The sequence below is a fragment of the Lissotriton vulgaris genome, unplaced genomic scaffold (genome assembly GCF_964263255.1).
Source record: "Lissotriton vulgaris unplaced genomic scaffold, aLisVul1.2 SCAFFOLD_375, whole genome shotgun sequence".
Classification (NCBI taxonomy): domain Eukaryota; kingdom Metazoa; phylum Chordata; class Amphibia; order Caudata; family Salamandridae; genus Lissotriton; species Lissotriton vulgaris.
This window is the reverse complement of record NW_028244278.1, coordinates 204,746-276,834: the sequence shown is the minus strand read 5'-3', so window position 1 is coordinate 276,834 and position 72,089 is coordinate 204,746. Positions and strand designations below refer to the sequence as shown.

At 47.7% G+C, this 72,089-nt stretch overlaps 1 protein-coding gene across 1 annotated transcript; it reads left to right on the top strand.

Moving 5' to 3' along the window:
* The first annotated feature begins 41,468 nt into the window (after positions 1–41,468).
* DNPH1 (2'-deoxynucleoside 5'-phosphate N-hydrolase 1) lies at positions 41,469–63,085 on the top strand. The gene is made up of 4 exons (XM_086948771.1): positions 41,469–41,869; positions 54,653–54,724; positions 60,959–61,069; positions 62,770–63,085. The coding sequence occupies exons 1-4, from the start codon at positions 41,725–41,727 to the stop codon at positions 62,904–62,906; spliced, it is 465 nt and encodes a 154-aa protein (XP_086804897.1). The 5' UTR covers positions 41,469–41,724; the 3' UTR covers positions 62,907–63,085.
* Positions 63,086–72,089: the final 9,004 nt, after the last annotated feature.

Sequence of the window (72,089 nt, the reverse complement as noted above, 5' to 3'; positions counted from 1 at the left end):
CCAAGTTTTTTCGATTGTCTTTTTCTACTATTGTGCCTGATAGGATGCCAGGATTTAAGAATTGCGATGGCTGTGAGCGCACGATGTCGGTCACAGACCATCACCGCCTCTGCCTCCGGTGTCTGGGCCCCGACCACGACGTGGAATCCTGCGTCGACTGCCGGGCCCTTACCAACAAGGCTAGACGGGAGCGGTCCCGCAAGCTGCTGGAGCTCCGGGTGTCGGCCCCACGTCGGGACCGGGAGCGGTCCCGGTCCGGCCGGAGGTCGAGAGAGCGTTCGAGGGAGCGGTCGCGGAGCCGCGCCGGGCGCTCCGGAAGTCGATTCTTGAAAGGCATCACTCACATGTTTCCACCTGTTCCGTTTGTGATGCCTCAGTGGGATTTGAACCTGGTTCTAACTTTCCTGATGTGTGCTCCCTTTGAGCCCCTTCATTCTTGCCCTCTCCGTCTCCTGACTTTAAAGACGGCTTTCCTGGTTGCCATCACCTCTGCCAGGAGGGTGAGTGAGCTCCAGGCTCTTTCTGTCCAACCTCCTTTCCTGTCCATTCATCCTGACAAGGTGGTTCTGCGGACTAGACCTTCTTTCCTGCCCAAGGTTGTTTCGGCCTTTCACATCGGGCAGTCCATCACCCTCCCTTCCTTCTTCCCGCCTCCGCATCCTTCAAAGGATGAAGAGCGGCTCCATCGTCTGGACCCAAAACGTGCGCTTTCATTTTACATGGATCGCACACGCCAGTTCCGGGTGGATGACCAACTGTTTGTTGGCTACGTGGGTGCGAAGAAGGGACGGGCGGTTTGTAAACGAACCATCTCTCGATGGGTCGTCCTCTGCATCAAAGCGTGCTACTCTTTGGCTCGGAAGGAGCCTCCTGTTGGGCTGAGGGCCCATTCCACTCGGGCCACGGCGGCTACTACTGCCCTGGGCCGGGGAGTCCCCTTGCAGGACATTTGCCAGGCGGCTACGTGGGCCTCGCTGCACACCTTTGCGAGGCACTACTGCCTGGACAGTCAAGTCCGGAGGGATGGCTTCTTTGGCCGTTCTGTCCTCCAGGACTTTCTGGTGTAGTTTTGTATTGGTTCGCAGACCCACCACCGGGGTTGGTATTGCTGGGGTATGTATTCTAAGGTAAGGAATCTAACACTAACGTGTTTCTTTCAGATGAACAAGTTACTTACCTTCGGTAACGATATATCTGTAAGAAACATTAGTTAGTGTTAGATTCCTTACCGAACCCACCCATCCTCCCCGTTCTGCGAACTGATACCTAGGGTTAAGGTCATCCCTTTCAGGGCCCTAGTTTGTACATGGCACCAGTGTTGGTTCTCTCATGGCTCTGCGTCTCCTGGCGCGGAAAAGCTGTGTGCAAAGAACTGACGTCAGCGCGCGGAGGCGGCGTCTATGTACTCCAGCGACGTCATCACGGCGCACGACGCCGACGACGGACGCGGAGCCGCAGGGGACGCCTGCAGACGACACCTACCGACGCGCAGGGGTACTGCTACGCAAAAGTTTCCGGATCCAGACTGACGCCTGGGGATATTCTAAGGTAAGGAATCTAACACTAACTAATGTTTCTTACAGATATATCGTTACCGAAGGTAAGTAACTTGTTCTTCAGGTCTCCTAAGACTGTATAATTAGCCGCGGATAGAGTTCTTTTCGCTATAATCTCCGGGAGCGACCTATGAAACAGTTTTGTTGGGTCAGGAGGACGGTAGATCAAGGTGCCCGAGAAGGAAGTGTTGGCGTTGAACTCTATGCAGAATTCTATGCTTTCGCACTCAAGGATACTTTCTGCTGTGGTGCGGCAACGGTACTGGTTTTTGAGAATGATAGCCAGACCGCCGCCTCTCCCTACTGGTCTGTCCGATCTAACGATGTGGTATCCACTGGGTAGAGCTGCGACTATGTCTGGGTCGGATTGAGTGGAGAGCCAGGTCTCTGTTAAAAAGATAACATCTGGCTTGCTTTCCTCTAGCAGCATGGACATTTGAGTGCTATGCTTTGGCAATGATCGACAATTTAATGCCAACATGCAATATTTCTGTAACGAGGGACCTGCCAGGGTATTTTGGAAGGAATGTTTGCATTCGGAGCAACCGGGAGGAAGGGATGTGGCTGCGAAGGTGCGGGTGCATAAGGCAATAGCTCTGCTTCCTATGAGGCGTAAGGTAGTGGGGCTGTAAGTCCTGACCGGAGGAGCGGGAGAGGCAGGAGGGGGGGAACCCTGGTCCCGTCTGGTCGCGGACGGGCGCAGACGGGCTTGCCTTAGGCGCGCCTTCGGCGCGCAAACGGCGCTCCCACTGCGCTCGTCCGCTGCGCTTCCGGTGGCAGCACATGATGTAGCTGGAGTAGGGGGTGTGGCCTGCAGTGTGGGCGTGGCCCAAGGTCTCGCCGGAATGGCGTCTATCTGATCGATGCAGCCGGCGCTAAGGAGCGTTCTCGGCTGTTTAAGGTGGGCTTGGGTAAGCTTTACTTTACACAGAGATAACACAGAAATCACAATAATTTTAAAATTCGGCTCTAAAATGCTCCCGGCGTGTGCCTGCGGAGTCCGTTTGATTCTGTGGCGGCGCTTAGTTTTGGCGCTTTTATCAGTTTCCAGGCAGAGGGGGCGTGGCCCAAGGTCTCGCCGGAATGGCGTCTATCTGATCGATGCAGCCGGCGCTAAGGAGCGTTCTCGGCTGTTTAAGGTGGGCTTGGGTAAGCTTTACTTTACACAGAGAGAACACAGAAATCACAATAATTTTAAAATTCGGCTCTAAAATGCTCCCGGCGTGTGCCTGCGGAGTCCGTTTGATTCAGTTCAGTTCAGTTCAGAATCAGTTGTAAAAAGGGCTGTTAACACTCCAAATGTAAAACAAGCCAGTGTTCGCCAAGCAGTTCTACTTACACTATTTCAAACAACAGTTTAGCCACCGCTTATTGAGGACTGCTTTTCATTCTATGCCAAGCATGACTCAAACTGAAAATATTACTTATCCAGTAAGCTTCTTTTCGTGGCACGTAGTGCTGTAGATTCACATAAGCCCACCCTCCTCCCCAGACACCTCTGTGTGTTACATTTACTTTTATAAGTTAGCACACATTTACTAAGCTTGGACATCTCAATATATTACGCTATGCTTCACAATCCATCCTCACCGGCCTTGCGGGAAAAACAATCTAACAATGTAGTTCAGGCCCATATCATTACCTCCAAGAGGAGTCACTCACTCCACCTCATGACTCGAAAGACTTTCTTCGAAGAAAAACAACCTACACACTTCTGAGCCCAACACTAGCTGGCGGGATTATGGAAAACATGTGACTCTACAGCACAGCATGCCATGAACAGAGGCTTACTTGGTTAGTAACAGTTTCTTTGCAGCTGTTATAGGGGTGACAAATCATACTGTGTGGGGGAGGCTCATTACTGATATTAAAACCTTTTTTTACATTACGCTGGCAACTGTGCCTGAGGCACTGAGATCACTTCTGCTAATGCTGCATGTAGTGGCCCCTAATGTAATCTTGTCTGCTGAATAATATTAGTAGCTCGGGATTATTTTCATTGAACCTATGTAGCTCTTATTGCAGAAACGGTTGGAGACTCCTGCAATACGCAGTTCTTTTCCTCCTCCTAGATAAAATAGGCAATTAATTGAACAGATTAAAAGAAAAACTATATAACCTTAAAAATATTGTACGTCCCCATTCCAACCATCCCTCAGTAGGCTATGCCCCATAATCTAATTTTCTGATCGAGGCTTCTAACCACGGATTCCTCCCTTTGTGAATTTACCCCAGGGGCCAGACTGGATCTGGAAACTTTTGCTATAAATTCCCTTCTGCATCAGTTGGTGGTGGCCTAAAGCACCGTCTCACCCCGGATGTGACATAGGGTCCCCCATGTATGCACCCCCCTCCACTTGTTAGCATCTGTTTCTTTCTGATCCCCGTCTGGATGCCGAGCCTTTGAAATTAGAATAAAGCAATGTGCAAACTTTCATATTTGAGATAGGAGGACTGAATAAGAATATTCCACAGAATGGGGAGGACAGGAGGATCGGTGAGGAAACTGAAGTTAGTCTCCATCAGCAAAGGTGTTACGGGAGGTAACTTGTTCTTCTGATAGAGACTTTTATCCGTGGATTCCTCACCTTGTAAGTAGATGCCAAAGCAGTCCTCCCCCGGTAGTTGGTCAGTGGAATGACTCTGATCAGGAAATCCTGCATAATAGATCAGGTGAAGTGCTTATCCCACCAGACACTGTTATGCAGGCAGTACTGCTACCCACATAGCTGCCTGGCAGATATCCAGAACCAGCACACCGCGGAATTGCTAGCAGAAGTTTCCGGATCCAGTGTGGCCTGGGGAAATTCACAAGGTGTAGAATCTGCTGTTAGATACTAGAAAAGGCATTAGGGAAGGTAAGTAACTTGTTCATCTGTATTTTGTTTGGGAATGGAATGCAAACCTGGCACAAGTCAACATTCCTCAAAACAGTCCTGTGTCACAGGTACATCAGTTCTGCACCTATTTGCTGATTTATGTTTTGTTAAAGAGCGTTGTGAGGACATGGGGTGTAATGTATAATGCTGTATTAGAACATTGGAATGTTGGGATCTCCATTGCAGACAATGGAGTGCTCCCTGCTTCTACGGGCCCGTAAAGGCCCCCAGAGCAACATTCCAATGTTCTACAAAGACTTCTTGAAGCTCGAGGGGATTTATATCCCCTCGAGCTTCGGGAACCCTTTGTTTAATTTGTTAGAACATTCTGCCCTCTAGTGGCAGAATGTTCTAACAGCCTTATAGCCAGTCGTAGCAGGGCTATACCGGCTATTAAAGTCCCGCTGTCTCATCAAAGTCCCTCGACTTCGGCTCGGGCCTTTAACGCTGGAGAGGGCCTTTAATAGCCGGTATAGCCTGCTACGGCGGGCTATAAGGCTATAGTGAGACCTCACCGTGTAATACACTTCCAACCACTTAAGAACCAATTCGGCTTTGTTTTTCAAACTTTAGCTCAGGCCTGGTTACGGCTGCTTTGAGCAGTCAGGCTTCAACAACGGTACTAGTGAAAAGCATTTAAACAGCACCAAAACAATTAAAGAAGAACGAAACGAGACTCTAAAGAAATCGAACTCCAATTTATAAAATTAGGTTGTATTGTTATGAATTTATAGACACTAAAATGAAAAAGATACACCAGAGGGTTTCAGAGATATATATATTTTCAAGAAACAATAAATCAAGACTTTCCACATAACCACAAACAATTATTGGAAAATTCAAATTAATTTGCCACTTAAAAACTTTAACTTTGGAGTGGACCAGTTACAAGGGATACAGGAAGCTGAAGATGCTGTGCAATCGACGAGCGTCTTCCTGGGGCTACTTCTTGAACCAGATTCTTGATGAGGTAACTTTGGCCACAGGGATCGCTGTCCCTCGAAGTCCACTCGCGTTCAGCAAAAGACCAGTCGCCACTGGACTACTGGTTGCCTGGCAAAAGAAAGTCAGTGCTTTCCATCTTTTAGTGATAATTCTCCTAAGTGACCAGACCGGACTCCAACTACTCTCAAGGGTCCAAAAGACTTGGGTACAACTTTTGAGGTCTCGGTCTTCCAGGCTGCACAAGAACGACTTTCTGGTGATCTGGGTTACTAACTTGCTAGGCAGGCTTCTTCAGCTATTATGTTCCTGTGCTGATATCAAGAAGGCAGCCAACTGACTCTTGGAGTCAAACCTTCTGGCTGGGGCCCAGGAACAACTTCTCCTCGAGCAGGACACAGCAGGCAGAGTCCTTTCCTTTTCTAGCCCAAGTAGCAGTAGGTGCAGTCCAACGTCAGTGCAGCCTCTTTGCAAGGTCCAAGGTCACCAGGGCAGTCCTTCTTCAGTCTTCTCTAGTCCAAGGCCAGTGAGGCCCTATTGATCGGACTTGAATAGCGCCAGAGGGTACTTCCCAGGCTCTAGTCAACCCCAGACCTCTGCCACAGGGCACAGTCAGGCCCTGGCTAAGACCTCGTGTTCAGAAAAACAAGGGCCACCCTACTCACAAGGAACCAGGGTATCAGTTATACAAAAAGGAAAAGTGGTTTCTGCGTAAAAAGTATATAATATATGATAATCGTCAAGCTCAATGGCAATATTCTTGGGTAAAGGATGTCCGATTGAGATTTAAAATTATACACAACAAAGAATTCGAAAGTATTTGCTATTTATGTAAATTACGTAGTCAAATTAATCAAAAAAGGTGCTCAGTGTCCCAAGTGAACTTAGAACCTATATTTCAACAGTGACAGTGACAATAATAGGGGCTGTAAAGGGGTCTGTTTTAAATGCTTGTGCATTGTATCCATCGTTTTGTTTGATTTGAAACCTATTGTATGTCACAAACTGTCAACTTTGAAATATACACAGTTTAGTTATAAAAAGAGGTATTTATTATTAGTACTCACTAACACAATGTATTATCTCCTACCCGGAGATACAGCACAATACACACAATACTTTGTCAATATAATTAGTAAATAGCACAAGAGGAAACCAAACCATATACTAAAATAGAGGAATGCGAACCACGACCGAAGTCAAGAATGGACCCAGAAGACTTAGAAGAGCTGGGGACCCAAGGAGCCACCCAAGGTGAGTATCTAGGAACCCCATGGCGGCTGTGTGCAGAGTGGGAACACGGCTGTGCTCAATGTTAGTCAATGGGTAGGTCGCAGTTGCAAATTTAAAGCAGGGCCCTTCCCAGCGGACCCCAAGGAAAGCCTGTGGAAGATGGAAGGTTGGAGAGTCATCCCACCCAGATACCCCAGGATACCAACACCAGGGAAGCCGGATGCATAGGTGTGAAATGGCGTCAGAAACTACCGTAGACCACAATGGAGGACGAAGGTGAAAGTGTCCGGTGGAACCCAGCGTTGTATTGAAGATGAGAGGTAACCAAAAGCAGAGGGGACAGTCGGATATGCAGGAGAGTTGACAATGCCCTTGATGTTGCAGCTGTACAGACCAGGCGACACAGAGGAGGACCAGGAGCCGTGCACGAGCTGTCCCACATCAGATGTCAAGAGCCAAGGGGTCAGTGTCCATCAGGGGCACCAACAAGACTTGGCAACGCTAACCAATGTAATTGAAGGAAAAGGTGTATTGTCGGGACCAGCAAGTTCCAAGTGAATCACCACGAGCAGGTAAGTCAGAGCAGGCCCGAGAAAGCAGGGGAGCCCACTAGAGCCAAAGACCCACGATCGGACCAACGGGCGAAGGCACAGGAGTTGCAAGAGGACCTCAAGCAGCTCACCAAAGGATGAAGGCCCTCAGTGCTAAGGATGCGATGCAGGCAAAGATCTTATCTGCAGGAGATGCTTGAGGTTGGAGCTTCTTGGAGCCCGAAGTTCTCTGGAGGAGAGCGTCAACAAGCCTTGGCAACGGAAAGTGGACGCGATGCACAGGGCTTCTGTTCCAGAGGTTCTGACAAGGAATACTGGCCTCAAACTCAGTGCAGAGACAGTGCAGGCCTCGAGGCAGTTTCAGAACCCCCACCTGTGTTGAGGGGCCTTTCAGGAATCCGTAGGAGCCCAGGATCAGCAGACCGGTCAGCTGCGTTACTTTGCCTGCAGTTGCAGGGTAGCGACGCCTCCACTCCTAGGGAGATTCCTTCGGGTGTCTTGGCTGTCCACAGGTCCTGTGAAGAAGCTGTATGGAGCACAGGCACAGACATTGCAGTAGACTTGCAGGACGATGAGATCAGGAGCAGCAGAAGTCTTCCCCGTTGCAGTCTCGGTTCCCAACACAAAGTTCAGTGAGGTCCGGAGTGCCCAGACAGTAGAAGTTGAAGTGGTTTCGGATCGGAATCTTGTCCCATATCGAATCTAGGGACCCACCCACAGGTAAGCCCTTAAGTACCCTAAGGAAAGGGTTGGAATGATTCAGGGGTTCCTCCCAGAGGAGGGTCTGGACAGTGGGGAGGATACTCTCATGTCTTTTGTCCCGTTTCACACCAGAGCGGGAGCCAACGGCTCCCTGAACTGGTGTGGACTGGAGTATGCAAGGATGGCACCATATGTGCCCCTCAAGCAGTCTGATTGGCACTGGCAAACATCTGTTCCTGCCGCCTATTTATTTGGATACTTAATAGGTAGGGCGAACAATGACAAATGTTTGTGTGGGCGGTGAATGTCAGAAGGAGAATCGGAGTCAGTCACTTGATGTAGTTATCAAAAGAGACTAACTGAGTAATGATACTTTTCACAAAAAATGTACACATATAAGTCTGCGGTGTCCCAAGTGAAATAGAACCTTATAAAGTGAAGGGGTTGCGGATAAGTGGAAAGAAGGTTTCTATGCACAACAAACAACCACAATACAATATGTTCAGATAATCAAAGCTAAAGGTCTGTGAAGGTGGCTCATTTGTAGAGTGTGTCGACGACGTTTCAACCCTACTGGCAATGAAGGTGTCTCATCAGGACCTTATGATATGGAACACCTGAGTAGTGCCACTTGACTGCCAATGTGATCAGTGAAAACACCAGAGGTTGAAGTGGCTCAAGACTGGACTGGGAAAGAGAAGGAAAAGGAATGCTCACAGTGGGGCCCGGCACCACGGTGAGGGGGGAGCGACAGACCTGTTCGGTAGTGGGGGGAGGTCCCTCCAATCGTTGTACGGGGTTGGTTACTTCCCAGCCAGGAAAGTAGATCCTACAGGAAGTCTTCAACTCTTTCCTAAATTAGAGCTGCGTTGGGGTGGTCCTGATGGATATGGAGGATGTTCCAGATTTCGGGTGCATAGATGGGAAATGCCTGTTTTGTTTTTCCCTATTTACATTTCTTTGCCTGCAGTCTGATGGTGTCCTGGCTGTGGGTATGTCGAGAACCACCAGAAATAACGAGCTTGTCTGCCTGAGAGCTCCATAGTCAATACTACACATTTTTTGGGCTACTCCAAAGAGGCTGTAGACAATTAAAGGGAAGGCTGCCTTTTTCCTCCTTCCGGCACCACCTGGAAATCCCTCTAGGCAAAACATGGGACCTGTTGTAGGTAAGGGCGTCATTCTATCTACAGTCCTGGTAGATTATTATGACACACCAGTTTGTCTTAAAGGTAAAAAAAGGGCTGTGACCTTACTGTATTCCACCAGCTTCTTCCTGCCAATCAGAAAATCATACTTTAATTCTCTAGCGGGAGATTGCAGCACTTCTGCAGAACATGGCAGTGGACTTGGTCCCGGAGCAGGAAATTGGTCTTCATTGTTGCTCCCTGTACCTTCTTGAACCCAAGAACGACGGTGGTATGCTTTCAATCCTGGACCTCCGAATCTTGAATTTCTTTCTTCTGGCACTGGATATGGAAGACTGGATGGTGCTCCTCGAATATTAAGAGGCATATTTCCAATCTGCACTTGCACAGGAGGTACCTGAAATTCTTGGTAGGATTTGGCAACTGCCAGTTCTCAGTCCTCCCGTTTGCTTTAACATCGGCACCAAGGGTCTTCATCAATCGGATGGCAGTGGTTTCGGCGCATCTGTGCAGGCCAGGCATCTCCAAGTTCCCATGCCTAGACAACCGGAAGCTCAATAAAGGGACACGCTGGTGTTGTATTCCCTGAACGCTGCAGCGTCGCTTCTTTTCGACTTTGGTTTCTCCATCAGTCTCCTCAAGTTGCACCTGGAGCCTAACCAGCGCCTCCTGTTACTGGACATGACTTCTCTCAGAGCCATCACTCGTCCCCAGAAGATTCAGGATATGATTCTGATGTTTCAGGAAGGGGCTTTGCTTCTGATCCCGACAGTGCTCCCCAGCTGGGTCTGCCGGCTTCCTGCATGCTACTGGTCACGTATACATGCTGCCATGAGTGCTCTCAAGTGATGCCTCCTTTTGCAACGCTTCTAACATTGTGGCGATCTGACGACCATCATCGGGATCCCTCCAAACTCCCCAACCAATCTCCAGTAGTGGTCGATAGAAGAGAACCTGCCATGCAGGAAGTCCTTTTGCTTTTCCCTGCTGCGGCCCCAGTGGTGACAGATGCCTCTGTCTTAGGGTGGGGTGCCCATTTCGAGGCCATTGAACTGCAGAGGAGGCTGAATTAGACATTAACTTGTAAAATGCAGGTGGGTCACCTGGTCCTGAGGTCTTCCTGCTCTTCGTTTGTGGCCAATCCGTCTAGATTCTGAAGGACAACACCACCATGGTGTACTATGTGAACATGCAGGGCCTCACCTTCTCAGCCAAGATGCACTGTAACTGTGGTCCTAGGCTCGTCACCAGCCATCAGGCAGGCTCCATAAACACGAGATCCGACAATCTGATTGCAACTAGGAGATGATTCAGAGCTTCTTTGCCGTATGGGCTACACCTCTGGTGGATCTCTTCACCACATATGAAAACATGCTCTGCCTTCTGTTTTTGTTCTCCATTTTCAGTTGCAGGAATTCTTAGGGTGTATTCCGGTTGAAGTGGAATTGTCTATTGCACTCCACATACCACCCTACACCATTCTGCGCGTGATGAGGAAGCTGCTCCAAACCAGGCACAAGTCTGTCTGTTGCTCTGGGGAAAAGGTTGTGGAACGCAGATCTTCTGAGCCTGTCAGTGTCCCTCACTTCAGCTCCCACTCAGTGAGAGGGTGCCCAAGCATGAGCTGAGCCCCTCTGCAGCTTTCAGGGTCTATTCTCTGAGGCTGTTCTGTGATAAATGGAGGGGCAGGTTCTTTATCACAAGGCCTACAGCCTCCACCTTCATGTTTGAAGATTGATTGGGGGCATCTCAGCTTGTTTTATCTGCCACCATCAGTGGTCAGTTCTGTTGTGGTGCAGCTGGACCTCAGTTTGGTTCTAATATTCTTGATCAGAGCTGCTTTTGAGCCTGTGCATTGCTGCCAGTTGCAGCTTTTGATGTTCCAGACTGTGTTTTTATGGGTAAACACATCAGTGAATCGCATGCATGGTTTGGTCTCCCTTCACTTGTCTTCCCAGACAAGCACATCCACAGAACAATAACTGCTTTCCCTACCCCGTTCCATATGGGTCAGTCTGTCACACTTTCCATATTTTTCCTTCCAACCATCCCACCAAGGAGGAGAGGCCACATAGGCTGGACCCTTGTAGGGCACTCTGCTACTGTGTCGAAAGGACCAAGGATTACCAATCAAATTTCCAACTTTTTGTCAGTACATACGCAGAAAGAAGTGCAAAGCGATATAGAAAAGGACCTTGTCCCGGTGAACTGTACTTTGCATTGAAATCTATTCTGCCTTTGCCTAAAAGCAACCTCCAGAAGGGATTCCACCAGAACAAGAGTTGCATCTTCTGCATCTGCCATGATCTTCCCATCACGGAAGTTTTTCATTCAGTGACATGGGCCTCACTTCATGCTTTCTCCAAGCATTTTTACTGGACTTGAAAATGAGAAGGGATAGCCATTTTGCTCTGTCACTCCTCCAAAGCTTTCATGAGGGAGTCAGGGATATTGATCTGGTATCTATTCAGAGTGTGAGCTGTCCATCAGAAAAAAATACTTACCTTCACTAACAGTCTTTCTGAAGGTTACTCTTAACCACCTAACCAATCCCACCCACCTTCCCGTTCGGAGAAGTGGTCGTAGTCATCTAGATAAGCTACAAAGTTAGGGACTGCAGAGCCTGTGTTCAGGCCTGGTCGCCCCCACGCTCCTGTGCTGCTCCTGCCTTTGCCTGCTGCTGCTTCCTGTTCAGTTCGTGATCGGGCGACCCAGCCGCCGCTGAGCCGCCCGCCCGCACCAGCTTCTTCCCGCCGCTGCCTCCCTGCGGCCCGCCCCCCGCCAGCCCATTCGCCGCCCCTCTCCTGCCAACCAGCTGATCCACCCACCCGGCTCCCTACTTAAGGGGACCGTGCCACCTGATCGGGAGCGACTGCAGAGCTTGTGTTCAGGCCTGGTCGCCCCCACGCTCCTGTGCTGCTCCTGCCTTTGCCTGCTGCCGCTTCCTGTTCAGTTCGTTATCAGGCGACCCAGCCGCCGCTGAGCCGCCCGCCCGCACCAGCTTCTTCCCGCCGCTGCCTCCCTGCGGCCCCGCCCCCTCCGCCCCCACCAGCCCATTTGCCGCCCTGCTCCTGCCAACCAGCTGATCCACCCACCCGGCTCCCTACTTAAGGGGACCGTGCCACCTGATCGGGAGCGACTGCAGAGCTTGTGTTCAGGCCTGGTCGCCTCCACGCTCCTGTGCTGCTCCTGCCTTTGCCTGCTGCCGCTTCCTGTTCAGTTCGTGATCGGTGTCCCAGCCGCCGCTGAGCCGCCCGCCCGCACCAGCTTCTTCCCGCCGCTGCCTCCCTGCGGCCCCGCCCCTTCCAGCCCATTCGCCGCCCCGCTCCCGCCAACCAGCTGTTCCGCCCACTCGGCTCCCTACTTATGCTGCCCTCACCCACGCGCAGCGTTGGCGCGCAGCGTGCGCGCCGATTGTGCGCCGAAGGCACGCCAAAGGCAAGCCCGTCTGCGCCCGTCCGCGCCGGGACCGCGCCCGCCCGCGCCAGAACCCCTGGTCCCCACCGCCGATGCAAGACTACACGACAGACCTACGACGCCGCCACTCTCAAAGCACTCAATGCCGGCCGGAACCCTGCCTGCTACCGAGCCACCCCGAGACGCACCCACGGACCATTCGCCTGCCAAGCCTGCCGATTCACCTGCTACCGGACCTGCACCACCCCCGCCATCACCCGGAAGGATCGCGTCAACCAGACAGGAGGAGGCATCGCCATCGTACACAAGAACACCATCCGCATCTCGACTAACTCCGACGAAACCTTCACCGCTGCCGAACTCCTGCACTTCCAGATACACACTGACCCCAAGACCACCCTCCGAGGCACCCTCATCTACAGACCACCGGGACCACGCACACAATTCAGCGAAGACATCGCAGACTTCATCAGCCCGCACGCCCTTCCCTCCGCCGACTACATCCTCCTAGGGGACCTCAACTTCCACCTGGAGAACGACAGAAACACCACCGCCCTGCTGGATAACCTCGCCAACCTCGGACTCAAGCAACTGGTGAACACCCCCACCCACTACGCCGGCCACACGCTTGACCCAGTCTTCTCATCCAGCAAGCACATCTCCTTCAGCCACGCCACCGGACTCCACTGGACCGACCACAGCTGCATCCACTTCAGCTTCAGAAGAACTACGACCCACCACCTCCCGCAACAGGTTCCCCGCCGAAGCTGGAGCAAGATCACCGCCGAGCAGGTCACAGCCTCCCTCAGCCAGAACACTCCCACCAGCACAACAGACCCCAACGAAGCAGCCAGCAACCTCACCAAGTGTCTGACCGCCTGCGCCGATGACCTCGCACCACTAAAGAACCCTCCCAGCAGACCCGGCAGCAAGAAAACCCCCTGGTTCACCGACGAACTCAAGGAATCCAAGAAGAACTGCCGCACCCTCGAGAAAGCCTGGCGGCTCGACCAGACCACAGACAACAGGACCGCCCTCAAGCACGCCACCCGCAAACACCATCAGCTGATCCATGCCACCAAGAAGACGGCACTCAAAGAACGACTGGACAACAACGCCCACGACAGCAAGGAACTCTTCAGCATCGTCAAAGAGTTCTCCAACCCCAGCGCCGGAAACAACGACATCACTCCCTCGCAAGACCTCTGCAACTCACTCGCCTCTTTCTTCCACCGCAAGATCGCCAAAATACACAACAGCTTTGACGCACAGACCACGCACCCTACCACCGAACCAACGCCCGCCACCACAACCCTCTGCAACTGGACCCCGATCAGCACCGAAGACACCACCCGCACGATGAACTCCATCCACTCCGGATCACCAACCGACCCATGCCCACACCACGTCTTCAACAAAGCAGACGCCATCATCGCACCCCATCTCCGAGACATCATCAACTCCTCCTTCCACACCGCCACCTTCCCGGAGAGCTGGAAGCACGCCGAGCTGACCGCCCTCCTGAAGAAACCAACGGCGGACCCCACCGACCTCAAGAACTACCGTCCCATCTCGCTCCTTCCTTTTCCGGCCAAAGTCATCGAGAAGACCATCAACAAACAGCTTGCCGCCTTCCTCGAGACGAACGGATCCCTCGACCCCTCGCAGTCCGGGTTTCGGGCCAACCACAGCACCGAGACCGCCCTAATCGCAGCCACCGACGCCATCAGAACCCTGATCGACAACGGGGAAACAGCGGCCCTCATCCTCCTGGACCTCTTTGCGGCGTTCGACACTATCTGCCACCGCACCCTAGTGAAGCGCCTCAGCAACATCGGAATCCGAGAGAAAGCGCTGGAGTGGATCATCTCGTTCCTGGCCGGAAGAACCCAGAGAGTCCGCCTCCCTCCGTTCAGATCCGAGGCCACCAAAGTCATCTGCGGCGTACCACAAGGATCTTCACTCAGTCCAACCCTCTTCAACGTCTACATGAGCCCCCTCGCAGCCATCGCACGCCAACACAACCTCAACAACATCTCCTACGCCGACGACACCCAGCTGATCCTCTCCCTCACCAACGACCCCACCACCGCCAGAGCCAACCTACACGAAGGGATGAAAGACGTCGCCGACTGGATGAGGAACAGCCGCCTTAAACTGAACTCAGACAAGACGGAAGTCCTCATCCTGGTATCATCACCCTCCGCCTGGGACGACTCCTGGTGGCCCCCGGCCCTGGGCACCGCTCCCAAACCGACGGACCACGCACGCAACCTGGGCTTCATCCTGGACTCCTCCCTGTCAATGACCAGACAAGTCAACGCCGTCTCATCTTCGTGCTTCAACAACCTGCGCATGCTCCGCAAGGTCTTCAGATGGATCCCTACTGAAACCAGGCACTTGTCACCAGCCGACTGGACTACGGGAACACCCTCTACGCCAGAACCACAGCCAAACTTCAAAAAAGACTCCAACGCATCCAGAACGCCTCCGCACGACTCATCCTGGACATCCCCCGACACAGCCACATCACCGGACACCTGAGAGACCTGCACTGGCTCCCCGTCAGCAAGTGAATCACGTTGAGACTCCTCACTCACGCACACAAGGCTCTCCACGACCTAGGCCCCAAGTACCTCAATGACCGCATGACCTTCTACACGCCCACCCGCCAGCTACGATCGACCAGCCACGCCCTCGCCACCGTACCACGCATCCGAAGAGCCACTGCCGGAGGAAGATCCTTCTCCTACCTGGCAGCCAAGACTTGGAACTTCCTCCCCACCCACCTTCGGCGAACCCGAGACCATCTCTCCTTCAGGAAGCAGCTCAAGACCTGGCTGTTCGAGCAGTAACATACTCCTCCCCCAGTGCCTTGAGACCCTCCCGGGTGAGTAGCGCGCTCTATAAATGCATTGATTGATTGATTGATGTTGGCTGCTTGGTAGAAACCATGCTTGAGTCCCTCAGTCAATCACCGACTGGCTAGACAACAGAGACCTCCTGGTGGCCGGTCTGTTCCCACCCAACATCCGACCAAAGTCTGATGGCGCAGCTATCCACAAGCAAAGTCAGCTAGACCACCTATCTTCTCAGCCAGATAGGTAGTGCATGCACATTGACGCTTTCTGCAAGAGTATTTTCATCTGCCAGTTTAGCCCTAGAGTCTTGAATGTGGTCTGCCTATTTGGCTGATACGTGTACGCTCTGATATTTTACTAGATTGCATGGAGGAATTTAAGACAACCGTTGTCCAAATGACTCTCGTGGATAAGACCCTGCCATATATGTACTACGGGCCAGCCTTACTTAGTCAACTGTATAGGCTGTGTGTAATCTACCGTGTGTCCTCGGGATCGGGCAGGACTGGTAAACGCAACAGGGATACACCAAGGGTGAACTTTCCCAATAAGTATTTATTGGCTTGCAATTAAAAGAAAAAGAAAGCAATAATCAAGAAACAATGTTTAGTCAACGATACCCATTAGTTGCCCAAGTCCTCAAGTAGGGCTATGATTCCAACCGTCCTCCGCATGAACACCGGTCCCGGTGTTCCTCCAATGGAGGGAACTGTGCAAAGCACCGTCCGGAAATGCCGCTCGAGTGTGGCTAATGGGAGTTCGCTTTGTACCCTGTGTACAGCTCTGGTGTAAACAGTTCAGGCGCTGTTATAGACGAACACAGGAATGCCCAGTCGGGCACTCTACCGCAGAGTTCTAATTGGGATGTCAAGGAAGCAGCCGCTCGACCTTCAACGCCCTTAAATCAGGTAACGGACACCAACCCTTCACCCGGTGTAGTGCTCGTGAGTCCGACGCACCTACACTCTGTTATAATCCAGGGCTATCTGCACAAGACACCCAAGCAGATATGCGGCAAACATCTTTGTCGTGTGCGTCTCTGCCCAATCCTTACTCGTGAGCGTATCAACAAACACTCGATCAAGACGAGGTAAAGAGAGCAGCTGCTCTGTCTTACCTCCAAAACGTTGCTCGAACTCCGACCAAGGTTCACGGAACGGAAGCTGGAAGCACAGGTCCATAGTCTGCACACAACGGGAAGGTCGGCAAGGATCTCCATATCCGACGCTATTCCTTGATTGAGTACATCTTTTATGGGCGTTGCTGATCCGCGCGCCGATCGCGCAAAGCATGCTGGCTCCCATAGTTCCGACCCCCGTGACAGGCTACGCTGCTGTCACCGAATTGCTGCGTGCGCTCGGGGGGGTGGGGGGGGGGGAGACTTGACACTGTGCTCTGAGAACCTATGTTGTGATCCTGCATCATGCCTCTAGGGTGTGCTGCTATAAGTTGCCAATGTCTAACCATCTGTAATTGACTTTGCCTTTGATGTATCCAGGGGCTTTGGGGAAAAGACTGACTGCTCGAATGCTTCAAAGGCAGCCACATTTCAGGCTGCTCTGTATGCTAGTTCAGACCAGTCCATTAGTTTCACCAGCAGTACAGAAAATGTAGAGGCTAGCCTTGGATTCTGACCTGTCCACGGCGGCAGCCCTCATAGCCATTTCAGCTCCGGGCTCTTTTCACTGCTCTGTAGGACGCGGTGGCTGCCCAGTCTGTGGTCCACACCAATTGCAGCTTAATTCCATCACCTCCTCACCCACAGAAAGGGTTCCCTGCTGCTCTAATTCCCCCCTGCAAGACCACATACAGCTGGTAGGAGGCAGCATTTGATTTTGCTTACCCAGCAGGAAATTTGTCTCTTCATATCAGTGAGTACTGCAAATTATTCAACAAGGTTATGTCATGCCATTCATTTTATCCCTTCATACCAACAATATGAAGCTCGGGCTGACTTTGGATCTTCACCCCCCTGTATGACTTCTAACAGAAGAACAAATTCATAATGCTCACTCTGGCCCAGGCTCTTTTTATTCTAGAGCCCCGAGATAAGTTGGTGTCCTTGAACTTGCAGAGCGTGTACTTTCAGGTACCTGCCCTGAAGTTCCACAGATACTAGCTTCAGTTTATGGTGGGGTCGGAGCATTTCCAATTTGCTCTCCTTCCTTTTGGTCTCATCTCTGGTATGTCCAAAGGAGATGACGATGTTCGCAGCCCAACTTCACCTCTTGAAGATGCATCTATTCCCGTAAATTGATGGCTTGCTGCTTAAAGCGAACTCCTCGCAGATCGATTTCAGACAACAGTCGCCATTCTGTCATCCCCGGGGTTTCCCATCAAAGTCACTTGTTCAGAAGCTTCTCTCCATTGGGGTCATCCTGGACACACTGGTGTTCAAGGTCTTTCTGCCCCCACAGTGAGCACAGGACTTTCAAACTATGATCCAGATGTTTCAGGATCAATCCCAGGTCTTGTGAGGAGGGTTTTAAAACTTCTTGAGCTTGTAGCCACATGGATCCTTCTGAGTCCTTGTGCTCCATGGCATAAGCAGGCTTTACAGTGGGATCGTCACCGAGGCTGTTCGTCGAAGAACATCTGCATCTCGAAGGTGACATCCCAGGGTCTTTAGTGAGGGCAAATGAACTCCAGCTTGCACTCCGGCAAGCACCTCTATAAACTCAACCCAGAGCTAACAGTAATTGTGTATGCATGGTCTCTGGGTTGGGGAGATTACCTAGGAGAGGTAGAAAATAGGGGTCTGTTAGCTGCAGAGGAGCAACCGCTCCACATCAACCTCCTGCGACTTTACCCCATGTGGTTGGCTCTGAAAGCTTTTCTCTCATCCATCAACGGGAGGCTAGGGTAGGCCATAGTGCACAACACAACCTCCATGTGCTGCTGCAATATACAAGACTGTGGAGGTAGCGGGAGGGGGGTCCGGGCCTTTAACTTGAGTCAGGATCCTCTGCACCTTTGTAGGTGGTTGGATCAACAGAGTATCTCCCTAGTATCCAGTAACCTGGTAGGGTCTCTAAATACTAAAACTCAGCAGGTCTCGGACGGCAGACCTTGACTGTCATGTTTGGTGGTGACTCGAGCTGTCTTCGATCACTGGGGCGTGACCTGGCTGGATCTTTTGGCACCACCCAGAAAGTGCAGTGTCGAGGTTACTGCATGCCAGAGTTTCCACCAAGAGGGTCCCTTGGGAAGCATCCTGCCCGCAGTGGAGCACCGGCTTCTGTTGCGTTCCCCCTGCTAATTTTCAAACCTAGAGATGTGAGGAAGGACAGGATTGGCCAAAGTCATTTTTTTTTTGTTTAAGAAATTTTTATTAGGCAATAAAGAGTGATACAAGAAATATGTCATAAAAAATTAGGAGAAAGTACATATGAGCGTAATAATAATGAAAGACATCAATCTACAGTAATTTATATAGGGAGGAAGAAAAAAAAAAGAAAAAGGTATGGACAGATAGAAAGGAGAGAGGAAAGGATCAGAAAGGAGAGAGGAAAAGGGAGAAAGCAGAAGACAGAAAAAGAGGAGAGAGGAGAGAGATGAAAGAAGAAAGAGGAAGAGAAAAGGAGGGATCATGAGGGATGAGAAGCACGCAGTAGGGGGGGGGGATTGGAAGAGAGGTATGAAGTAAAGGGAAGCCATAATAAGTCGGATTTAATTTTCAAAGGAACAGAGGTAGAAGAGGCAATAGAAATTCTATGTTCGTCACAAATATAATTCCACCAAGTGTGAACCGAGAGTTTCGAATTATCTTTCCAACACGATAAAATAACTTTAAATGTCCCCTTTCCCCTTTATTATTTATCCTTTGCCTTGAACCCTTTTTGCAACGTATTCGTTCCAACCCTAATATAACTGGTTTAAAATTCTCTTCTATTGAAGCTAAACTCTCAGCGTATGCTGACGATGTCCTCATATACATGTCTAACCCTGAATCTTCCCTTCCGCCCTTTTTAGATGAAGTTCAGTTATATTCCTCTATATCGGGATATAAGCTCAACCTCTCCAAAACTGAAGTGCTTCCCCTTAATTCTTTGTGTTTTCAATATATGTTCAGTAACACTGATTTTGCATGGTGCCCATCTAAAATCAAATACCTCGGTATATGGTTTTCTTCCTCTCTAAAAGATACCCTTAAACTTACATTTGATTCGTTACTTAACAAAATTCAATCACTTTTACAGATTTGGTCTCCCTTATTTCTTTCTTGGTGGGGCAGATTGGACACCATCAAAATGATGATTACTCCCCATGTTTTATATACAGTATCTATGCTCCCTTTCAAAATTCCTAAATCCTATATTTCCCGTATCAATTCATTGTGTACAAAATTTTTGTGGACCAATAAACATCCCCGCATAGGATTACATAAGTTAATACGTCCTAAAAATGAGGGTGGTGTTCGTTTCCCTGATTTTTGCTCTTACCACTCTGCCTTCCTTATCAAACAATCCTTCTCATTGGCTTATGATTTCCTTGATACTCCTGTTCCTAAATGGGTGCTCTTGGAACGCTCCTTTCTGAAGGATTTCTCATTTCAACATGTTCCTTTCATGACAAATTGTACCTTTATATCCAAATATCCTATTTTGAAATATTGCCAATCTACATTGCAAAGTGTTTTTTCCTCCTCCCTTTCCCCGCTTCAATGTTTTCTATCATCTGTAGTTTGGTACAACAAATTTCTCAGATATAAAGGTAAATCATTCTATTTTAAACACTGGAAAGAAAAGGACATAATGTTTGTACATCAATTTTTTCTTGACTCTAATCTCCTCTCGTTTGTAGATCTACAAATTAAGTTTAACTTACCTTCTTCTTTTCTTGCCGAATACTCTATTATAAACTCTGCTATTCAGTCTCATCTATCCTCATTATCCTCTCCTTCCGATTCCTTTTCTTCTTTCACTCCTCTCACTCCACTTTACCCTCTCTTCTCCTCCCAACAACCCAAAGCTGCTCTTGTGTATTCGCTCTTACTATCTAATTGCTCTGTCCGAATTAAGTCTACAGTGGAGACTGCTTGGGAAAATGATTTGGATGTCTCCTTTGACACTGCGTTATGGGATCGTTTATGGTCTCGCCTCTTCAAAGTTTCTGTTGCTGCACGCATTACCCAATCCTTACTTTTTATATATCACAGAGTTGTTATTACCCCGGTTACTATTCATAAATTTTCCCCAACATCTTCTCCTTTGTGTTGGTCCTGTTCCACAGTTCCTGGTACTCTACAACACCAACTTTACTATTGTTCCCCAGTTTTATCTTTCTGGACTAATGTTTGGAATATATGCATGAAAATGTTATCTTTTTCTTCACAATTGTCCTTTATAAACATATTTTTAGGTTCCTTAGCTGATGATATTGATATTATTACACCTTCCTCTGCTAAACTGTTAGATCTTTTTATTGCTCTTGCATTTAAAGTTGTGTTATCGTGTTGGCCAAAGTCATTTTAATATCCCTACTTGAGCTAGGAGATTGTGATGTCTAGATCTGGTTGCTTAAGTTGGATCTCTTTCTGGACTGGAACAGTGGGTGAAAAATTGTGATACTCTGAGCAGTCTGATAATCGCCAGTGGTTTAAACTATTTGCAAGCATCCCTACCATCTCCTTTTGTGTGTACGATTCCCATGATAACCTGACCCTGTCTGAGCATTTTTCCTCATATCTTTCTACCTCTTTATTAGGACCAGCTGTCTGAGCAACCGGGCAGAGTCAGGCCCCTGAATTCCCAAAAAGTACACATCAGTATCTAAGTTGTCAGATATTTTATTCGTCTTATCTTTGGCCCAGAAAAGCCTTGTGGTGGGCACAGATTAAATGCCAGACCTCTCTGCCTTTTAACATTTGTTCAATTCATCTTCCTTATTCAATTCACCTATTGTGATGAGGTTCTTAACCACATCCGCGCTAGTGGAATTCTGCACCTATGCTGGGATTTTAAAAAACTAACTAGTTGCACACCTATGAGCCCATAGGTGTATCTCCCATAGCACCAGTATCAATGGCTGTATATCCAGCTGAAGTTATAATCCAAAGAAAGATTTCAAACGAAAGTTTATGTTGTTCAGAATAAATTATATTTCAAATTGTTTCTTAGTTCATAACATGTAGCAACAATCCTGTTTGTATTCACCGAAATGCATTGGAACAATCACCTTCGTCAGGGAACGTCTACAAACAAATGAAAAAATGTACAATGTAACAATTTGCGATCAAGACGTGTTTAAATCACACATTTACTTATGTTTTAACTAGTTGGTAATTCATTTCTGAAGCGTGTTAAGCGGGCTTTCTATGCTAACGAGATATTCGTGTGTTGCACTTCTGCGTGCCCCTCTGTTTTCCGTTCGGTTCTAATTTAAAGTATGCGGCTCGCTTAAGATTAACGTCTGCTGCCTGCTTGATTCAGTTCACAGAGGGTTGTGACCCTTTAGGAAAAGTCGCTTGCCGCTTACGCTCGGTTTATCTAAATATTGCCGAAGCTCACCTTCTGTTGCTTACAAAATCATTCCGCTTCTACGTGAGGGTTCCTGCTGTGGTTTGCGTTCTCACAGACTAAGGGAACTCCAACTGACGCCGCGACTCTAGCGCCTGCGCAGTGTCTGACTTTGACATTTTTTTGCCTACTGCGTTTTTTTTTTTTAAAAACAAACCAAAACTTTAACAATCAAACCTCGGTCGTCACATATCTTCTACAGGTAGAGGTTAATCAAGACGCCACTAGTAATAATTACATGCTACTCATGTGCCCGTTCTGAATAAGTCTACAACATGATAAAATATAGATGCATAATTACAAGTAACACAAAAATTCTGTGCGATCATTTAAACCATGTGGCTTGAGGCTGTTCAAATAATAAATCCATTGATTTTCTCGCTTTAGCAAGTTTTTTTTGTTCAAAGCTCCTTCCTTCCTCGGTACAATTTCCAATACACACGCTCTCAGTTGATTTAAATTGTGGCGTTTTTCAGTGAAATGGGTAGCTATCGTGGATTTCGTGGAATGGGTTCTGATATTGCTTTTATGTTCAGTCAATCTCACTTTCAATTTCCTTTCCGTGTGTCCCACGTATACACTCCCACATGGGCATTTTAAAAGGTAAACCACATTAGTGGTGTCGCAGGTTGCGTTGACTCTTAGTGGTATTTTGTATCCTTTCATGGGGTGACTGATATTTGTCCCCTTAATGATGTTATGGCAGTTGGCGCAGTTTAAACACGGTACTGTTCCTCTGTATATCTGATGTGGTATGGTTTGCTTAGGTTTCTTCAATAGTTCACCTAGGTTTTTACCTCTTGGGTGTGCAAATAAGGGTTCTTGATCAAATATCCCATTGAAATCCGTTTCCATTTTAACTAGTTGCCAATTCTTGTAGATGATTCTTTTGAACTGGGTGCTTACATTAGAGTATTTGCTGACGCATGTTATTCTTTGTGGTTTTGTGGTGGTTTTATAGGTTAATAGCTCTTGTCTGGTTTTTGTTTGTGCTCTTGCCTGAGATTTCTGAATCATTTCCTCTGGATAACCTCTGGTGGAAAATCTGTTGGCCATGGTTTGTAGTTGTTCTTGGCATACGTGATCCTCAGATACCACTCTCCTAACCCTGAGAAATTGAGTGTATGGGAGGTGATTCTTCAATGTTGGAGGATGGTGACTGGTGTAATGTAATAAATTGTTCTTATCTGTGGGTTTTCAGTATAAGTTCGTGGTGATGATGCCATTTTTTAATGTGATTTCCACATCAAGGTATTGGATGATGGTATCATTGATCTTCCACGTGAATTTAATTCTCTCATTTCTCTCATCCAAAATTTTCATTTGTTGCTCCAATGATTCTTGTGTGCCTTTCCATATTATGAACATGTCATCGATGAATCTCATGTAGGCTAACAGATGTGTCGCCCACTCCTGATCGTTATAAATGTGTTCCTCTTCAAAGGATCCCATGAAAAGATTTGCGTACGCCGGTGCGGCGCAATTTCCCATGGCTGTTCCATTTAGTTGGATGTACCAGCGTTTCTCATAGGTGAAATAGCTGTTCATAAGGGTAATTTCCATCAGTTGCATCAAAAAGAGTTGTAGGTCTTGTGAGTAAGTGCTGTGTAATAAAGCTTTTTCAATGGCCTCCAGGCCTTCTCTGTGGGGTATGGCTTAAAAAACCCATGTTACATGACGAGCTGGGCTCGTCAGCGTGCGAGGAGGCTACACCATGACGAGCCCAGCTCGTCATGAGCCTGGAAGGGGTTAAAAAGAAACACATCTTTCCGCCAAAGCTGTTCTTCCCTTATTGGGACCTCTGTTTGGTTCTTACATTTCTGATGTGCTTGCCATTTGAGCCAGTGCACTGCTGTTCTCTACCACCATTCACTGTTAAGACTTTCTCTATTTACAGTTACTACTGTGTGCCTTATCAGTCTGCTGCAGGTGTTCAGTGCAACCTTTGTACATCACTTTCATTACTGATACATTCCTGCTTTGAACCCTTGATTCCTTTCTGACAAAAGTTGTCTCCCTCTTCCACGTGAGTCAGTCCATCACTCTTCCTGCCTTTTTTTTTTCTCCACCGCATCCCTCGGATAAGGAAAAGAGACCCCTTCAGCTATAATCTAAGGAGAGCAATCAGATTTTACACTAAGCGGTGAAGGAATACACTATAGATGATGAGCTCTTTGTGGGCCTTGCAGGTGCTAAACAGGCGAGTACATTGCAAAACTGGACCCTTTCCAGGTGGATCATCCTGTACATTAAGCAATTTTGTTTTTCACTACTGCAAGGCCTATCTCTCCCATAGGTTAACATTGGGAGTACCTTATTACATTTTATAAATGTAATTCCCAATTGTGAAGAGTCTTCAAGTTTGGTGTCACTGGACTTTTAGAAAGTTGGCATTTACTTACTTTAGTCATTTGGTGCCTGCTGCCGGTCTCTGTACAGTTGGTTGGGTGACAGCTGGGCTTTGTGTATTCTCTCTAGAAAGCCACACAGAAAAGGCGCTTAGCTGGAAGATGGGAGAGAGGAGCGGGGCTCAGCCTCGCACTTACACCTGAAAAGGCTGTGTCCTGTCCACACAATAAGGGCTGCATACTCCTCTGTAGTGAGTCTGGAGCCAGGGCAGGAAGATAGGACCTCTGTGCACTTCAGATTTTCTTTGAACGTTTCTCCACTTCAAAGGCACAACTGGGTATAAGTACTGAACCTCTTACACCATAACTTAAGTACACTTCTGGACCTGTGAAGAAGTGGCAGGAAAATACCTTTGCTGCTGACATGGCTGCCACCTTATTGACCTCCTGCTTTTCTGAACTCTTGCCTTGCTGGGCTGCCCTGCTGTTCTCCTGCCTGGGTGAGAAGGACTGGACCTGCATCATTTGAACCCAGAGTGACTCCATTGGCTTGCTAGCATGCCTCCTGATCGCAGTCTAAAGGACATCAAAGACTTCAACTTGTCCTGCTTCAGCATCTTTGCTTCGCCTGGTTGCAAATCTTGCCCTGAAAAGTGGTGCCAACCCAGTCCTGGGCTGTTAGAAGTGGGCCTAAAAACTGCTTCAACTAGAACTGATGCAAAAACAATTTATGGACAGAATGCAGAACAATGTCATACATTCACCCTAGTACAGAGATCTGGGCCTAAATCCATCATTCTTTTTGCACTCCACACCACCCCAGTTCAGACATGGCCATGTGCAAATCAGCCTTGACCCTGTGCCTCATGGGAACAGTCCAGCCCGAACTGCCAAGCCATGTCTTTCCTGGAGGCACAGGGTCAAGGCTGATTTGCATATGGCCATGTCTGAAATGGGTTGGTGTGGTGAGCAAAAAAACGATGGATTTAGGCCCAGATCTCTGTACTGGGGTGAATGTATGACATTGTTCTGCATTCTGTCCATCAACTGTTGTTTTTGCATTTGTCACCCCGAGTAGGACGGGTATGCTCAGACGTGAGTCCCGTGCTCTCCACACCACTGGAGTCAAGCTACCCTGGCTGATGACGGCTGATAGCCAGAAAACGGTCCTAGGATGCTTGATTCCGGTCTAGTGAAGACATGGCTTGGCAGTTCGGGCTGGACTGTTCCCATGAGGCACAGGGTCAAGGCTGATTTGCATATGGCCATGTCTGAACTGGGTTGGTGTGGTGAGGAAAAAATGATGGATTTAGGCCCAGATCTCTGTACTGGGGTGAATGTATGACATTGTTCTGCATTCTGTCCATCAACTGTTGTTTTTGCATTTGTCACCCCGAGTAGGACGGGTATGCTCAGACGTGAGTCCCGTGCTCTCCACACCACTGGAGTCAAGCTACCCTGGCTGATGACGGCTGATAGCCAGAAACCGGTCCTAGGATGCTTGATTCCGGTCTAGTGAAGACATGGCTTGGCAGTTCGGGCTGGACTGTTCCCATGAGGCACAGGGTCAAGGCTGATTTGCATATGGCCATGTCTGAACTGGGTTGGTGTGGTGAGGAAAAAACGATGGATTTAGGCCCAGATCTCTGTACTGGGGTGAATGTATGACATTGTTCTGCATTCTGTCCATCAACTGTTGTTTTTGCATTCAACTAGAACTGAAGCATCCTCATTGAAACTAGCTCGCCTTTGCGTGCATCTGAGTCAGCTCATCCTTGTCGTTGTGTGGAACAGACCCTGTGCATTGCTATTGGAATCGATGTATTGCCTACCACTGGAGGAGCAGCTGCACATCGCATTCGAACCAGCCCATTACTGCAGTTGCATGGGGAAAATCGACACATCTGATCAACTGCTCGGTTTGACACTGACGCAACAATCAATCAGGGAATTGTATGCGCGCTACTTACCTGTGAGGGTCTCAGGTGCTGGGCAGGAGGGTGGCCGGGGGTCTGCAATGCTGTTCATCCGAAGAGCCAGGTCTTAAGTGCCTTCCTCAAGGAGTTCAGGGAGGGGGTGTCTGATGTCTGTCTGGAGCTTGTTCCAGAAGGATCTAACTCCTGCTTAGTGTCTGTAGATGCGAGGGGTTTCTGCTAGGGCGAGGTAGGCTGATTGGAGGTTTATTTTGGGTACATGGAAGGTGACTCTCGTTGAGATATTTGGGTCCGGTGTTGTGTAGGCACTTGACATCACTTTTCGTGCTTAACAAACACCTGATTGATTGATTGATTGATTGATTGTAGGCACTTGGCATCAATTCGGCTGCACCTCGCATCTTCGACATCAACAAATTCAGGCTAAAGGTACTTTCGTTCCGCGGACCCAAGTGGCGCCATGTATCTTGTTTGTGTCCCATCGCTGTCGACCTGAACTTTTAACTTTGCCCCTATCCAGCACAACCAGATATCCCATTTAAGGTCTTATTGATTCTAAGCGCTACTTTACCTTTATTTTAAAAAATTCATATCTCAACTTCTACTTGTGTAATTTTTGTCGCTTTGGTCTTGGCTTATTTATAAAATTATTCTCCAATTTTCTAAACTGGTGTGGAGTCTTTTTGTGGTGTTTTCACTGTGTTACTGTTTGTAGTGTTGCACAGATACTTTACACATTGCCTCTTAAATTAAGCCTAACTGTTCTGTGCCCAGCTACCAGAGGGTGAGCACAGTATAATGTAAGGTGTGTTGTGACTTACCCTGACCAGGATTGTGGTTCTTGCTTGGACAGGGTGGCTACCTCTGCCAACCAGAAATCCAATTTCTAACAAATGCAAAGTCAACGTAGGCTCTGCGGTACTGGATTGTTCATAGATTCACATGCTTTCCATTTTTGAAGTGGAAGTCCCACAGTATAACTAGAAAGCAGTACAATGGTATATATAGCCTATGTGGGTTAGAAAGCATATATTTAGTATCCTGCTCACACCAGTTAAAAAGGGACAAACTTCAGCCAATTGGGCTGCAGCACCCTGATAACCACCCCCGAGTTACCACACATCGCTGTCTCCCTGAGCTCTGTACAATTTACTTAAGAAGTGTTCATTTTCAACATTTTTCAATTTTCTTCAAAATAATTCTATTCAAATACTAATTGGCTTAAAATGTTAATAAAAACCAAAAACCTATGGCTTTGTGCTACCTGTGGGAAGATGAGGCTGCATTCAGAAGACTCACAATGATTGCATCTACTACTTACACCCTTCTCATAAGGCAAGACTGCAAAATCTGTCCCACCTTTTCATCCAAAAGGTAAGACAGAAAGATTAATGATTTTGCGTCACACACTTTTGAAGCCAAGGAGGGGAGTATCTGAGTGCTGAGCAAAATAAGGTTTTAGTACGGCTCCTGCTCTGAGCTTCCAATATACCCCAACATCCTGCACAAAAGCCCCAGTGCAGCCCCATCGAGTACTGTAGGAGTGGCACAGAGGCCGACTGAACTTCGGTACTGATCGCTCCCGCCTCCGAACTCAATACCTTTCGGCATCCTGTGCCGATCATGATTGAGAGACTCTACCTTTGTTGTGGCAGCATCCCTACTAATGGCGGTCTGGTGGGGGCCTGAAAGTGATCGGTGCATGTCTGGATCGTGGTGTGAAGGAGTGGGCCTGAACGGGTGCAGACAACAGAGGGTGTGCAGAGGGCCCAGTCAGCATCGAGGTGACCCGGCCATTGTCAAGTGAGATGGGAGCCGGACCAAAGACCCAGCCCATGAGAAAGGGCCATCGGGGAAGTGACCCGACCACTGGCAAGTGAGAGGGGAGCTGGACTGACACCCAGCCCATGTGACCCGGCCACTGGCAAGTGAGAGGGGCGCCGGACTGACACCCAACCCATGTGACCCGGCCACTGGCAAGTGAGAGGGGAGCCAGACTGACACTCAACCCATGTGACCCGACAACTGGCAAGTGAAAGGGGAGCCGGACTGACACCCAGACCATGCGAGGGGCCAGCGGGGAGGTGACCCGGCCACTGAGAGGGGAGCTGGACTGACACCCAACCCATGAGAGGGGCCAGTGGGGATGTGACCTGGCCACTGACAAGTGAGAGGGGAGCCGGACTGACACCCAACCCGTGTGACCCAGCCACTGGCAAGTGAGAGAGGAGCCGGACTGACACCCAACCCATGCGAGGGGCCAGCGAGGAGGGCGCTCTCGCCCCAGCGACTCAAGTACATGAGCAAGCGTTGTGGGTAGGTGAGTGCGGAGGTGTCTCTAAGACCTGCCTTGCCCCAACAGCCTGATAGTGGGGCAGTGTGGGGCCTGCGACACTGAACTAAATGCGGGAACAGTAAAGAGGGGGGCCCCCCAGAGGAATCCTGCAGTGAAGGTGCTGGCCTCGGTCCGGGCAGTCCTGTTGATGCGGAGTCTTGGCTGCCCAGAGGCCGTGCTTTGAAGGGGCTCTGAAGCCGCAAGTGGGCACCTGTATGAGTTGACTGGTGCTACAGTAAGAGGGGGCCTTTACCAGTCCTAGGTAGAGGGGGCGGTCTCCAAATATCTGTTCTCCCTCAATGAGCCCGGGGAGTGAACGTGGACAGTGTAGCAAGCAGGATGGTGAGAAGAGATACTGGGCTGGGACAGACTGACTGTGGCCCTGAAGGAAGCAAGATGGTGAGATGAGACACTCTGCTTGGACAGACTGACTGTGACCCCGAAGCAAGCAGGATGGTGAGAAGAGACACTGGGCTTGGACAGACTGACTCTGGCCCTGAAGGAAGCAGGATGGTAAGAAGAGACACTGGGCTTGGACAGACTGACTGTGGCCCTGAAGCAAGCAGGATGGTAAGAAGGGAAACTGGGCTTGGACAGACTGACTGTGGCCCTGAAGCAAGCAGGATGGTAAGAAGGGAAACTGGGCTTGGACAGACTGACTGTGGCCCAGAAGCAAGCAGGATGGTAAGAAGGGAAACTGGGCTTGGACAGACTGACTGTGGCCCTGAAGCAAGCAGGATGGTAAGAAGGGAAACTGGGCTTGGACAGACTGACTGTGGCCCAGAAGCAAGCAGGATGGTTAGAAGGGAAACTGGGCTTGGACAGACTGACTGTGGCCCTGAAGCAAGCAGGATGGTAAGAAGGGAAACTGGGCTTGGACAGACTGACTGTGGCCCAGAAGCAAGCAGGATGGTGAGAAGAGACACTGGGCTTGGACAGGCTGATCTTCGCCCTGACTGTGTCTGGTGGGGGCCCTGGCACTGCGGCTGGAACTTGTGAAGGTGAGCGGTCAGTCTGAGAGCTGTTGGGACTGAATAGATCACGCGCTGAATGCACAATCAACAACCATTTGCAATGCAATAGGTCTCGCATTTACGAGAGTTTAAGCTATTGGCATTGTAAATGACAATGCGTTTTAATTATGTTTCAAAAACCAAAACATAAACAAAAGCAGTGCTTTATACGGGAAACAATAAATGCAGGTACTCGTTAAAATGAGTTAGCGATGTGGTGAGGGGCGGGGCTAAGGGCAAGACATGATGATACTTACCAACTTCTATATTAGTTGCAGCACACACCAACACACATGAGAAATGTGTCTAAATAAAGCAGGTTTGCGCATCACACAAAATGAAAGAGAAATGCGATATATTAACATTTCCTTGTTTTGGAATAGTTGCACCATCTTATTGTCATACTGTTAATTGCTGTTTGGCACAATACTATATATTTTTGAACACACGAGTAGGAAGAAACTGAAGAAAAAAAACATGTCGCACCAAAGCTCTTATGCCACCAAGCAAATCATCATGACCTTCCCCAGAAGATATCTCATGTCTCTTCCATCAATCTATCTATTCATCCTTTCATCCTACCATTTACCTGCTGATGTCCACCATTTAATGTTTACGTTCTATCGTCTATTCAGTCTTTCATCAATCATTCCGTTTTTCACCATTCCGTCTATCCACCCTTCATATCCAAACCTATCCATCTCCAAACCTATCCTTTCACTCATCTATCTCTTTATCCACCCTTTCCCTCTGCATATAGCTGGGTCTGAACTGGGGTAGCGAAGTGAGCTAAAGAACGACAATGGATTCAACCCAGATCTGTGACGGGGGGTGAGTGTCTGAAAAGTTTCAGCGCTCGGTCCATCATCTCCTTGTGTTTGCTTTGTTTGCCCTAAGTTGGCAGGGTGTGCCCAGACATGGGTCCCTTGCTCACTTTGTATCTAGATTAAAGCTAGCCTGGCTGATGAGGGGTGTTACCCAGAAATTGGTTTGTTTACGGCCCAGGGAAGACCTGGCATGGAAGATCGGGCTGGACTATTCCCATAAGGAACACTAAAAGAACCAGAATGCCATGGAAAAAAACATAAGACTTGCTATCTACTGAAGCGCAAGAGATTAACTGAATTCTCCATTTACATATAGGGCAGTTTCTCGCTGCAAATATTATGTTTCCGGAAACCATGAGAAGACCAAAGTTGCTGTTTTTATTGTATTGTTGGCGCACTTCAATAGACCATACAGGTAGATGCCTTATGCTCCAGTGATCCATTACCATTTTAGTGAATTATGAGAAGCTTGCTCTTTTTTTTTTTTTTCTTTTTTTTTGTCTTTTTGGTAATCCTCATATATCACAGATGGAACTCTTGATGGGACACTGGCTCCTCCATGCACTGCTGGTCGTTCTGCACCGACCCTCCTTGGTTTTGGCCTGATGCAAGTTGGTTTGCCCGTACCCTCAAGCAGCCACTACCTTCCCCTCCAAACTCCTTTTCTATCGCCGATCCGTGTGCGCCCTTTGCTACTTAGGAGTACGGGGAACCAGCAGGGCTCCAGACAAATCATTGGAAAACCAATCATCGAGATTGCCATGCCACCAAGGCTGCCCAAACATTTGTCACGCTTCTGGGATCGCATGCCACATCTAATTTACAAGTTAACATAATCTGCCTCAGGCAATTAGCAAAGGTTGGGGGAGTTGGATCTTTCCATGCCCTACAAATCTCGCGCCTTGCTAAGAGGATGATAAAAAATACAAATTTAGTGGGAAGGTCATTAACTTGATAGTTCATCACAAGCCCAAACATGACTGTGAACCTTGGGAGTGCTATGGGCATTAAGAGGACTTCTTCCAGAAATTTCTTTATCTTCCCCCAATATTCCGCTAAATCAGGACAATCCATAAACATATGAACATCGTCTGCTTTCAGGAGGCCACACCTTGGGCAATTGTAGTCAATATTTGAGAATTTTGCCAATTTCTTCGGAGTTATATAGACCCTATACATAGTGTATAGGTGATTCCTTTTCAACGCAGCCGGCTTGATTACGGCATTTAACACCCTGAAGGAGTCGCGCCAAGAATCCAAAAAAGGCCCGTTAGTCGGGGTAAGGGCGTTACACCACAATTTACTGATTTCAGCCTCCGTCACATCCTCCCCTTCTAACATTGCCGAATACCAAAAAGATATTTGGCTTTTCCACTTACCCCTTCTAGCTACCGCATCAAATTTAGGGTTAGGGGGGTTATTATCATTGGGTATCCCAGATCTCGTTGTCCACCAGCCTGACAATTGGTAGTATTTAAACCGCGTCAGGGCCCCCCTAGTTAGATTGAACAATGCGTCCCAGCTTAAGAGTTGGCCATCTCCCTGCAGATCTCCCCACCTCTGCAGCCCTGCCTGTTTCAAAGGTAGTGACAGTTGATCATTAAGGCAGGCTGGGAGGCCTGGTGAGTCCCATATGGGTGCCTGCGGCGCGTAATAAGTAATGTTTAGTTTAATCCTTACAAATACCCAATTTTTCAAGGCTGACCTTAAAATCTTCAACCTTACTTTTTTAAAGAATTTTGGGTCCCCAAACTTATAAAGAAAAAAACTGGAACCCTGAGGAACCTCCTTTAATAGCACAGAGAATAGCAGCCCCATTGATGATTGATCCATACGGCCCGCCATAATTCTAAAATGCTTAAAATGAAAAGCGTGGCAATACAGCATTAAATCTGGAAAGGCGAGTCCTCCCGTCTTGAGACCCCTTCTTAATTTCTTCCATGCTATGCGAGGGCCTTTGGCATTCCAAATGAATGAGCCCAGTTTTCCTTGTAGTTTTTTAATTAAGGGTGCTGGAAAAGATAATGGGATGGCATTAAATAGAAAAGTAACCTTAGGGAGCACTATCATTTTCAGGAGATTCACTCTCCCGTATATGTTTAGAGGCAGAGAGGACCAACGTTGCAATAGAGCAATTGTATCTTTAATGATCCTTTCTAAATTAATTTTGGGGATTTCATCTATCTCATTGACCAAATGGATTCCCAGGTACCTCATTTTATTCTTCTTCCCTATCGAGCTAGACTGCTGGTTCCATTCCATTATTTCCGTCTTTTCAGCATTGATTGAGTACCCCGAAATGTTACCAAACCCCTTTGCAAGATCTAATAGTCTGGGGATTGCCACATCCGGATTTATTGTATACATTAACAAGTCATCCGCGTACAAAGCCAACTTAAACTCCATATCCGCAATCTTGAAGGGTTTAATTATTGGATCGGCTCTTAATAAACAAACGAAGGGCTCTATATACAAGTCAAACAAAAGGGGGGATAGGGGACATCCCTGACGAGTGCCTCGGGAGATATGAAACTGCTCTGTTAAAGAACCATTTACTAGGACCTTTGCTGTTGGGTCTGAGTATAAAAGCTTAATGGTTGTTATGTAGTTCATCGGAAAGCCAAATTTTTTCATCGCCAACCACAAGTAGTTCCAGTCAACTTGGTCAAATGCCTTCGCGGCGTCTACTGCTACTATGGTCAGAGGCAGTTTCTTTTCTTGAGCTACATCAATGGCAGCCACCACTTGAAAGGTCAGCTCATTGAGCTGCCTGTCCGGAATGAAGCCCCTTTGGTCACAATGTACTACCGATTTTACTACCTTTGCTAGTCTCGTAGCCAATACCCCCGCGAATATTTTATAGTCAACATTTAGAAGTGAAATGGACCTGTAGGACTCTATCCTACTCGGGTCCTTATTTGGCTTCAACAATAATGTGACCGTTGCCTCCGCCCAAGACCTGGGGACCTGTCCTCCCCTGAGTAAGACTTCGTTAAACAATAGGGTCAGAACCCCTATGATCTGCTCTAAAACGATCTTAAACAGCTCCACTGGAAGCCCATCTGGGCCTGCGGCTTTGCCCTTAGCCATTTTCGCCACCTGAGCCCTGACTTCCCCTTCTTTGATTTCTGAACTAAGGTAAGAACAATCAGTCTCAGATAGCTTAGGGAGCTGGACATTTGCAAACAAGGATTCTGCTTGTTGCTTACCCCTAGAGGAGTTAGGTCCATAAAGGGACTGCATGTATCTCTTTGCTTCTTCTCTGATACAGTCATCCTCGTTAGTTTTTTCCCCTGTACCTGATAAAACCAAACTGTCTATCTGATTTCTTGTTCTGTCGGCTCGGGCCTTCCATGCCAGGAGACGTCCACACTTCTCACCGTAAGCAAACTGCTGTAAATTACTAATGTCCCACTTTTCCTTCAAATCCTTGTCCAACCCTGCTTGAAAATCTGCTCGCAGACAATCGAGCTCTCTCTGATGAATTTGCCTATTGTCCGACTCCTCTGCCGATGCCCTCTGTAACTCCAGCTCCTTAAGCTTGATTCTAGAAATCCATGCTTCCCTTCTCTCTTTCCTCAGTCTGTTCCTCCTGATCATCAGAGTTGTTAACAAGCCTCGGGAAAAAGCTTTATACGATTCCCAGACGATTTGTTTATTTGCTGACCCTGTATTGACCCTAAAAAATTCTTCAGACTGGGTAACTAAATCCTGTCTGACTCCTTCTTCTAGCAGCAGCGTCCGATCCAGTGTCCATCTCCTGTGATGTTTTTTTTGTTTCATATTGACTACCATTTCCACCATTGAGTGGTCTGACAGAATTGCAGGGACATAAGATATAGAGTCGACTGCCGATGAGAGGTTCTTATCTACCAGGAAAAAATCTATCCTCGAATGGTGCCCATATCTTCTACTGTAGAAAGAATAATCTCTTCCCCCTGGGTTTTTAAATCTCCAAATGTCCATCAAATTAAAATCCCTCATGATATTCTTAAGTTCTAGACTAGTTTTTTTTGGGGGGGAAAACTTCACTCTTGATGTTCTATCAAGATCTCTATCAAAAATAAGATTAAAATCTCCCCCTACAATTATCGGGCCTGTTGTCTCTATTAAGTTAGTTTTAAGTTTTATCAAAGCCCCCGGGGCATCTAGATTCGGGCCGTAGTATACTGCGCAGACCAAAGGGGCGCTTCCCACCATCAAAGAAGCTATCAACCACCTGCCTGAAATGTCTGTTTCGTGTTTTAACAACCTGATCCCTGTGCCTGCTCTAATAATCACGGCCACCCCCCGTGTACTACCGCTTTGTCCCGAGGAAATGATATCCTGGACCCATCTACATCTCCCAAATATTTGACTACATTCTTCCCGCTCTACATGCGTCTCCTCTAATAGACAAATATGTGCCCCTGATCTGAACAAAAAATCTATGACCCTTCTTGCTTTAGACCTATCCCTTAACCCGTTAACATTCCAGCTTATAAATTTTATGCTATATATCGTATCGGCCATAATTCTCTAAGATCCCTTTAAGCATTTTGAGCCAGGTCCCTACCTGAGCATGAATTATTTTCAAACCAATATGAGGATTTATTTTACTTTTTTCCCCTGCTCCCCTCCCTCCTCCCCCCCTCCCCTGAGGAACCCCCCCCTTTACTCCTACGGCGATCTTGTCGCCAGTCGGGAGCTCACCAGACTTCCGGGTGGAAACCCTTATTCGATTATTTTTCTATATACATACGACAAAGGCTAAATAGTTTAATCAATTCATCCCCTCTTCCCTACTATTCCCAAGTTGAACACCCCTTATCTTGAAAGAGAATTATTATTATTTTTTTTTTTTTTTTCTTACATTATAATCCTCTTTTTTTCCCTTCTTTTTCAACCTCCTGATTTACTTTACCATTTATTTCCTTGTTTTTGACATCTACTCGCACCCTGAGACCCAGAGACCCTACACACACCATTTATCACCTTAAAACACGTGTTGCTCAGATTCTAAGCTAAAGATCTAACTAATTTTGCTCTCTACCCCCCAGGGGCTTTTCAGAGGCCTAAATATCTTCCTCAAATGTATTTTCGCGCATCAAGGTGAGGAAGGAGTCGACCTCTTGTACTGAATTAAAGTTATGAGTTTTGTTTTTCCAAACCACTCTCAAAAAGGCAGGGAACTTCATCTGCACCTGTGCCCCTAAACTCCTCAGATCAGGCATTCGACTCCCCAACTCCCACTGCCTTTGTGCTGTTATCTTCCCCACATCAGAACGAATCAAGTAGTTAGCTGAACCTAATTGTAGGGATTTTTCCTTCAAAGCTTTACTCAAAATCAATTCTTTAACCGAAAAGGATAAAAAATTCACCAAGATTTTTCGTGGCTCTGACCTCCCTGTGCGCTGCCTAAAAGGATCTCTGTGGGCTCTTTGTATCTCTCTTTCAAGATCTATTTCTGGACTGTCTTTTAGGACGCCCTCTCTGAGGATTTTACATATAAAGGCTTTGACATCCCCATTTTCCAGCCCTTCAGGAATTTTCAAAAATTTCAGATTGTTCCTTCTTGAGTGGATTTCTAATCTTTCCACATCCATCTGAAGGTCTCTATTTCGCGCTCTTAGTGTCTCAATGTCTCTTTGATGTCTTTGTGAGGCTCCTTTTAAGAAACTGACATCTTCCTCCAGCACCTCAGTGCGTTTGCTGACATCCACCAATTTTTGCTCCAGACTGGCGCACTGATCATGAATGATTTTTTGGTTGGCCTCAGATGTGTCGAATTTCTGATCAAGTTTTGTCAACAAATCCTCTCTAAGACTTAGAAGAAGAGCTCCCACCTGTGACAAGCCTGCGTCCGGGGTTGTCTCCAACGATCTTGCAGGAGGTAGGGGGCTGGCCTGGGCGGCCTGTGCCGGCCTCTGACCTAAAGGTCCTCCCTCTATTCTGATTTCATCTTCTTGCACTAGCACTTCCTCTAACCTCTCCTGACTCTCTTGATTCGTTGCATCCTCTAACTGTCCCAGAACCGTATAGCTGTTTTTTAGAGTCACTGCGAAAGAAACACTTGGTATATCAGGAGAAGTATGATCCGATACGTTTCTGACACTTTGGGGGTCTATAGCTTTTGGGCCCTTTGACATAGGGTGACTAGACGGACCCGGTGATCCTGATGAACTGGGACAGGGGGCACTCCCTCCCCCTAATGGGGTGTCAACCACCTTCTCCATTATTTTAAAATAGGCCTTTAAGGAAGGGGTGGGCTTTGGAACAGTCCCGCAGGTCTTTAGTGGCTTCAGCTTTAGCTTCTGCCTTTGCTTTTGCTTAGTCACTTCCCCCACAATATTACTCCTACTACTCCTCCTTCTTCTTCCTATCGGGGAGATTGGGATCAGACCTGTAGAGACAGCGACGGGTACCTCAGCTCCTAACTTCTGTATCGTGAATTTTGACCTTAACTGATACCTATTCCGAACTGGTGGTTTGGATGGGGGAAGAGATGGGGAGGGAGGGAGGGGAGGAAAGAACGTTAAAGGATACGTTAGAGGGTATGTTAGAGGGCACCTTACTCTTTCCCTTATCTTTAATGGCAGTCTTATTCTTATTCTTATAGACCTCCCCCACCAGATTCTCTGAAAGCGTAACTATCTCCTCGTCTTGCCTGGGGTATGCAGGCAGATTCACTGGTATTGAACTTGCTTCAGAGTCCATGCCCTTATCCTGTGGCAAACGCTGCAGCTTACATGCTACTCCTCCACTGCTGAGTTTCAGCACGTCAGTGCTCCTCTGGTGCCTAGGTATCTGACCCCCCCTCTCCTCACCCTCCTTTAACGAGGCACAATACACAAAATTGTTGATTAGTGGCGAGCCGAGGCTTACTCTTGCGAACAGCCGCCTAGCTTGCCTCCATGCATAAGCCCAGTCCCTTGATCCCCGCGCTATTCCGCCGAAATACCTCCTCTCCTTTTGTGCTGTAAAGTGGATACAGGAACCTTTGACTTCGCTGCCCGTTGGACCAGAATCAAATTCTGGAAGAAGCCTAATCGAGCTCATTACACACCCCACCGATGTGCGTTAACTAACTGTCTCACCGCCGGCTGCCTTCACTTCCTGACTCCGTCTCCGTCCTCGTTCTCACCGTCCCTCTGCTCCCCCAGGGTCCTAGTGCCGGGCGCTCTCCCAGGCTGGTGTAAACGCCGCCGCCTCCTCTTGCTCGATTAATTTTCCATATAGTGGGGAAAAACAGAGATGAGCGTCATCAGAAAACCGCTCGCATAAATCTATATATGATCCGCTCTATTCTCACCGTTTTTGAGCCTTTGTCACAGCCTTTTCCTCGGGGAAACCACCTCCCGGTCCGGAGCTCCCTCGGCAGACGTCAGCCTGCCGCCATGTCCCTCCTCTCCATGAGAAGCTTGCTCTGTATATACTATACCGAAGTGAGGTATAGTGTACACAGAGTCACCTGGATCCCAAGAGGTATAGCAGTGGCTAAATCAGGAAAGTACTAACAGCTCTCTTTGTGGCAGTGTGAGTGAGCAGTTAGGTTATTCAGAGGGCGCGTTAAGCATTTATTGTATTCACTCACTCAAGGCTGATGGCACATACTCAGAGACTGAATCCAGCCTAATTAGGTAAAAATAAAAAAGATATACTTATGTTTTCTTTTCAGGAACCGTGCAGACCTTGGTAAAATATACTTTCAATCATAGAACATTTCGAGAAGTGCAATTGGTTTGTACTAGTTCCAAAAGTAGTTTAAATTACACAGTAATTACTTTTGGATTACATCAACTACTCTGGGTGGTATGCCTAGATACCATGCCGGGGATCTCACAATACAAGGTAAGTAAGAATTTTTGTTTTTAATTCTTTTTATTATAATCAACATCAACAAGGCATAATTATTCCAGTTGGTATACATACTCATTAAAATCCAGCAAATTACAGTCCCAATACCTTGTCTCATTGATCATCATATTCGTGAACATAACCCCGCATGTCACATATGTCACCCTCCCTAGAAATCATCTCCCAAACCTTCATCAGCCTGCTCCTCTGTTGGTTCACAAATATTTCCCCTGAATGCATTCCAGGCCCCCTAGATCTTGCTCCATTTTCGAGGGCAACCTCGATTGATAAATACTGTTCTTTCTGCCACCATTGTCGTGTCCATGTTTTTACACCATGCGGTGAGTGTCGGCACTTCCATTGCCCCCCATTTCTGTGCAATATTTCGTTTAGCAATCATTATCCCCAGCGTGGCCCAATCTTGCGCAGGGTGTGTAAGGTCATTGGGTTCCCACATATTTAACAAGCATCTCCTGGGCTCTTGTGTTAACGACACCTCTGTCAATTGTGATATCGTCCTCATCACTTTTGCCCAGTACTCCTGAATCTTCGGGCAGTGCCATATGGTATGGTAAAAGGTACCCTCCTCCCCACAGCGCTTCCGACAGTACAGCAGGAAGCTAAATAGTGCTGGGGGTGCAAAGGCTAGTGTGCTAACCCCAACAGGAAGTGATTGTTGGTCCCCGGAAGCCCTTTCGCACAATCAGCACTTGCTGTGTCGGACCGGGGCTGGGAGAATAATGAGGGTAAGAACTAAGGTGCAAATGCAATTTTCAAGTTTTTAAAATAATGTGTTTCGGGTGTGCCAATGGGTTGATGCTTTCATAAGTCAAGCGCTACACTTAATTGGAATCAATAATTCTGTTTGCTTGCATTCGGGAACATGCAATTTTGTATCTAATTGAATTTTTATTTATGGCTCACATTTGCCCTGCTGCTGTTACGCGAAAAGCGGATAATGAAAACATCATAACTACAAGTACTAGAATGCAAATGATAAAGTAATGACTCAATGAACTACTTGGATTGAACGTGAGACCAGCGTGCGCACCACTCCACTCCTCTTCCGTTTCTCCTTCTCTCTTTTTGATTCCGTTTCCCTTGTACCACCGTAACCCCCACTCTTTCAAAACACCTCTCCCCCTTAACCCTGATATCCCCGCCCCTCTTCTTTCTTCCTGATCCTGCTTTTCTCATTTTTGCTGTGCTTTTCTTCCTTCATATATACCTCTCCCTCTCCATTCTGTTCCTAGAGTTCTCGCACTCACTTTCAGCCCCACCGACTTCACCTCCCCAACTTCGCTCCACTCTCTCTCTCGTAGGCCTCAGCCGGTCTCTCTTTTCTTTCTCTCAATTACTACCAGTGCCAACCCCCCACCCCCGTACTGTATGTTCTCTGCTTCAATCGCTCTCCCGTTTCTGCCATATGTTCAGTGCCCAGATTTCACTCTGCCCTCCCTCTCCCTGTCTGACTCTGAACAATTTCACCCCTTCCCATTCCAGCCGGCTCTCTTCCATTTTTGTGCCCTCCTTTCTCTTGTCGGGTTTTCACCTACTGGGTGCTCTAAATGGAAATACCGGAGTGCCGGCCCATTTGAAGCACTGGGCCCTACCCAGCAGATATCGGCGGCTTTCCAGCGAGACGCTGTTTGACACCCCAAGTGACTTGGTGCAACAAGCATTGGCATAGCCAATAGGTCTCGCCTTTGGGACCTTTTAAGTGTTTAGCCATGCAACAGTTGTTTTTGCAGCAAGAATATTGTGCTGTATAACTAAATACCTAGAAGATCCCAAAAGTGAGACCTATTGGCTATGCCAATGCTTGTTATTTACTGCTGGGTGTGAGTGGGCAGTACTGCCCCTCTTGAAGCAGCAATGAAGTGCTTGCAGCCCTGCCAATTGCCACATATGTAGGGGTAATATAACTATTATTAGTGTGTGTGTCTACACATTGGATCATTAAAATGTAACGCCATGCATGCTTATCTTCCCTTCCTTGCTGGAAGCACTTAACAACACTATATGTGTGGCACTTGGCTGTGCTTTGATCTCAGTGCAGCATGTGTAAAGACAGTATTAGTGTGACTGATCTTTCGAAGTGCTCCAGGCAGTGTAAGCTAGCCCTAGAGAAGAGGTGAGTCGTATTTCCGTGTAAACCAGCTCAGTTAAATATCAGAAGCCCAGCCAGACAGTAGCAGGGACTTAGAAAACATGAATTCTCAACAGTGACTGTAAACACTGAAGGTAATCCATGTCAGTGATGCAGCCTGAATCCCGGTGTACATTTCACATTTTGAATATGTAGGTTTTTTTTTCTTACCATAAATATGTGACTCTTTTACAGAGCATATTATGAACTGACTTGTGTTTACATGTGGGAGTGAGTTTAGTTTGTGAGTGGACCTGTATGACTGATGATCAAGAGTTGCAGAGTTGAGATTGTAGGCAGTGCGAGTTTCTCATTTAAAAGTATCTTAAAAGCATTCAGATGACATGCTCTATCATCAATCCTTGGCTTCTCGGGTGAGTACTCATTGTGACGTGCAGAAGCAGTTTTTGCCATTATAAGGGAATATGAATGGAGGAAGTACACGGAAATATTGACAGTGACAAAGGAAGAGAAAATGGTGTGATGGTAAGTGAGAGTGGGTGGGTGTGGTGCAGAAAAGGGGGTAACAAAAGTAGGTAGAAGAGTAAAAACAGGATGCAAAGTAAGATGACTTGAGCTAAAAAAAAAAAAACACATGTGCAGAAGAAGGGTTTTTAGAAAGAAGTGGGAGGGGAGTAAAAGGATGATCTAAGTTGGTAAGATGAGAGACTGTAGAGAAAAGTGGTGTGAGGTGGAGAAAGAGGGTGATTGATACACTTCAAAGAACAATACCTCTTCCACAGTTTAACAATATTTAATTCAGTTTGATATTTTCAAGTTTTAAACAGTTTACATTCTAATTATGCACAGCAAAATGATAATTATTTAATTGTACCGTTACGTTGGCAGTATCAGAAACAGGCACCCAATGCCAGCTGTGGCATTTATGTACATGGAAGAAAGTGTATTTTAGAGAGTGTCACGCATTTTGCGTTATGGTTGCCGATGGGCACACCCACACCATGACAGATGTCACGCAGAAGCCGTCTGAAAACGTGCCACCGGTGGGTGTGTCCGTTACGTACTGAGGCGCACGTGCTGGCGGGACCCACACACCTGTCACGCGCCTCGAGGAGGAAAGCGCGAGGTACCACGTGACCTCCCGACCCGCCCTTTACGAGCCAAGCACGCGCGACAACTTGGACAAGCTCTGACCGAGCTGAGGTGCCGGTGGGCGTGGCTTCCGACCACACCCGCCGCCGTGTCCAATCGGGTAAGCTACTAGAAGCGACCGTGATGGGATGGGTGTAACCCGCCGCTAAAGATGGCCGCCAGCGGGCCACCACTCAGCACACCAGGCAGTCTAGTGTTCGAAGTAGCCTATGACGGAACGTTCCAGGGTCACGTGGTGCTGCGCGCGGGGACTTTGGACTGGCGTTCTGAGCACCAACTGTCACAGCGCTCTGCAGGGTCACGTGGTGCGGCGCGCGGGCTTCTCTCAGTGATCGGCGGCTCCTCACATCCGTCCGTCCGTCATGTCCGCCCTGCAGGTGTACTTCTGCGGCAGCATCCGCGGCGGGCGCGAGGACCGGGCGCTCTACGCCCGCATCGTGGACAAACTGCGGCAGTACGGGCGCGTGCTGACCGAGCACGTGGCCTCCGAGGGCCTCAGCGAGCGAGGTAAGGCAGCCCCGATGGGACAAAACAAAGCCCGGCGTCGCCACAGTAAACACCGAAGAAGGACTGGGCGAGCCGAGCCACGTGCGGCCCTGCCTCCTCGCGCGCGCTGGGGCAGGCCGCCGCGTGCGCTCCTGAGGAGGCACGAGCTGGCAGAAGTGTCACGCATCAAGCGGGCGTGCTAAGGACGCGCCAGGCACGTCACGCAGCAGAACACTTGACACGAGGAGGGCTCCTCAAAATAATGTAGAATCATACTTTAAAATGCATGTTTTCGACTTAGTACATCAGATTCTGTCACCGCGTTGAAATACATTTATAATACGCTAGTTTTGAAACATACACTTTACATAGCTGCCAAGGTTTCAAATTCCTATGTGTGACATTTTAATGTTTTCAGTGTAATTATGAGTGACATTTCAATGATTATGAGTGACACTTTTTCACGAGCGAAATCAAGCAATGAAGATGAGGGACACATATAAATATCAGAAATTACACCCATTTGAGCAACAAAAAACTCCAGGAACATCTTAAAACTCCTGCAAAGCCCCAGAAATGTTCTCTGTCGACGTGGGACCTGGCCCAACAAGAAGGATGTGTGAGGCCTCAACATGAACAAGTTACACACAGAGGCATCTCAGCTGGATAAGTGCCACACTCTCAGCTGATTCACGCGCAGACAGGCTGACGAGCACCATTTTGCATTGTCCAGTCACAGGCTGAGTTTTGCGCAGTAATCTCCAATACAACATAGCCGACACCTTATTGTCAGAAACCTGCTTTAAATGACCCCCGGCGGTTTTGAGAAATAAACCGCAAACGTAAAGGAGGAGACAGAAACTCACAGCTCGAACCACGGCCGTCAGCCAGTTGCCCATTAGCTATTCTCATTCTTTTAGCATTACCTTTACAACGACAGTGACATTGCAGACTATACTGTCCTGTTTTGAACATGCTGTAGATTACAGGCTGTTCATTAAGACATCACATGCCATTAACTGCAGACTACACATGTATACATTTGTAAAAGGTGGAGGGAGAGGGATGAAAAGAAAGAAGAAAATAGGAGGCGGTAGAAGAGAGGGAAGGAGGGAGACAATGGGAGTAGGGAGAGGGGGGAGGAGGTAGATAAAAGGAGGAGAGAGTGGATAGAGGGAAAGAGATAGAAAAAGAAAGGGTATAGGTGATATTGGAGGAGCGAGAGAGATGGGCAAAAATCTGAAATGGAAGTGGAAAAGCAAATGTGAGGCATTTGACATGGCTATTGCAGAAAGTAAATCTAGCCAGAGGTGCGCTGGCCTGCTTGGTTAATTTATAGATACGATCTCGGTTATGGGATGGAAGACGAATGTGCTGCTCTGCTGTGAATAACTGTACTGTTGCCTGGAAGCTGGACGAGCACCCTGCACCTTCCGATGAGTAGTGTGTGTGGACCCCAAATGTGGGTCATACAAAAAGTGTTCCATCTTTGCTGAAGGGACCCTGTCTTTATGGGCTCTACAGGTTCCGCTGTGGATCCTAAAGTAAATGATCATTGAGCATTGAGGTTGCCAGGGAGTGGTGAGCAGAAATGGTTCAAGTGCAACAAGTAACACTTTGTATGTTTGCTTTGTGCTGTACATTTAAAGAGACAGTTGGCAGTGAGTTTTCTCTCCTCCGAGCCGGTGGAAATTGCTCTAGCACTGAGCTCATTCCCAGCTTCTGACTGAAAGATCCAGGGTTACCAGACCACAGACAGAATGCCGATTTTTTTTCGGAAAGCAGGCTGCATGCATTAAGCAAAATTCCTCCGCAGCTCTGTGGGGGTCCGTCAGGGTGAAGGGGTAGTAGCTGGATGACAGGTAGCGATGTGCGACGCCGCCCATGTAAATGTGATGTAAATGTGTTGTATTTGTATAGCGCGAACAGTAACCCGTAAGCATCCTGGCGCTTGTACTCCTACCACAAGGGAACCCCTCCTGGCTTTTCCTTGTGAGGTGTCCACTCCTGGGCATCCCATGGTGAAACCAGGCATCCCTTGTGTATCGGGGGCCGCTGTGGAGACTAAGCAAGCTATTGCCCAGAGTTGCAGCGTGGGGCCCATGCTTAGATTCGGCACTGAGGCGAGAATATCCGGTCAGAGGAATTTAAGCCCGATCCCGCCGAGGCGGGAATCGAACCCTGGTACCTGGCCAGCGCTCTGCATCAAGGTCTGCCGCTCTAACCATTGAGCCACACTTCTCCACTCCACACTTCTCCATGGCAGACGTCTCACCCTCAGACTGCCCCCGAGTCTGTTTCTCCGATTATTATTTTTTTGAGCGTGAGGCGGAGGGGCCGGCTGAGAGCTTCCTTCTGTTCTAGGCCTGTGACTGTGAGAGGCAGCCCCTGGACCATAGTGCAGCGTGATCAGCTCTATGCCTATGGAGCAAAACTGGAGGGGATCACGCCATCACGGGGATGGGTCAGAAGGTACAGGTCAGCTCAGAGGCATGGGAATGAAGGTTAGTAATTAGGGAAAGTCTCAGGGAGGAAGACAGCGAGCAGGTACAGGTCAGCTCAGTGAGCCTCCCCCTGGGCATGGCAGTTTTAGTAATTAGGGAAAGTCTTTAGGGGAGAATCCAGCTGGGCCGGTATTAATGCACGTGTGACGGAGCAGAGTAAAATTATATTATTTATATCATGAAGGGTGTCGATCGACATTAGATCATGTAGCCACGCCAGGACACTACAGATCTTCTGAGCCACTGACTGCAGGCAGCTGCTGATCGCGCGCTGCCTGAAGGAATTGTTCAATCGCACATACCGTGTTTAGCTGCATTTCACTACTTTCTCACATACTTCTCTGCCAGTAATTCTTGCAGCGACTCTGCTCTGCGCGGTAGGCTCAGGCGGCAGGCCTCGAGCCACCATGCAATTGCCGTTTGCCGCCCTGCTTACTCAGTCCTCCGAACCAGGCCATTCAGGTCCTCCAGTGACAGTCCTGATCACTGCTGCTGCAACGGTCACTCCTGTATGGCTCTCTTTGCAATTTTATATCACCGCAGGCGGCGCGGCTGAGGCTCAAATATTTACTGCAGCTTTCTGACTGAGAAGCTGAGCCACGCCATGACGTTTAGACGCAAAGTAGTCCAGCCCCCTCCCTCAAGTTAACTCTCAATCAGCAGGGCATGACCCCCCGCCTCAATGCTCACAAGTAAATGTTTCACTTTCAGCTACTAATAATTCAGCCAGCCGCGAGCGAGCCCTAAGCATGATATAATAAGAGCAGTGCGCGCTGCCAGCTGCCACTCCATTTCAATAGTTTTAGGCAGCGCTAACGGCTTGAGTGACAGCTGTGGGGCTATGCCTAAAAGCGTGACAATACATTTCAGTGCGGTGATGCGGAGCACCGCACTGAAATGCGTTTGTGTCACACACGATGCGTGATACTTGGCAGAACTGACTTTATTTTATTTATTTATTTTAATTTTAATGCATTTTTATGAAGTGTGGACTTTACCCGAAGGTGTCAGAGCACTGTACAATAGAAGCAGTTACGTTACATGAGAGAAATGTTACAAAAATGGAACAAACAAAAATAGCAGGCCACAGAATCAAAATGTAATAATATAATAATAAACCGAGGTGCACGTCAGGGGTGCACCGTGCGTGGTGTGGCTTCGATTCTTATTATATCTGGAGCAACATTGATACGATCAAAAACTATGAAGTTAAATTTTAAAAAAGTAGGTCGTGCATTTTCCCTATTTACTTACATTTGTAGAGGCAGTTTAAGACGGGAGACAAGTAATAGAAAACCATTTTCAACAGTTGCAAGTCTCCCATCTGGATTGCCTAAGTAGGCGTGCATGATTATATTCTATTAAATCAAACATGGGATTCCAGCGAACATCATGAGCGTGCACATTTATGGGGTTCTCGTGCAGTGATGAAGAAACGGGCAACCGGGTGAATACAATAGTTCCAGAGGATCTCAGAATTTGGTTAAGCGAGGAACCAAGATGTATTGTGGCACATCACCACTGGCTACTGGGTGCTCTCGGCTTCAGAGAACAATACGTAAAGGAACTCTGAACCGGTCAACCTATGGATGAGAAGCAAAGAAATGGCATGGCTAGAACTGGGAGCTCATGACTTTGGAACACATACATCCTTTCCTCAGACACTTCTCACTTTTGTATCAAAGCCTCATGTTTCCTATTGATATCAATGAAGAACCCGGTACTGTTCCTGCTAGAACCCTTTCAGAGATGCACTTTATCGGGATACAACGGTGTGCCCAGATTAAGGCCCATCTTCAAAAAATGGTTGCCCTCGGCATAGAGGCACTATGCTTAGCTGACAGCAGTCAATATTCCTGGTGTTTTAATTAAGGCCTTTTAGAAGAAACATGAATAGGACATGAACTCAAAACTATCCAAAAAATATTGTACTTCAGAAATGGAGTTAACACAGTAAGAAATTACCCTAATATCCTTTATTCCTCCTTGTTTCAAGAGAAGGCAGTCCCTGGGGAACTTCGTTTTGATAACTCGTTATTAAATGGTGCACTATCCTTTCCTTCCATACGTACAGTTTGAGTGGTGGTGCTTCCTAAACTCAGTAAATCATGAAATAATTTGGATGCATTGTCACCTGTAAAACCCAAGTCTCCAGATTTCAGGGGTGCATCATCGAATGTTACTTGGTTCATAGCACCTCATTCTCTTATACATTCCCTTTCTTTCGCGTTTTTGAGTTTCACTTCACTTTGGCTTTTCCCCTTGTATAAGGGTCTGAATCGGGTCAAGTCTGTTTTTTTTTCCATAGTCTACTGTATTCAGAGCTTCTTTCCTTGGTACTGCTCTATATTATGATGTATCAGATACAACCCATCTACAGTGACATGTACCCTCTGTTGTGCTTTATCCACTGAAATTCTCATTCCTTAAAAACTGGCTCTTCTACCGTTGTCTGCTCTTGTCCTGCGCCTTTAAGACCCGGTGCACACTGCCTCTACCACTGATCAGAAAACTCACTAGCTGAGGAGTATATGTCCCCTTATAGCTCTTTCTTTGTCTTGGTGTTGAAAGATGATGCACTGCCCCCTGACCCTCGCTATGCTGTGATATGGATAGATGTTGCAATACTGCAGTCCAGCTGGCCTTCGTCCTTCTGCTGAAATAAACACTTGGAAGACACCCATCTGGTAATCGCTATGCTCTACGGTCCACATTATGTATCTGCCACACTGTCCTCATTGCCCCTGAGGCAGTGCTCTAGTGAAAGGCGTATCGTCTCTTTGCAGCAGCTGGTCTGCCTTTCACTTTGCAGGCAGTTTGTGCCTTGCTCTTCTAAGGGAGGCAGGGATCTCCCTACAGCTGGCTGTAGTATTGGGGTGATACCACCCCAGTCTGACGTCTCCTTGGAGCATTCTTTGTTATAGGGGATAGAAAACTTTAATATCCTTGTCCATTTAATCCTTGCTGTCCTTGGAATGAGCACTTGTACATTACAATACAGTGCAGTGTGCACCAGGCTGTTCCCGAAGAGTGCACTATGTCTAGCATTATTTAAGCCAAACCTAAGAATTATCGTAAATTTCTCTGCTGTTCCTAAGTACTCAAGTTCAGTGGAAAGCTGAACGGGGTGCATAGACCCCAAGAAGATAAAATCAATGGGAGAAGGTCAAGAGTAGACCATGGTGTAAGTGCTCCTTGAAGAGGTATGTCTTTGGCTTTTTCTGAATTGTAGGAGATATTGTGTGAATCTGATGTCAATAAGGGTGCTGTCGCAGATCCCAGAAGCATAAACAGACAAGGCTCGCCCACTGATTTTTATCTTCTTGAAATATTTTGTCTCCACTCTCTTGCAGCCGGACTCCGTGTACTGCCCAGAGGCGGGACCGGCGCACGCTTGTATTATTATTAGTTAGGTCTCGCCTATTGTTGCCGACTTGAAGTTGGAAGCGGGACAGGACCTGTGCACGCGCGAACCGCAAGACATGAGCTGTGCACGCGTACTGCTCGCGGTGCTCCTGCTGGCACTATACACGTGCACATCTCCTGTCTGTTTGGGCCGCGCTTATGTGAACACCCTCAGTTGTGCAGTCTACGCCGTGCTGGTTGTACTGCCTATTGCATAATCATCCCCACTGCCGACGCTGCCGCACTCAGCCGCTGAATTGCTGGCCGGATCCGGGATGCCCGGCAGGCCACGGCTCACCGGCACTCGGCCCGTCCTCCAGGCGGTCTCAGCCTGTATGGAGTCTTCAAGGCCCTGTGGGAGGCAAGGCACAGGTACCAGGAGCCCCGCAGGCCACGAGATCTGCAGCTGGTCACCGCGGGCCTGCTGGGCCACCATTTGCGACCAGCGCGGCCATCTCCCCAGGCCGCCGCAAGGCAATTCCGCATGAAGGCTCCAGCGGCGGTCTCTTTATGCCCGGCCCTGGTGATCGCCCATCACTCTGCGACCCCGGTCAGGCCGCACCCCAACTCCGAGCGCACAAGGTCGGCGTGCACAACTCCACCAGCAAGGCGTCTACAGTGGTTCTGCGGTGGCAGGTCTCACAGCCGCCGTTAGTCGATGTCCCTTTTCAGTTTCGGAAACAAATGTGGTTACAAATTTTTTATTAATTTGTTTTCGTGTGCAGCGCCGTCCCCACGCTCGTAATGGCTGCTCGGACAGCCTCTCCTTGCTTCATCCCCGAAACCCTCACCTCGTATCACTATCACACCTCCGCTCAGGGAGCCTCTCCTCACTTCAGCCCCCCACCTCGGATTACATGTAACTTGTTTTTAAAGTTTCCTCTCCACTTACTTGCGTGTTTGTTTTTTTTCAAATACAAGCAAGCAGCTGTCTTTGTTTCATTAAAGTGAAAGCGCAATGGAGCCCTGTGGTTGTACTGCTTAGTCTGGTCGCCCTGTGCTTTCAAGACCACTCCTAGTAAGACCTTTGATAAACGCGTGCACAGACAGCGCTCTCGCCTATAGATTACAGGGCTGAATGCCCGGGCAGCGCTTCCACCAGCCTTTAAATTACATGCCTGCCGGGCAGTGCTGCAGGTCCACACTGCTTCTACGGGGCAGAGTGAGCTTCCAGAGGTGACTGCCTTTAGCGCAGAGTTCCCCACAACGCAAAACCAACATCCGGGCTCGTCCCTCACACAAAATAAACCTAGTGTGCTGGTGATCAAAAACTATGACGTGATCATTAATAAAAGAGCCATTTAAATCAAAGAAGAAGCTGTTGATGTTTTCTTTTCATTTAAGGCCAGCATGTCGGTAACCATGTAATTTTAGACACTAGGTCAACATCCTTCCCATGTGTTAAGTTTTTTACTAAGATCTTACAGTATTTCAGAAACACGCGTCACGCTAGCTGGTTGTGTCCCCCCCAGCTGTTCTTCGGTACCCAGCCGCCACTGAGTTTCCTCCCTTACCCGAGGCCATAGCTGACATTCCTCCCATCTCTGCTGCCAGGTATAAGCTTCCTCCCAAACTGAGCTGTACAACCCGCAACTCTGCTCCCTTCCAGAGCTGAGATCCACGACTCTGCTGCCTGCCGGCCCTAGCCCCACTGAACATCCCACCAAACACAGGACCCGCTGCCAAGCAGCTCTTGGGCCCATTAGGCTCCCGAGCTCGCCTCTCTCCGGCAGCAGTGCAAAAGCCACGCATGCCGTCTTGGCAAAATGTTTTCCTGCTGCTGGCCAGAGATATAGAAAATGGCCAGCCTGCGCTCGTGTGACGGGAAGTAAAGGGATTCGGGGGGGGGGGGGGGGTCAGTAACTCCAGATACCGTTTCCAAAGGAAAGGGTACCCCCACCAAACCTCCCTCTAAAAACGATTCCAGGGCCCCCACCAAGAAACTGGAAACATACGGCATGGGTGAGTAACAACACCAGTTCATTAGTTTGCTTCTCCGCTTTTTCTTTGCTTTTTTACATTTATTTTGGGAGGGATTGCTTGTTTGACTATTGAGATGGGCATAGTTTTAATATGGCTGGAATTGGAGTGGAAAGCAATAGAACTGCTCCTTGTACTCCTGTTTTCTCAGGCTTGGCATGAGTAAACAAATGCCTCTGTTTTCCACGAGAAAAGAACCCGTAAAACGATGGGTAAGTGAGTGTTTATTTGACAGGTTCAGTGATGACGAGCCGACAATGGTCTTCCAAGGGTGTAGTCTGATGCATGCCCTGGACGCTCCATTATCTGGAGAGCTGGTAGCCTTACGTTAACTGAGACCATCAGACAATGTAGACATGAAGGAGGCAAACACTATGCAAGGGGTGCAAACAGACAAGACACATGCATGTGATGAACGTGTTGATTCTGGGTGCCAGGTAACTAATAGCACTGTGTTTGTAGGGGCGCAGCACGGCAATCATTTGCAATGCAATAGGTCTCGCTTTTGCAAGAGTTTATGCTATTAGCATTGTAGATGACTATGCCTTTTGTTTTGAAAACCAAAACATAAATGAAAGGCATTGTAATTTCCAATGCCAATAGCTCAAACTTGTTTTCTACCTGTCGCCTGCCCAAGATCAGGAAGCAGGCATACCGAACCGGCACCTCCTCACCACTTCCTGTCAGTCAACAGCAACCCCCATGCCCAGCCTGCACAGAGAACTACACTGCTATGGCACAGCACTACCAACTGCCGGTCTTCCTGCCCCTACACGGTTACCATGTGCTGCAGCCACAGGACAGTGGCTACATTGCCCGTGTCTACCCCGCAACACGTTGTTCCTGCCATGGAGGTTTCCCACAGCCAGGTGCAGTTAATAAATACAGGGACCCAAAGATATGTGGCAGCGCAGAATAAGAACGGACGTGGTACAGGTAGGCTTTTAAAAATGTATTTATTAGTTTTCACTTTTATATAGCGCAAACTTTACTTGCAGGTATCAGAGCGCTTTAAATCAGCATGCTTATAACAAGCAAGACTAGCACTCTATATTACTGCCAACTTTGCTTAGCATAAGCAACAGTCAACCATGCACAAACAATGTGTATATACCAATTGCAAATTAAAAAATTATAATTATGCAAAGCATTGTCATTTACAATGCCAGTAACTCAAACTTTAATGCTGCGAGACCTATTGCATTGTAAATGCTTGTTTGTTTTGCCATGTAAACTGGGGTCTTGTTGAGGGTTTAATAAGTGATGCAGCTCGTCTTAAAGATAATCAGGGCTGTAAAGAGGAGTCTGTTTAGGTCTTTTAATATTGGGGAGATGTGGTTACATTTCTTTGAACTCTTCATGAGCCACTGCATAAGGGATACCTTTCAGGAGTACCAAGGTAGTATTGGGGAGACGGCTGAGCAGGGCACTACTTCTGTCCAGATTGGAGGAGAGCAAGGCGTGTTCACTTCTTCCGAAGTTATGTTGTGGCAGAAACAGTTTCCCTTTCTTCAAGAGGGAGAGTTGAAACCAAACTGTCTTGGTCTTCCTTGCAATATGTTGCTTGAATGAGAGGTCTGTGTCAAGGGCGGATCCCAGAAATTGACATGCTGTGTGAGCTGGGAAGTATAACTTAGGTTAAGTTGGAGTCCGGCTTGAATGTTGAGTTATTTAGTGCTTCTGGCAAGCAGGAGGAATTCAGTCTTTGTAGAGTTTAGCTTCAGAAATATAGTTGACATCATGAGATTGGATGAGCTCGAGACATCGACTTGGGTCTCTGTCATTGGTTGAGAATATGTTTAGGCAGAGTTGGGTATCATTTGCATGTTGATGGGTGTTGACACTGCGGTCTGCAAGAATGGATCTGAGAGGTTCCATGGAGAGGATAAAGGTGGTGGGGGAAAGGATGAAGATCTGAGATGCACTAAATGAAGCAGGAAGTAACCCAGGAGATAGGGCTTGTTTGTCAAAAAGCTAATTTCACGAGCAGATACTGATTTAGGTAAAACGTCCCCATTTTAAGACAGTGCCTGAAAATCCCACGCATGTTTTCAGGGTGTTAACAGGAGCTTGATGGCTGATTGCGTCGAAGCCTGTAGAGATGTCAACCAGAAGGCATGGTTTGTTCCTGTTGTTAAGGAGAATGGTTTCACTGCTTGAGTGTGGCTGCATTGTGGTCTGTATCCTGATAAAAAATGTTTTTTGCTGATGTGCTCCTGTAGTTGGGTATAGACTTATGTTTCTAGATTTTTCCTGTGAATAGAAGGTGGGTAATAGGACAGAAGTTGGTGAGGTGGGCTGGGTCAAGGGATGGTTTCTTTAGTAAGGGCAGGATCTGATCTGTCTTAAGAGCATCTTGGAATTTTCCGTGCCATACAGAGGTGTTGGCAGTGTGGAGAAGTGGTGTGAGCGCCTCTCCCTAGAGCGGTTGTAGTGTAGTTCCTAGTTTCCCACTAGGCCCTGCGCATTGGAATAACATAAACAGTAGTATCGACGTGGAACTGCTTCTATTCCAGGCCTCCACTGACTATGCTAAACTTAATTGGGTTGTGTTACCAACTAGCTCAGAGGTCACTGGAAACTTTCTTCTCTGCATAGGAAGTGATCAGCTTCCCTGGCACAGACAAGAAGGGATTCAGTTTTCCAACAACCGTGCAACATGACAACTTTGCTCCTCAGATCAAGAGTCAATCTCTAGGGTCGTGTGAAACAATAGACATAGATTTCACTCAGTCAGTCTAGTGCAGTTTACTTTCACAGTATGTAGAGAATAGAGAGACGGGCGTGTATCAATAAAGGTTAACATTTATTGAACAGTCTTTCTTCTTGTACAAGAGAAATGTATTGCCACAATTGCAATAACTGTTATTATAAAAAGTACGTACAGTAAGATAAGTATTGCGAAATAGAACTGTAAAAGCATTGATATGGTTTCTTAGCCATACAATGGTTTAAAAGTAATAAAACATATATACAGTCATATATACATTAGGCTAACATACTCAACTGGTGCTTCTAACTAAGCCTACCCCAGTGTGCCTGACCTAAGCCTAACACGTGAAAGGGGGAGTAAGTAAGTAGCTTAAGTTAAGTTGGTTTTGCCAAGGTTTGTTTCAAGAATTCTCGTCTAAGGGTTTAGTCAACACCATACCTCTGAATAGAATGATGGAGGATTGGTATCTCCTTCAGGGGTCTCTCTCGATATCCCAGTCACCCGCGAGGGTAAACCGGAAGCGCCGGGACTGGATTTCTCTGCACGAGAAATGCAGCGGCTTCTCTCAGCGCGTCGAGGAAGGAGGGGTGACAGCGTCCGCGGGCAGCTGGGCTGGATGTCTTCGCAGAGGACGGCTGCACGGCTCCTCAAGCGTACTGCACCATAGTTCGCGCTGTAGCGGCGATAATGGTAATCAGCAGCTTCACCACCACAGGATAGCAGGCTGCAGCGACAGAGTGCTAGATTTACCAACACAGGGTCATGCAGGCAGCTGGCATCAGCAACAGGCAACAAACTCACAGCTCGTATCTCTCATTGCTTAAGGCAACGTTGGTAATATTTATACCTGACAGGTGCCGGGTTTGACGCAAGTTTGCTGGACATAAGACGTCAATTAAAGATGTCACTAGGAAGTGACAGTTATCAGTTGCTCATTAGAGTTCCATTACTAATCAAAACATAGCAAGCGGGGATTTCCAGGTTTGCTGAGTTTTTATCTTGTTGAAGAACTCGGAGTGTTATCTAGGAATATCAGATAGTGACTGCTGCTCTGTCATTGCACTAATTGGTCGCAAAGGAAGTAGCAGAGATTCATGCTGGAATGTGGCTCTGTTCGTGTGAGGCCAGAGATGACTTTTCAGAAAATCGCACTTGAACGGTTATGCCAATATAGGGAATAAATGGATTTATAGCCGAATAGGGGCATAAGGTCACAGTATCGATCAGGAACCTAGATAAGCACGCAACACGGTTTGATGATGGAAGGAGCATCTTCTTAGGAGGTTGTCCTGAGAGAGTACAGTATGTTGGAGAGATGTGCATGATCGATCAATTGATGTTCAGGATGATGTATAGAACTATTTATTAAGATGCTGAAAGCAGAAACCTAACTCGGAAGCTACAAATCCGTGTGCAAAGTAGTGTACAAGCTGTTGGAGAATTTAGAATTCTCTACGCAGTCGGCATGGAAGGAGTTTATCTGTGGTGGATTTGAGCACTATTCTTTGAAAAGTGTGGTCCTCTCTTCCTTTCTGAAGTGTAGAAGAGGGAGCAAGCCAGATGTCAGATCATAGGTGCTCCGCCATGAACGCGCTCGGTCTGATTGCTGAGTGTGTAGAGCCCAAGATGCAGCCCCTTGATTAGTCCTTGCTGCCCCCTTTGGGTGAACCAAGACTGCTTAGAAGGGGAGAGTGATGAATGGTGAAAAGAGAAAGATTCCATGCTCTCACTAGCTTTTACCGCAGGACCTCCCTGCACCACATAGTCAGACTATTGTATGAGTGAAGCTCTTGGATCCTGAGCCTTCGCTGCTGCCGTGGTCTCCCCTCTACCTCTTGAGTGGCCCTATTGTCAACCTGCAACGTTCCAGTAATGTGAGAGCTGATCCCTTTGAGGTTTTGTGGCTTCATGGTCAAGAGGAATCTAGTCCAGTTGCTGTGCAAACTGTGCAGCCAGACTTTACTTCAAGCTAAGATGTTCTGTTCAGGATCAGAGAGTCTCTGATCTCTTGTTTTTTCCCCACCCCGTGAGAGAATGGGGGATAGCCTCATGCGTTTTGTTCATGGCAGACGGTGTTGTTTCTGGGGGTTGAGAATGGAAGATTTGGGGTCTCCCGTACTCTTCACACCCTGTTTTTCACAGGCTAAGAGGTTCCTCATTGGCATTTTCTGACCAGGCCCTGAATTTTCTGTTTTCCTGCAGGTGAGGATGCTGTTCAAGATGGAGATAAGGTCATCCACGACCGAGATCTGAAGTGGCTGGAGCAAGCCGACGGTGAGGCTTCTTTAATGTCTGGGTCTTATGGGAAGTTTGAAAGTGTTTACATTTTTTGGGGGGTGGGGCATTGCAGCCTCTTGTTGTCTTGAAGGGTGTACCTCAGTCTCAATAATCGGATGGATATGGTGCAATGCTCTTTGTTCACCGGTGGAAGTAGATTTTGTGATGTTACAGGCTACTGTGAGTTTGGAACATTAAGTTTCTACGAGTGAGTCCTTTTACAGTCCAGGCACCAGCACTATCCTCTGTTTAAAGTTACCGCTGGAGCTTTACTTACAGGCTAACAGACTTTACTCGGGGTCTCCAGCTTTTCCCTCGAGGTCTGTAATTTTTCTGTGGAAAACTGTACGCGCCTGTGGGGCTCACACCTCAGTGTAAGCCATGTTGGGTATCGCTAGCAGAGTTTAATGGGACAAGCCAGCTGAAGAAGTGCTCTGGAAGCCTTTTTCAGCTCAGGCTGAATGAGTTATGATTACAACTGCAACTGTTTCTCACAGCACTTGTAAAGATGTTCGCTGAGTCCTTAACTTGGCATAAGGCTGCCGGCAAGACATTTATTTCTGGAATTGAAATCCCCTGAACCATTAACTCTTAAACTCTCAGAACATGGATTTGCTTTGTGAAATTGACCATATTTAAACATACTTACCAATCTTGCTTCTTAAAATTTTACTTTAAAAGTGATGCGCAAAAAAACTTTAAAAAAAATAAGCTTTAAGTATTCTTTTCAAATCTCTAATATGTTTGCTGTGTATTGTTTTTGAATACACCGGGCACACTTCTGAGCGCTAACAGAATTATAATAGGGTGGCAAACCTCTTGGATCTCTTAATGTAAAGCAGAACCTGTCCCAGTCACACTTCTTAGTGTTAGTGGAAGATCTAACAATCCCAACGTACTGTGGTGCCTAAGAAGAGTCCTTGCCGCCTTGTTTTCCAGTGTCAGAGAACATCCGAGTACAGGCTCCCTAGGTCGTGGCCCGGGCACCCTGCACCACCTTGATGCGATTGCTTTTTGTTGTTCATAGTTGACGTCAGCCTTTAAAACGACAACATTTGAATCCTCCACCTTGGCCTGACATGTAGTGAGACGTGCATGTATGAAGGCAACCACCTCCCAACATCACAGGACACCTTATCTTGCACATCTTGTCAATCTGTGGAGTAAACCAGTCTTCTTCTCCGATCAGTCTCAGTTCTAATAATATGAACAAGTTGATTCTCTGTGTCTTACTGAGTCAACTGCTAGTTAATCTCCTGGGGGTTCCGGCGCCTCCAGTGTTTCTGTGTCTTCCTTTTTGGATCCATGACCATTTCTGACCACTTAAAAGAAGTCACACACAAGTCCACCCTCAGGGCCTCATTTATCGGGAATTTGCACAGAGTAGGGCAGCAAGTCTGCTGCGCTGCATTGGCCTACGGCAGAGTGAAAGGGCAGGAATGCACCGTATTTTTGCAATACAGTTTTTTATTCCTGTCCTTTCTCCCTGTGCTGGTGCCATTTCGGCAGCCTAGCGCCAACGTAGGCACCCTTGCACCATGGTGCAAAGGTGTCTGTTGTTTTATTTCATGTGCAGGGAGGGGTACTTTCCTGCTCAAAAACAATCCATAGAGGCGTTTTCCAATTTCTGTGTGTTGTAGAATGCAGCGCGTTACGCCGCACCTGTGTGGTGAGGGGGTGCAGAAGGTTTTGGCTCTTCCTCAGGTTCACATGCTCTCTTAAATCTGAGGAAGTGTCAAAATCCATGGGTGTTGCGTGGGAAAACCCACTGAAGCATCCCTGTCGCAGAGTAAGGGGAAATGTGATGATGGAAAGGCACTCTGCGAATAAGTCTTGCTTCCGCGTTCTAAATCATCTGAAGTCTGTGAATCTAGATTATGCTAATAGTGCAGACTATTAGCATAATGTAGATGAGATGTTCCAGTTGCGTGAACTACTGTCCTCCTGCTATCCCCTGGCAAGAGGTGCAGGATTTAAAAAACAACGTTTTTAGCTTGCCAAAGCAGACAGATGGAACATGGCGTATGTGGTTTTTGAAAGATCGATCTGAGTCCCACTTGACGCCCAGGTTTCTAGCTTCTTTAGCCCGACAAGGCGGCGCTCCTAACTGAGCTGCCCACTAAAGTCCTGTGGGCGGGGGAGATGGCTGATCAAAGAACATGATCTCCGTCTTGTCTGCATTTTATTTCAGCTTGTTGTTGTTCATCCAGCTAGTGATGTCTTTGAGGCAGCCCATCATTCTAGCAAATGAGTCCCTTGACTGATCCTGAAAGGAGAATATCAGCTGGGTATCATCTGCTTATGAAACAGCCTTCAGCTGCCAGGTGTCAATAAGATTGAAGAGTGGTACCAGGTGGTATTAAAGAGCAGGGGGCTTAATGCAGAGCCATGTGGTACCCCACACCTTAGAGGCTTAGGTGATGATTGGTGTGGTGGCAGAAATACACTTTGAGTGCGATTATGGTATGGAGGTAAGACTGGATCCAAGCCAGCTGTTCAAGTCTGTTTAGCAGTATGGAATGAGCAACCGTGTCAAAGGTCGCAGATAGATTTAACAGGATCAACATAGCAGATGCTCCCAAGTCCATTGACATTCTTATGGGCTCTGCCACCTCCGCCAAGGCGGTTTCCGTGCTATAATCTGTACGAAATCCTGACGCTTGTCATGAGAGTCGACATACTTGGTGAGTTGGCGCTGCGTTATTTTTCCCACCATTTGTGCCAGTAGCAGAAAAATAGACAGTAATTCCCAAGCTCCTTGGGGTCGGCGATAGGTTTTTTCAAAAGAGGTAACATGAGAGCCTGTTTCCAGACATCCGGAAAGATGCCAGTGGACAGTGACACATTCCCAATGTAATTCAGTACTGGATTAATCCTGTGAGCAAGTGATCTGAAGATCTTGGGAGGACATGGGTCAGTGGGAGATCCCGACTTGCTCCTCAAGATTTCAACCAAGGATTGTTGCAGGGTTATATGAGCAAACACCGTAAAGGTGCCCTCAGTCTTGCAGGTTGTTGAAGCCTGGGGAGACAATAATGGCTCCTCCGATGTGAAAGAGGAGTATACATTCAGAATCTTCTTCTCGAAGAAGATGGATAGGTTAGAACTTAGAACATCATTTTTAGGTGGGCAACATTTTCCCTTCAGACACAGAAGGGTTAGTGAAGGATCTAACGATCCCAAAGATCTCTTTGCTTGAGTGCTCCACACCCTCAATCTGTTTAACGAAGTACTCTTTCCTGGCCACTCCCATCCTTTTACGCAGTTTTTTTGTAGCTGTCTCCTACTTCTGCTTCGCTTTCAGGGTATATATCTTCCTCCATTACCTCTCCAATCTCTTGCATCCACTTTTTTTTCCTCCTGAGATCTTCCGAGCCCACAGGCCCCAGAGCCTCCTGAGAGATTCCTGGGCATTGGTGGACAAGCAAGAGACCTGTCATCCGTGGCCTCCGCTTCAGGTGGTATTATGGAGTGAAATCCATAAGATAGACTAACAGCATGCACTGAGTGAACTCCGAATATTGGCACCCACTGGGAATGAAGATCAGTGTAGGAAGTAGCCGGTTGGTGCTGCACAGGTCTGGAACACATGTGATCTAAAGTGCAGAGGATGTAGACTGCAACGTAGTTGAAGGGTGCAAAATTGAGTTGTGATGAAGAAACACCACACACCTGAGGCAGGATGCCACACATCTCCCTCCTTAGCACGAGTAACAACATAACAGGTGAGCTCAAAGTTAAACTTTGCATAACAAGTATACTAGGAGAGAACCTCTAACGGGATGATCGCAGAGAGGGATGGGACCATGGCAGGAGGGGAGGAGGAGGGGGGAACAAGCGGAAGACAGGAGGGACGGAAGAACATATTATTGAAATTGTATTGATAACAGATAATCAGTGGAATAATTTAATTAGGTAGAAGAAAGAGGGGAGCATTTCATAGCAATTACCATGGAAACAAAACCAATAGTTTCAGCTAATTACAAAGACTTTGAGATGAGCCGGGATGCAGGTCTTCCGTCCACTCATCCTGACCAATGGTTGAGACTTGTCCCTGTCAGTTACACTTGCCTAAATCCCCTGTTCAGGTCCTCCATAATGACCATACTTCCCAGAATCCATATTCTTCCATCCTGCTTTTTTACAGCATTGCGAAAGAGTTTGATAATCTTGAGGGGTTCAGTGAATGTTAACCTTGTTCGTGACCAGTAAGAGCCGTCAGTATGACCCATTTTCCCTGCTTAACCCTGATTAACTTTGTCCTGTGTCCCTGGTCATATAGTTCCTTCCTTGCCATTTACAATTCTACCTCCCTTCTTCTCCAAGTCTGGCTGGTGTCCTTTTTTATCCATCCCATCTACCACTTCATGCAACCTGGCAGTAGCCTTGAGTTGGATTTGCAACCTTTCAACAGTTCAAAAAGTGTCCTGTCAGTAGACTGGTGTGGAGTGAGGCGATAGGCTTCCAACGTTGTCATTGTTTCCTCCCTCCAACATAAACCATTGCTATTGGCTAATTGAATATTTTCATTGAGAGTTTTGTTGAATCGCTCCAGTACTCCGTTTGTTTCTGGATGGTAAAGAGCACAGAGTTTGTGTCTTATCTCATTGCCATCCAAAAACTTCATTTGTCTGGAGCGAAATTGTGTCCCGTTATGTTAGTATTGTGCTTGGCAAGCCTTCTGTTATGAACACTTACACCAGAATTTGATCCCTGCACCGGAATTGGCATCGGTCACAATTTAAATCTCTGGCCATCTTGAGAAAGGATCAAAGACACAAGTATGTATGTGGAATTACCATCACCCGACGAAAGACCGATTAAGTCCACCGCCACCTCCATCCATGGCCTCTTGGGGAGCCCTTGACACACCATGGGTGGGGTGGGTTGTTCGTTTTGAGGACCTTGTCACTGGTTGAGCAAGGTAAACAGTCTCTCACCAACCTTTCCACTGCTACGTCAATTGCCGGCCACCAAAAACCTGGTGCAGCCTCTGCTTAGTTTTAGTGATGCCCAAATGGCCCTTGTGTGCTACTTCTATTAACCTCTTCCCCAGGGTGCTTGGGGCATCACTTCTGTGCCTCTAAGTAGACAACTCTCCCTCTCTGACAGCTCTCCCCTGACAATCCGGTATGGCCTTAACTTTACCTCAATTTTATTTTCAGTGTCCCACCCTTTAATCAACAACTCTGCCACATTCTTAAGGATGGGATCAGTACGAAGTTCCTGTTTCCACATGCCCTCTGTGTCCCCTCTGGGACACTTTTTAGGGGGGGGTCCTCATCCTGGTCTTTGTCCATCACCTCACACTGAACACTGTCTGCCTTTCTTACTAAACGTGACCGACAATCTGCTGTATAGTTCTTAACTCCTGGAACATACTCTACCTCAAGCTAAACTCTTGTAAGATTACTACGCACCTCTTTTCCGGCTGGAGATCTCTACTATACCTTTGTTTGTGAAAACCTCTTTGAAGAGGTTTATGATCAGTTTGTACTCTGAAGACTGTTCCCCATACAAAGTCCTTACATTTGCTGAGTGCCCAGTGTACAGCCACGGTTTCTTTCTCAATTACTGAGTAATTAAACTCTGCCTGTCTTAGTTCCCTCGAAGGAAATGCAGTCATGTGTTTCCGTGTAATATCTTCCTGTAGTAGTACATCTCCTATACCCTTACAACTGGTATCAGTTGCTATGATGGTGGTTCCCCTGGTATAAAGGATTGGAGACTAGGCGTGTCAGACGAAGCTTTCTTGATATCTAAAAATTCACTCACACGCTCCTCATCCCATGAACATGTTGTATTCTTTTTGAGCAGTTTGCGAATCTGGAATGTGCAGCCAGCAATGTTTATGAACATGCTATAGAATTCGACCATCCTCAAGAATGACTTGAGCTCATCCTTATTCTTGGGGGTCTTTCCTCAAATTTAGAAGTGTACCTCTCTTTCACAGTCCCTTATTTTATTTTTTTAATATCTTTTATTTTATGGATTTCATGTATGAAAACAAACACAGGTGCATTAGTCAGGGAAAGATCCCTGGAGCCCCCCCAGAGTCCAACCAACTTACGCACAAACCAAGCCTCCAGCTCCAGCAGTCGCATTTGATATCCCATCAGCAAGTTCCCGGGACAGGAATGAGATACCTGCCCCCGGTCATGTAATGCAAATGGTGCTGTAGCAAACAAGAAACTCGTCGGCTCCTGACCCACAGTCTCTTATTTTTTACAGTGGTCATCGCAGAGGTGACACAACCATCTCTTGGTGTTGGATACGAGCTTGGCCGGTCTGTGGCCATGAAGAAGAAGATCCTATGCCTTTTCCGGCCCTCTTCTGGTCGATGTAAGTGTCCCTACAGTCGCCTTGCACTATTCTTTGTAGCAACCTATAGACGTTGGGCTGTGGGAAATGTAGACTTTGCAGAAGAGAGTGCAGAGAGTGGGGACAGGTCAGAGAAGAGGGAAAGGAGGTGGAGATAGGAGGAGGAGAGCATATGGCAAAAAAGACAAATGTGAGGGAGAGAAGGAAGTTGCAGAGAGTGGGGTCCGATATATGGGGGGTGAGTGGCTCAGAGAGGGGAGTGCCATGGAGGTGTAGACAGGAGAGCAACACAGAAGGGGCTGAGAAAGTTAGAGCAAAGTCCATGAGATCTTTACAGATAGAGTATTTATCATATAGTGAAGGCATCCAAATCACTTTTTTTGAAAAAGGGTGCTTCCTCATGAACTTGTGAACATAGGTACTAGTTAGAGGAAAGCTTGATGACTGCACTAGCGACTGTAGAACTGGCAATACATGCGTCGATGCATTTTTCTCACAGTGACTTGAAGCACAATATGGGGCTTGAATTGACATAATAATGCTGCAATCTATCCTCCATTGTTCCATACCACCTCCCCTGCACGTTGTTGGCAAGGATGAGCAGTATTACGTTGCATTGTGCTTGCCTGTTGATTGACTTTGTCCGGTGGTCCCAAAGGCATTAATGCTACAGAGTGTTTCCAGCAGTGTCACAAGACAGTATCCGGAACCTACAGTTAGGATGGAGCTCCAGACTCATCTAGCCATTTTAACCCTTTCACACTGCACGGTCCACGCTAAAGTGCCTACGCAGTGGGTCAACACGGCACCGTCCACTGCACTGGGTTCACAGTGCGATGTTAATGCAGCCATAAGCTCAGATCCATGAACCGTGAGTCTACACACAATATTGAAAAGCTGCACAGTTTATAGGTAAAGAGCAGTGTATACTTTGTATGCCATCTGGGTTCTGACATTTAATACAGACTGGCTAGGGGGCCTGGGTCTTACGTGTGTGGCAGCGCTTGTTCCTGGCTAGTCCTACCTGGTAGATGGCCTTGGGAGCCTTGTTCCATAGTCGGAGGTAGACACACCATGGCAGCTTTAGACCATTCTCTGTAACTAGCCTTTGTAAAAAGAGGTTTTCATGTGACATAGACTCATTCCTACCGTATAAAAAACAATTGCATTTCTGATTTTTTGGTGGTTGTCTCTGGGGTTGTACTGTGCTTTGTGGTTGCGCTGGATTGGAAGATTTGCTCTTGTTTGGCTGTTTGCTCTTTTGTGGGAACTTAGCTCATCAATGGGTTTCCCTCTTATTTAGGGGGTCTTGTTCTAATGTTGGGGTTTCACTCCTCTGTAGTGGAATTGGTGCATGTCTCGTTCCTGTGTTGGTTGCTCTTCAGTGGGGATTGTTTTAGTTTTGAGGGCCGCTGTTCTGACCATTTTGGTTCTGGTGACACAATTCTGTGGTTTTACCTGCCGGGGTTGTTTCTATTCTGTGGATGGTGTGGTTGTGTGGCTGTTGCTGTGAGGCTGCCTTTTTCTTGGCGGTTGCTTTCAGGAGAGATTGATCTGAAAATCATTTGGCCTGTGTGATAAGGTCATATAGTGGAATGATTTTTCTCCTATCATCCCAAATTCTGCCACTGCCAGCTGTGTCCTTCGCACACCTGAAGATATTGTTGAGGATCAGCAGATCTGCCTTTTTTCACACACCTCACACTCTTCATCCAATACAGGTTTGTCAGCCATGGTACGTGGGGCAGAAGACAACAAACGCTTCTCTGTGAAAGATTACCAGGAGCAGGATATTGAGAAAATCCTGGAAGAATATTTCAGAGCCACCTTCCCTGATGCCCTCACAATGCAGCTATGAGACGAAGTTGACTGAGAGACAACGTTCTTTGTTGTGTTTTACCTTGGAACAGAAGGCATCCACGTTGGACTGCTTACATTCATAACATTTTTTGTATATAATGTTTAGCATTGATTAAATTGTTATTTTGGTTAGTTCTTACAAATGTGTTTTTGTAATAAAAATGTTACATTTCCTCATTTCGATATTTCTTTTTGTAACTTGAGTAAACATTAAGATGTTAGAGAAATGTGTAGCTAGTGTAAATAATCACCTTAACATGGTGCTACGTTTAATTCTGATATTCCATGAACTGAGGCAGAAGTGTGGTTTGCAAGCATGCATCACTTTTGGCTATCATTGATGCTAACCGTAGATGTTAATGGTGGCCTGTTGAGTTGTCAGTAGCGGTCCCAGCGCTGATGGGAAAGGATGAAGCCACCTAACTGTAACAGTTAGTACTGATATTACTAAATGGTGTTCTGCTAACAGGAAGCAACAAAATAGGTTGGTTGGAATGTCTATGCGTTCCAAAAGTTTAAGCTGCAGTTAAAAAACCCCTCCTACTTGCTGCCAGGGTCCACACTCAAAAGTTGGAATACATGCATCTTCACCAAAATGGAGTTAAAAGTTCTCAACCTTACGAAGACCCTTCAATCAATCAATCAAGGGTTTGTAAAGTGCAAATACTCACCCGGAAGGGTCCCACGGTGCTGGACGGAGGAGCAGATCCGTCTAAGTGCTGGGGTTTTTCGAAGAGCCAAGTCTTGAGGTCCTTCCTGAACTGGGGTAGTGTTGGAGATAGTCTGAGGTAGAGGGGGAGGGTGTTCCAGGTCTTGGCAGCGAGGAAGGAGAAGGATTTTCTTCTGGTTCTGGTCTTGCAGATCCATGGGACGGTGGCCAGGGCAAGCTGGGCGGAGCAGAGATGTCTTCTGGGTGCGTGGAAGGAGAGGCAGATGTTTAGGTATGTTGGTCTGGCATTGTGGGGGGCCTTGTAAGCGTAGGTGAGGAGTTTAAAGGTTATTCTTCTGCCTGCCGGGAGCCAGTGGAGTCTGCGAAGGTGTTGGCTGTGCCGGGGGGGGGGGGGGGGGGGGGGGGATCAAATCAAGGACCAGTCTGTGTCGTGGCCTCGAAACCATGGTCCACCTCCTGATACCCCCACAGTCTGATTGTGTAAACAGACTCAATGGAGTGATCAAGTGGGTGAAGGGAAGGATGGTGACAGCGTGGAAGGAGACCTGTAACGAGAGCAAGAACTTTGAGACTACAGTATTCCAATATGCATATATACAATGATACCTTAAAATATCCTACTGGTATGTGAAATAATGCCTGTAAAAGAAAATGTCTTCTTGACTCATAAACAAATATGCATGTTGCAAGGCTCCACTATGATCTAAAGAGGAGACAACATAATTAGTAACCTTTCCTGTTACTACAATCCTCCAATCGGGACCCTGTCTCTCTAGAAACAACACCTACCAATGGTTTTGAGGAGTGGGCTGAAATGGGGGAAGAGCTGTCTGCTGATGCTCTCAATACCCCTGTTGTGAAAATACAAGGACACAAAACAGTGGACCACAGCTCAAAGAATGATGATGTAGAGAGATTTAGATCACTCCAAAGAAAAAAGCAACACCTAGAATCCATGCGCAAATAACAATACTTCTTGAAATGTTGCGGGATTCCACACTTCTCACGGAAACACAGATGTCTGCTCTGTTTCTTCCAAGGTGACCCCTTTACTTAGGGCAGTATGTAGCCTTGGTAGGAGTATCCTTATGTGTAGGAAGGTGGATATCTGACTATGGTTACCCCCAAACTTTTTGCCTGGTGTTTAGCTGGTTTTTGACTTAGTTGGCCTTGGATCCTGCTATTCAGGGCCCCAGGCTTATTGCCCTCTCCTTAAAATGGACTCCATGTACCTTAGGTGCATAACACAATTGGAATTGGTTCACCTTATAGGCCCCTGTAACAGTGTACCATAGGTACCCAGGGCATAGGTGCATCCAAGGCCTACCAGGGGCTGCAGCATGTATTGTGCCACCCCTGGCCTGGCCTCCATATTTGACACAACTGGCTGATCTCTCAGCTGGGGTAAGTTGGTGTAATCACCTCTTGCTTAGGTACAGTATGCCTGTGCCTAACCCTAAACTGGACACATATGTTCCTATCAGCCACTCCTATGGAAGGCCTCATCAATCCTGGAGGCAGAGTGCTTGGAAATATGTGAGATGGTGCTCTAGCATGAGCTGAGCCTGTCTGCAGCTGTCGGGAACCACTCCCTAAGCTGTTCCGGGATACTGCCATACCATATACTCTTAAGTGCATTATAATCCTCGCGGTTATTTGCTATCTTTGGTTTGGCTTTATCAAAACATGTCGAGTAAGGTGTCCTACGAATTGGAATACTATCCCCTCGACAGTTCTGTCGACGGGGATAGCATTCCACCCTTCTAGAGGGACACGACATGTGTGTAGCCTTAACCCTGGTTAAAGTTAACCAGAGCCTCAGCATCACAAAATGGATGCTGCCACCACAGACACGAGTCTGACCTCCTGCTGCTGGGAGTCCTTCCAGTGAGGGAGGCTTGGACAAAGGGTTTCCTGCCTTGGGAGGTGCGAGCACCACCCCAGACAGGGTTTTGTGTATTGGGTAGGACAGGGCTGAATAGATTGAGACAGTGCCTGGGGAGCACAAGGCTTCCCCTTGCATAATCCGGTCAAACCGGTTCTGGGGCAGCCCAGCCCCAGCTCCAGTGAGACCTGGACAAAGGAAAGAGGGTGTAATCACCCCCCTTCCTGGTCCCACCCATAGGGGAGGGACCTAGCAGGAGATGCACCCCTCAGATTGGAATAAGAGTGGGAGCAGTGCCATTGCACAGCAGATCATCCTGAATCAACTTTACACGAAGAAGAAGACTGGACTTCGACATTCTGCTGCACAGAAGACTGAAGAGAATCTCCCTTGTGGCCTAGGAGTGGCCACCCTGTGAACACAGGTACCAACCAACAACTCGACGTCTGCTTTGCCGCCGCCTCCCGCCCGAGCCCGAGCCCAGAGCCCGACAAGAACCAGACTCCCAGACCTCTCAGAGCCCGATCCACAGTCCCTGCAAAGAAGAGACCCGTGGAGGCACCAAGCGACGTGGGACCGGACCTCTTGGAAGACACTCGAAAAGCTGACTGCGCAGCTTCTGAGGCATCCTCGACGTTGTGCTTTGGGGACTGAGAACCCCCACCACCGAGCAGCCCTTGCACCGAAGATCAGCCCTCCAGCATCTCCACGATCTGCGTGGGGCCCTTTTGCTTTGTGCCACTCGACGCGCCATCCCGGCCACTAGCCACGTGGTCAGCGGCCATCTTGGCGACGAAACCGACGATTTACACAGCAGGTCTGGTTGCTCCAGACCTACCCAAGCTCCTGTAAAAAGGAGCACCCGCTCTGACCTTGCTGGTCCGAGTGTTAAGCATCTTTCAACTTCTGCCTGGCTTGCGTTTGCCAAGGCCTGTTTGCTCCGATCAAGTTGCCGACACCGCCAACAGCGAGATGCCTGCGTGGGACAGCTCGTGACCGACTCCTGGACGTCCTCGACCCCGGGTATCCACGTGGCTGCAGAAAGAAGCTACCCGACAACGCCTGTTTGCACCCGACATCGCCTGGTTCCCATCTGGTTCCACAGTAGTCACTGGCTAGTGACTTTGAACACTGTCCCCTCTGCTTTCAGGTCTTCACATCTTCAGATCCACCCTTGGATCCACCGGAACTCTTCACATCGAGCCGCCTGCAGCATCTTCAGCTCCAAGCACCATCGACCAGCGTGACGAAACCCGACACTACTTCGACCCTGTGCACCCGCTTCCTGTGGGTGAGGTAACTCAGCTCCGCCAGTGCTCCTGCACTGGTACACATCTCAAGGGCCTGTGTCTTAAGTTTTAACTCCGTAGGTCACTCGGAAGGTTCCTAACTTTCTAACTTTGTACTTTTTACGCACCGTAGACTTTGCATTCGAAAGTGCGTGCACTTTGAACACTGCACCCGAGTCCCGTGGGCCTCTCCCGACTTAGTCACTGCTGGTCTCGAATAGCTCCAGCGATTCCCAAGGTCCTAGGCCTCTTCACTTTCCTATTGGTATCTCTTATACCACTTTCTTAGTATATGGTTTAGGTGGCCCCTAGGGCTCATCCATATTGTGCAACTTTTGTGTATTTTAAACTGTCTTGTGATTTAACGCTTGTGCTTCTGTGCTCATAAAGAGTCCAGGGGATTTTATAGTTAATAAATCAATATATATTTTCAATATATATCTGTGTGGTGTCCCTTTCATTTGGTATTCAAGGGGGTTGTGTATGGTATAACAGCTGGCTTCACATGCCTTTCAGAGTTTAGCCTAAGACTGCTTTGTCCACGTTACCACTAGGATAACTGGTCTACAAGGTTGAATTACAACCATCATCATAAGGGTTGCTTGGCATGGTACAAAGTGATCACTAAGAATTAGTGAGCATTATATACCAGGCCAACTTCTCACATTATGCATAGGAATAATTACATATATTCATTTATCATGTCACAAAATAACTGAGATATTCCTCTGAGTCTTTGGATAGCAATACTCCTTGTTTAGTAAGATAACAAAGCTAATGTCAGCCAGGGAAATCCGGCATTGTGTTCTCTCTGCACGAGCTGCGTCCCAGCTCTCCAACACGAGAGAACACCAGAAGGTACCTTTAGTTATATTTACCGCAACCGCTTACTTCAGTGGGCTGCAATTGCACATGGACGTTGGCAGGGGAGAAAAGACGGCAGCAGCCACACCCTCACGGTGTTCCCACCACGTTTTCACTCATCAAGAAGCTCTCAGCAATATCAGGATGTTTGTTGCTGCTCGAGGTTGCTCCGCAAGAACTGGAATGAATGGTTCACCCAACGGAGCAGCAAGGCAGACAAAACAGACTTCAGGGGAATTCAAGCCACAGCAGACAGCAAACTAATAGGCAACAAAAAAGGCATGGAAGAGTTGGTGCACGTAGCACCCTTACCGGACCTCCTCTCGTAGCGGGATCGTAGCTCAACTGCATCAGTAAACTGCACCAAGCCAGTGCCCCGGAAGCACTTATCGCCACAATGCCTCAGTGAATGGAATGACGTCATAGACGTTGGATACCCATGGAATCATGGGAATTGTAGTTCTTCTTGGATCTGTGTACGCGCTCTGTGCTGGTACTCTTCTCTACAGTGTTACACGGGCGCCTTTGCGGTGAGACGTGACAGTCTAGCTGCTGCGTTCTGGACATTCTGGAATTTGCTGAGGTTTTTCTGGGTAACGCCGTGTGTTGCCATAGTCCAGTCTGCTACTATGAGCGCATGAGTGACTGTCTTTCTGGATTCAGTGAGGTTCCATCTGAGGGTCTTTCGCAGCAGGCAGGGGCATTGAAATAGGCAGAGGATACTGAATTGATGTGGCGGTTCATAGTGAGTGATGCGTCTAGTATGATGCCGAGATTTCTTGCATGGTCTGTCGGTGTGGAGGGAGTTCCTAGCACAGAGGGCCACCAGGTATCGTTCCATGCGGAGGGGGTTGGGTCCCTGGATGAGGACTTCTGGCTTTCATCCCTCGGAAGTAGTGCCTGGTGACATTGAGTTCGTTGATGAGGGAGAAGAATAGCTCCGTGTCGTCGGTGTAGGAGACGATGAGTCTGTGGTTCCATACGATGTTTGCGAGGGGGCATTTAGACGTTGAAGAGGGTGGGGCTTAGAGAGGAGGCATAGGGTGCTCCGTAGTTGGTCTCTGTCGGTTCTGAGAAGTATGGAGGAATTCTGACCCGTTGTGTTCTGCCTGCGAGGAAGTATTAGATCCATTTGAAGGCCTTGTCGCGGTGTCAGTGTTGTGAAGTCCAGTGGTTAGGGTGCGGTGGGAGACTGTTGAATGCTGCAGAGAGGTTCAGGAGGATGAGGGATGCGGTTTTGCCCTGGATGAGGAGGGAGCGGATGTCATCGGTGGGGACGAGGAGGGTGGTCTCGGTGCTGTGATTGCTTTAGAAACCGGATCAGGAGATGTCCAGGATGTTGTTTGTTTCAATTAAGTCGGTTAGTTGGTTGTTGACGGCTTTTCCGATGACATTGGCAGGGAAGGGGAGCAGGGAGATGGGCCTGAAGTTATTAAGGTCTGTCGGGTCTGCTGAAAGGGTTTCTTCAGGAGTGGGTTCATTTCGGGATGTTTCCAGTCGTCGGGGAAGGAGGCAGTGTTGAGGGAGCAGGTGATGGTTCAGCGTAGCTCGGTGTGATGGCGGGAGTAGCTCTGTGGAGAATGCAGTGCTGGCAGGGATGGTGGTCCGTAGTGGATGCTTTTTATGGTCTTTAGGGTGTTGTCCGTGGTGATTGGGGTCCAACTGAACAAGGTCAGTCGGGGCGGGGGGCCTTCGGTTGAGGAGGTTGCTGGTGCGGCCCTGGTTGTTGAAGTGGAAGAAGGTGCCAAGTGTGTTGCAGAGATTTGGGAGGGTGGGACATCTGTGGATTCTCTGAGTTTGGCGAATTCCTTGATGATTGTGATGGATTCTTTGCTGTTGTGTGCATTGATGTTTATTCTGTCTTGGAGGGCATTCTTCCTTGTGTTTTTGATGAATCTGTGTTGGCTGCTTTGAAGGCTGTGGGGTCTTCCGGGCTTTTGTGGTTCCTCCAGATCTTTTCTAGTCGTCTGCCGGAGCTTCTGAATTCTTAGAGGGTAGGTGTGAACCAGCTTGCTTTCTTGATGTGTTTGCTGGTGGTTTTCTGGGAGGGGGCCAGGGTATTGTCACCATTTGCGATCCATTGGTGAAGGTTGCAGGCTGCGGTGTTGGCGTAGGAGTTGGTGGTGGTGAGGTGCTGTTGACGGCGGTCGTGAGCTGGTCCTTGTTGACCTTGTTCCAGCTTCGGCGGGGGAAACAGTGGGCGTGCTTGGGTGCGGTGGGTTTGTTGAAGGAGAAGGGGATATAGTTGCGATCTGTCCAGAGAAGTTCTGTGGCGTGGCTGTAGGAGACGTTGTATCCTGCTGCAAATAGTGGGTCATGTGTGTGCACTGCAGTGTGTGTTGGGGCGCTGACTAGTTGTTTCAGCCCTACGTTGACGAAGCTCTCTAAGAGGGAGGAGGTGTTCAGATCATTGTGGTTGTCCAGGTGTAAGTTGAGATCTCTAGGGTGGGATGAGGTTGATGATTGCGTCGGTGAATGGAGTGCGGGGCTGAGTGGTCTGTAGATAAGGATAGCACGAAGGGTGGTTCTGGATCTGGAAGAGCAGGTACTCCTTGTGGGTTGTGGGGTCATGTGGGTGGTCAGGTGGAGGGTGCTTTTGTGGACGATGGTGATGCCGCCGGTTGGGGTGGTCCATGCAGATGAACTTGTAGCCGTCGGGCTACAGAACCAGTCATCTACAGATCGATCTTTCTGCTACCGTTCCCAGCCATGGTCTCAAAGAAGATCCTGAACAGGTGCCTCACCAAATCTCTCAACGACCACCAACTCCCAGACACCAAGTTGTTTCAAACCCAACCACAGTATGGAAACTACTTTAATTACCACCATGGATGGCATCCCCATGACTGGACGGGGGAGACACAGCTGCCCTCACCCTTCTGGACCTCTCTGCATGGTTTGACATGGTCTCCCACCCCATCCTCATCCAACGATCTATCTGCTCCTTCCTGACATTTTGCGGAGTACCATGTGGATCCTTCCTGAACCCGACCCTCTTCAACTTATACATAATCCCATTAGCCAGCATTACTCACTCCCATAATACCAATGTCCTCGCCTATACTGACTTAAGTGGTAGCTTGCGCACAACTTAGGCTGAATCTCAGATTGTTTTTTCTTTTTTTGGAGTTTGTGAATTCTTCGGGGTGCTGCCAGGGGTGACGTGTCCACCCTAATGGCACGTTCTGTACAATACTTTATTTAGTGCTTCCAATGCATTTTGGTTCCATCCCCCAATGTGCACTTTCCATTGGTCCTCTTTTGAGGGTAGGAATAATTACAAAACTTTCGTTGAATTGTTTCACTTGTAGGTTTTTAATGAACTTCTTTTCATTTGCATGTGATTTTTCTTTCACTTTTCATCTTTTATCTTTCATATTTTTCGAAACATTATTGTTATAGCGCTCCATATTTCATGCCCCAATGCATTTCGAGCAATGTTTGCTCTTCATCAGGGAGCCGATCTATAAACGGAATCGTTACACACTTTATTTGTATACACACATATATTTCATGACACATTGCATGCATCTCACAACAGTGGTTTTTATGAAGGGTAATAAGTTTCATCAATCCTGTAAATGTGCTCTCCTATACTGACAACATGCTCCTCATTATCTCCTCCGGATCTAGTTCAAAATCTGCATGACTGAAATCTCTAACTGGTTAAAGACAGTGGGCCACATGCATCAACCTATTTAGGAAGTGCAAACGGTGCGAATCGGTAAATTCGGCTGTTTGCGATTCCTAAATAGGTTTTTGGGATGCATCAAGCATTTTTGGAAAAATCGCTATTTTTAGCGAATTCCAAAAATGCGATTGCTTTTAAGGAATCGCAAATTTGCGATTCCTTAAAAGCAATGCATGATTACTTTTTAAATTGCGAATTCGCAATTAGGTGGTGCAAATTACCACGAGGGTGAACCTCGTGGTAATTTGCGAAAATGTATTAAAATGCTCAAAATTGCATTTTAATACAATATCATGTTACAGACACACATGTCCTTAGGACATGTGTGTGTGAAACATGCACTTCAAAATAGATTTCAGGGGGGGCCGGGGGGGATCCTTTGGACCATAGGAATCAATGGGAATTGCGAAATCGCAAATTAGAATTCGCATAATATTTGCGATTCGGTAAAAATTGCGATTTTTACCAAATCGCAAATATTATGCGATTTCAATCATGCATCCCGTTTTCCGATTCCCTAAAAATCGCAATTGAGGAATCGCAAAACCGGACTTTGATGCATGTGGCCCCAAGTATCTGCAGCTGAACACCAAAAAGACCGAAATTGTGATCTTCGGGAAAAGTACTTCAAAGTGAAGCTCCACCTGGTGGCAAACAGAGCTAGGACCAGAAACACCCCCACCATCCACACCAAGAACCTCTGGATCGTCAATGACAGATTTGACATGACTGTCCAAGTCGTCACTGCCTCATGCTTCCATACCCTAAAGATGAGGAGGAAG

What these genes read in the sequence shown, in the direction of transcription:
- DNPH1 (XM_086948771.1), top strand. Translation starts at nt 41,725, where the DNA reads ATGTCCGCCCTGCAGGTGTACTTCTGCGGCAGCATCCGCGGCGGGCGC. An exon ending in CGAGGGCCTCAGCGAGCGAG is followed by an intron (nt 41,870 to 54,652) that starts GTAAGGCAGCCC and finishes GTTTTCCTGCAG; the next exon opens with GTGAGGATGCTGTTCAAGAT. An exon ending in GTGGCTGGAGCAAGCCGACG is followed by an intron (nt 54,725 to 60,958) that starts GTGAGGCTTCTT and finishes TATTTTTTACAG; the next exon opens with TGGTCATCGCAGAGGTGACA.